Source organism: Eptatretus burgeri, chromosome 13 (assembly GCF_056783735.1).
Source record: "Eptatretus burgeri isolate ZD-2024b chromosome 13, Ebu_testis_v1, whole genome shotgun sequence".
Classification (NCBI taxonomy): domain Eukaryota; kingdom Metazoa; phylum Chordata; class Myxini; order Myxiniformes; family Myxinidae; genus Eptatretus; species Eptatretus burgeri.
In genome coordinates, this window is record NC_140973.1 from 7,588,278 (window position 1) to 7,660,366 (window position 72,089).

General features: G+C 46.1%; 1 protein-coding gene and 1 long non-coding RNA gene across 4 annotated transcripts in view; both read left to right on the forward strand.

Annotated features, from left to right (window-relative positions):
• The window catches only part of PDCL3 (phosducin like 3), a 36,967-nt gene extending 15,653 nt beyond the window's left edge, over window positions 1-21,314 (forward strand). For both annotated transcript variants that reach the window (XM_085850983.1, XM_085850984.1), the window contains exons 2-6: window positions 1,160-1,292; window positions 4,535-4,622; window positions 12,797-12,940; window positions 13,207-13,415; window positions 20,888-21,314. In XM_085850983.1, the coding sequence (XP_085707109.1) occupies window positions 1,160-1,292; window positions 4,535-4,622; window positions 12,797-12,940; window positions 13,207-13,415; window positions 20,888-21,027 (714 nt within the window). In that variant the 3' untranslated portion in view covers window positions 21,028-21,314. The remainder of the gene's footprint in view (window positions 1-1,159; window positions 1,293-4,534; window positions 4,623-12,796; window positions 12,941-13,206; window positions 13,416-20,887) is intronic.
• A 19,274-nt stretch (window positions 21,315-40,588) lies between these two features.
• Window positions 40,589-52,755, forward strand: LOC147013774 (uncharacterized). Of its 2 annotated transcripts, none has more exons than XR_015050511.1 (4): window positions 40,589-40,713; window positions 44,292-44,435; window positions 44,702-44,911; window positions 52,329-52,755. It is a non-coding gene; the product is annotated as an uncharacterized LOC147013774 (long non-coding RNA). The 2 variants fall into 2 exon arrangements; XR_015050512.1 differs by lacking the exon at window positions 40,589-40,713 and adding an exon at window positions 40,723-40,737.
• Window positions 52,756-72,089: the final 19,334 nt, after the last annotated feature.

The window sequence follows — 72,089 nt, forward strand, 5'->3', positions numbered from 1 at the left end:
ACGCGGAGCGGCGATGGCGCCGCAACCCGCGGGCCTCGTGGACGGTGCCTGGCAGGGGGTGGGAAAGGGGGCCCCCTTGGTCGCACTATCTCAGCGCGGGGGGAAACAGGAGGGGGTTGCTGATGCTCGGGGTATAGAGGATCTTTATTATCCCTGGTGTGCGTCTCCACCTCGGCCAGGTCGCGCTGCCGGCCTTCCTCGGGCGTGCAGCTCCCGGCACCGTCGCGAGCACCCCCTCGTCTGCCTTCGCCGCTGCCGCCTCTCCGCCTCTGGACTCTCCACCCTGGACTCTTCTTTGGGCTCTCCTCGTTCGACTCTCTTCAGCTTCTCCAGCTACTGCAGGCTTCGGGCTCCAGACTTCCACTCTCGTCCCCTCCGTTCCGACTCCTTCTCGTTCTCGACTCTGCTGACTGACGAACACCGTCCTTTTATCCCCCCGTAGCTTCGCCTTTGACCCCCTCCCTTTGACCTTTCACCTCGCTCCCCATTGGCCCGAGAAAAAGTGGGCGTGAAGGCTTTTTGATCCACAAATTTGCATATATCGATCGTTCTGGAGGCGGGGCCAAATCGCCCCTCGCTCACCGATTGGACGGCAAAAAGTGGGCGTGTGTCGTTTTTGATCCGTTTTTGAAGCACAAAATCCGTGATTTTGTACACGCTGTTCAACGTGCGCCCTGCACGAGTCCAACACCGGCACCCACAGCGGGGCCAGAACGGTGGCGATGCTACGGTTGCGAGGTGTGACGTGAAGGTCGTGGCGGTTGTGGTGAAGCGGAATTGTGGTTGGTGGTTGATGTTGTGGTTGTGGTGGTAATCATGGCGGTTGGTCCAAAATAAAGATAGTAAAAGAAAAACGGCTATCCTGAAGAGTCGCAGCACGTATAAATGACATGTATTCCCACTAGACAACGGGTTTGGGCCTAACTACACATGCACTTACCGAGATACCTCACCTAAGGGACCTGAATGGTGGTTTGCGAATTTGGTAACCACAACAATATATATATATATATTTTTTTTTTTTTACAATTTAAAAAGCAATTAAACAACATATGGAAGCACTGCAGCATCTCAAAAAAAGGAAAATGAACACAAGAAGTAAACGGTGCTTTGATACAGGTGTTTGATGTGTTCTTGTTTGTTGTTTTCTTATTCCTAGGATCCAAATCAAGATACGGAATGGAATGCTGCATTGCGGAAACATGGCATTATCCCAAAGCGGCAAGGGGCAGAAGGAACGGACCACAAGAGTCTTCAGGAAGATGAGGAAATGACAAAACAGCCTTCGGTTGGTGTGTATCCTCCCGAGATGGAATGACTAATAAGCATTCTAGTTTTGGATTCATTTATTTGATTGTCTGGATATATCAAAAAGTTGTGGACGGATCCGGATGAAATTATGTGGACAGGTTCAGTGTGTGACGAGAACGAACTGATTCAATTTTGGTGAAGATCCAGATCTGATGACTTTTAAAGTGATTCTTCACCATTGAGCGATTGGGCTCAAAAACGATATATAGCATGATGTCTTAAAAATGTATTTGGCCAGATATGTTCTCGTGGATCAGGCATTACAGGGCGGAGGTATGCGCTCTACCAGCTGTCAGAATCTGAATCTTCAGCAATAAAAAAAAGAGTACGTATGATATCTCGACCATCTCAAAAAACGGTTGTGGAACACACCTTTTTCGTTCCAAAGATTTCTCATTCATGTCTCTAATTTGCATGATGATGAATAAATGTGGAGACGGTATAAATAGGCAACATCTCTTCATACAGTTTGAGAGCATCGTATCTGAGATTGAGGAGTTAATAGTTTCAATGAGGATTAATGATCTGCTGTCATGAAAGTGGACACCTCCAAGAGTATGACAATAAACATCTGAGACACCCCCAAAACAACTGTGGTGAAAGTAATCAATGATCATGACGTGGAAGATGACATGCAAAAACTGGCCATCCGTCTTCACGACCATTGAAAATCACTTTGAAAGTGAAAATGATCCTGCAAGGTATTATTGAATGGAACAACATGAAAGAGCTAAAGTCATGGGAGGTCAAGCAAATCGCATCACTGTTACATAGTTAACTCACCATCGGGCAAAGAATAATTGTGTCTCAAGGGACATTGGATACCATTGACCAGAGTCGCAGGGCCAGGCTTAATGGCAGAGCTGAGCTGTTCAGGGAGCTGAGGCGTAAAACTGTACGTGTGCTAAGGGTGGACAAGGAGGCCTGTGTGTGAGGAATCTGTGAGGGGGTAGACCATCACCTGTGGTCAAGTGATTCTTGTCCTGCTTACAGGGGAATTCTCGCATTGCGTTCATCCAGGCCCCTCCCTCGGTGTACTGCAGTTAGAGCCAAGGGTGGTAGGCTCTTGACAGAGGAGTCCGAAGTGAAGGCCCGCTGGGCCGGTTACTTTGAGCGGTTGTACCAGGCTGATCCACCAGCTGTCGAGTTGGATGTCAGGGGTGTTACAATCCCTGTTGCTGACCCTCCAATCAACTGTGGTCCACCTTCGCTTGTGGAAATACAGGCTGCGGTGAACCGGTTGAAACGGGGTAAAGCTCCAGCGATCTGTGGCATCCATGCTGAACTTCTCAAAGCTGGTGAAAATGCTGCACTTGTGTCGTTGCATGCAGTTCTGTGCTCTGCCTGGAACACAGGCATCATCCCAACTGACTGGAAGAGGGGGCCTTGTTGCCCCTCTCTGGAAAGGGAAGGGTGATCACCAAGACTGCAACAACTACCGAGGGGTGACGCTGCTTTCAGTGCTGGGCAAGGTCTTTGCTCTGATAAATATTGATTGGGTTCGCCACCATCTGCTTGAGCACCAGCGTCCAGAGTGAGGCTTTACACGAGAGAGGTCAATAATTGACCGTATCTTTGCTCTTTGGGTCCTCACCTAACGCAGACGAGAGTTTCGACAGGGACTGCTTGCAGCCTATGTTGATCTCTGTAAAGCGTTCGATTCAGTGAATTGGGATGCCCTCTGGAGGATTCTTGGTCTTTGTGGGGTGCCACCAAAACTGATCGATCTGATGTCTGAACTCTACTCTGGTACTGAGAGTACTGTGAGATGTGGTGGTACCATCTCTGACTTATTTCCAGTTGTTACTGGAGTTTGTCAGGGATGTGTACTGGCCCCCACACTTTTCAGCACTTGTCTGGACTGGATTCTAGGGAGGATGTCAGAGAGATCAAGCTGCGTTGCATCGTTTGGGAATGTCAAGATCTCTGACCTTGATGTCGCGGATGATGCAGTCATCTTTGCGGAGACTTTAGATAACCTTTTTGGGGGCACACGAGGTGCTGAATGAGCGGTTAGAGCCGCTGGGATTACGGGTTTCCTGGGTCAAAACTAAGATCCAGGCTTTCAATGACATCTTGGATGCTGCTGTCCTGTCTGTCTGTTTGTGGTGAGGATATTGAAGTCGTGGAGAGATTCACTTACCTTGGCAGTGATATTCATGTCTCTGCTGGCTGTGAGTCAGAGGTCAATAAACGTCTGGGTCGGGCCTGGGGAGTAACGGATTCACTGGATAATGGGGTGTGGCGCTGCCGGTACCTGTGCGGGAGGACAAAAGTCCGAGTCTTCAGTTCCTTGGTGCTTCCAGTCTTGCTCTATAGATGTGAGACTTGGACTCTGACCAAGGATCTGAGACGGAGACTTAATTCCTTTGGTACCTGGTCTTTTCGGGGAATCCTTGGCTATCGCTGATCGGACTTTGTGTCCAACGAGCGGTTGCTGAGAGACTCAAATGAGATTTGTTATCTGCATAGTCCGTGAGCGTCAGTTGCAGCTGTATGGACATGTGGCTCGTTTTCCTGACGCTGATCCTGCTCACCAGATTCTCTCAGCGATTGAGTCTCGTGAGTGGAGGAGGCCAATGGGGCGACCACATGCCTCGTTGCAGCAGGTTGATCGGCATCTCAAGGAGATTGGGATGGGCCAGGCATCTGCTTGGGGGATGGTCAGACAGAGGCCCCTGAGTAACGGCAGAAAGTGGACGCAGCCACGCGCTGCTCTGGCGCATAATCCCATACCTGACCTGACCTGACCTGACCTTACTTGGTTTCACAGCACACATTCCACTGAAAACCACAGCACGAAGGAAGCCTTGGATTCTGTGGTATTCAAAACAATACCACACAAACCTTTCAAATGTAATTATCGCGTTCCGGCACGCCGGCGGAGGAGGGCCCATGCATTTGCGTTTGTTTGTTTTTCGTTTTCCCCAACATCTAAGAGAACTTGCAGATGTATTTTGCAAAGAGTGGCAGAGAGTCTCTCAATCACCTAACCCGAACTGGGAGCATATGTGAGAGTAAATATTTCGGCTGTGATTAAGGCACACTGAGGCTCGACAACAAATGAAATGGCCATACACCATGGCTTGTACATTATTAATAAAATCTTGTCTTCCATGACTGCTTCAAATCGTATAAGTTTAAATATATATATATACATATTTATCTTGATGAAGTTGTGGTACATGTGGAAGCAAATCATTGTGATATCTCAAACTTGCAGTAAAGACCTATGAGGAAATGACAAAGGATGAGCTGGAAGAACTTGATGATTTGAATGAAGAAGATGAGAGAGTACTTGAAATGTACAGGTGAGACCTTGGACAACATCCCCTATGATGTCCTCCATCATACCATTATGTCCCTGTTTAATGAATTTCCTTGTTAATCAGGTCATATGTTAAACTTTGTGTAATGTGTGTTATATTTAAATATCGAGGGATGACTTGTCGTGTGGAGATGGTTGTTGCGTAATTACCTCTCGTTGACAAAAGTCCAGCTTTTATTGCTGGTTCATCCAGTTTTGGGAAGCCCAAATGCTCAAGTCGTTGAAAAATGAATACCCATGACGTTCTTTAATTCATTTTGTCATTTGGGAAATATACACAACATTGAATGCTGATATCGTGAACGATCGTGCTTTGTAAATGCAGTCTGTGTTTGCAAACTCGTTTACGGTGCAAGTTTTCATCAACAATCGTATGACATCACCGCGTCAGCTATCTCTGTCGTATGACGTCATCCTTGAATATGCAATCATAGCCCAACTGGGTAACATTTCTGCTGTTTCCCGATGGCATGTTGACGGTTAGATGGAAGGGTTAGCTCAAATGTATCAAACTCTACATGTGGCGTTAAGTTTTGGACATTAGTGTTCACACGTTGGTGTTAGCAAAGAATATGCCGTCGTTTGCCGGTATCTTGGCCAAATCCCCATTGTTTTCCCTGACTGCTGCTGGAAAAGCAGTGGCACACCGTTTGGCATATTTATTCCCATGAGACTGTTTCGTCGGCACTTGATCTCCTGTCGATTGGAAGACATCTCAGAATATTCAAGACAGTTTGCAATGGCTCATGGTTTAAAAAAAAAAATAATAATTCATCTCGAGTGGTTAGCGCAATTAATAAGATGACCAAATCTTTCATTTTTGTGTTCTCTCTTTCGAAAAGACCCATAATAATAATAAACTTTAACTTCTTGCAGCTCTGGTTATCTATTATTTTGTTAAACGATTACAATGTTGAAGTGATTATGGAATATATTATTTTGTTTCATGTGCAGGTAATGTATGTACTGATATTGTTGTGGGCCGGGTATTGGAGATGAGCACGATCGCTAGGTGGAGCAGTAGAGTCGGCTCCACCGAACACCCAGAATTTATAGGTCGTCACCCCGGATAACTCCTGAGCCGACAGGTCCCTTATCAGACCGCGAATCGTCAATAAATCAACCGTGTGGGCATAGGGTTATTTGCTAAACTTCAAAATACCTAGCGGCCCACGTGGCGAATTACCGAGTATTCACACCCTCGAGGGAGCTCGAACGAGACGAGCGGGAAGCGTGCTCGACCCGTGCGTAACCCGAGCGGATGGTTACCGAGGTCCCGTTGGTCCGAATGCACCCCTACTATGGCAATAACGGCCTTTTTAATTCCCCAACACACACCGCGCTCAGCCAATGAAGGAAAGGACAAAGACGAGCTGAAACATTCAACAAAAGGATATTTATTTACAATAGGGGAAAGGGACACATAAAGGGCAGAGTTAAACTGACTATAAGAGATGCAAATAGCACTTAACAATTCCTACTTATAGACAGGGCCCACAGGACACACACACGCACACACAAATACCCAAAAAGAGAGATGGACCTCGAGGTCTTTATTGAAGGTTCCCAGCTCGAGGACAGATGAGCTGAGAACCAGAGCTTTCTCGGACCTTTCTGCCTCGTGCGGTCTTCGACGTCCTGGGTCCGCGGGACTCGAACCCGCAACTTGATGCCGCTGCAGCACCGGGTACGGAGGACAGCGTCGGGCAGACCATAACCAAACCAGCGACGAGCAGACGGGGTGCCGTTGTTCCTCCTCACACTCGTCCAGACAACGACTACCCTCCGCTGGCGGGAGGGGCTTCTTCTCTCCACTCGCCTCCCGATTGGACTAGGGGTTCTCACGCGACTCGTGGCGGCCTCCCGATTGGACGAGGGCGTACGTGTAGTGCTCGACCTCCGCTCATTGGCTAGAGCTTCGAGCCGAAGCGACGGAAGTCATTTGTGGTGGAACTTTTTGGGTCATTAATATTGGGTCATTTGTGGTGGAACTTTTTGCCATCTTTCAACTGTGTTTGAGGTGGGAAGGGGATTTGCGATAGCATGCCATTGACTTTGCTGTAATTATATTTACTTCGATCTTGCGTCTCAGGCGCAGATCATTTTGCAACTACTCCTTATGGTTTGTTCCTTTTCCGTTTCATTCCCGCTTTCTCCTTCCTCCTCTTGCTGGGTTTCATTCAGCTTGTCTTTGTCTTATTCACCTTTATCTTTATCTTATGCTGTGAGTGCACATTTACAATAGTGGTTTCTCAAAACCGTAACGGTTCCATGCCGCAAAACGAAAAAAAACCAGCAACAACATCATGTACCGTTTCAATTTTTTTATTAAACAAATACAGCACACATAACTTTGCAAAATGATGAAGATGAGGTGTGCCAGGTGAAATAATTCTTGAAAGTTGATATTTCCCCCTAGTCGAGCAGCAGGAGTATCTTGATCAAAAGGTTCTTTTCTGCCAGGTACCTCTCGACCTGATGAACGAAACAGGTGTAGAACCAGACCATAAAAAGTTCAGACATCACCCACACCTTCCTGTTCGCCCTCCAGTACACGGGTAGCAGCTGCTTATTTTTGTTCTTCAGCACATGTGGGTTCAGGGAACGGTAGAGCATCATGAGCTTTACCATGAAGTCGCCTTCGGCGTTTGCGCAGAGGAGAAGGGATACCCGGTCCTTTACGGCCAAAAGTCAGTTGCTTTGCTCGCACGCTGTGAGATGAAAAACAAGCCAGTCGCATCAGCATTAAAAACCTGCTTCAGCAGGTACCCCTTCTCAATTAGGTTCACGAGTTCTGCTGGAAATTCCTCGGCCATGTCATGGTCCACGGAGGCACACTCCCCTCCGAGCTTGTCATTGTGCAAATTGTATCGTGCCTTGAAGCGATGGAACCACCCCCTGCTCGCTGTAAATGGGCTCGAGGTGTCGCTTGTATCCGCCGCGCTCGTGCAGGAGCTTTGCCTTCTTCAAGGCGAAGTGGTCCACTTCGAGGCATACCTTTCTGAGTTATCCTCGATCCTTGGCAGCCATTTTCGAAGAATGAATGGAGTGAAAGGCAATGCACAGGTCAGAGCAACGGAATGAGAATGATGGCGATCCACGACACGGTGAGTAGTCTGCGCAGTTTGTGGGGGGATTTTTTTTATGGGTGATGCTCTATTCTGTCACAGGTGCTTCTACCAAGTAGCAACTTGGGGGTGGGGGTGGACGCTTGTCCAACCAAGATATTCCAGTGTTTTTATCTATCTCTAATTCCAGCAATCTGTCTCTGTCTGTCTGTCTGTCTGTATGTGTGTCTGCTACCACCGTTTCTCGGCAACCCCTTGTCCGATCTAATTGAAACTTGCCAGGAATATTTCTGGGGACCTGAAGATGTGCCTTTTCAAGGTTTGATATTGTTGCGAATTCACGCCCGCCGGCGTGCGAACCGCCACGTAACTTGAATCGCGGAACCTCACCCACCAGACGGACAATTCTGTCGTGACCCTCTCGGACTAACGCCGGGAGCTAGTCACGGGTGGGCCCTTCAGCCTCACCACGATCGTGCCAATCGGCCACCTGCGTGGGATAGGGTTGTTTGCCAAACTCGACCTACCTAACTACCCACGCGGAGGGTAGACCGGGCGATCGCACCTCGCCGCAGGTCGACCCAGGACACGGGCCACTTAAGCGACCCGTTCCGTACTATCGGGATAACCGAGCGGTGTTATTCGTCGACCTCGACGGTTCGATTAATTATCGGGCGTATTAAGCCCACTACCAACCCTTTAGGTGAAGCAAGATGGAGATTCAATTAAAGAAAAGACGAAGCGAAACGGGAAAACAGTTCAACATGATGCACATTTATTCCGCGGCACACGGAAAGCACACGTATACAGTTAAAGCAAAATGCACATAAAGCAAATGTAACTAAAGAAACACAACAATGCAGATCTACAACCGACTACGTGTACACACGGCAACACTTACACAGTTTTACTTCACCAGACTGGCGCCACACACACACGTTTACACAGAAACAAAAGAAAAGGGCCACCCTCAAAGACAAGGGGGCAGACGGGGCCTGTGGGCCAATATTTGCGCGGGACCTGAAAGAGCGGTCAGGTCCGCGAGACCGGGTGGATCCTACCCGTGTCTTTGTGATGAGCCACAAATGTGGCAGCGCGGCGGTGCCCCGACTTCGTGCTCCTTCGCGGGTTTCGTTGGCACTGCTTGGAGTGGGGTGGGAACGGGGCCCCCCTTTTCGCACTATCTCAGCGTGGGGGAAAAAAGGGGGGTGGGGAATTGTTGATGCTCTGGGGAAAGAGGATAGCTGGCTTGCTTGGGTCCCGTGACGAGCGATTCCACCACGACCTCGTCGCCGACCGCCGTCTTCCTTGCCTCGGACCCGAACTCCTCGTTCTCTTCCCCAATTCTCCTCAGCCGACTGCAGTAAACCACCTGTACGCCCTCGCCTCCCGACTCCACTCCGCGCTCCAACCCGACTCTGCCCAAAACACTCTCCGCTCTTCTGAGGCCGACTCTGCCCAAACCGACTCTGCCGCTGCCACACTCTGCTCTCCAAAACTGACCCAGATTCGCCCCGTGCTCGGCGCTTTATAGGCCGGCAGGAGAACCCACATGCAAATTTCTGGATCAGAACGAGCTCGGGGGTGGAGCCATGCTCGCCCATTGGACGGAGAAAAAGGGGCGTGAACCTCCCCTGATCCTAGAATTTGCATATCTCGATTCTACACCGACACGCCTGGAGGTGGGGCCAAACCGCCCCGCGCTTGCTGATTGGACGGATCAGAAGTGGGCGTTTTGCTTTCCTGATCCGAATTCTCCTCGGAAAGACCGCATTTTGCACTCGCGGCTTGGCGCGCGTCCCGTACGAATCCAGGACAGCCTGACTCTCCGTGCTCACAGGTGGTGCGGGAATGGCCGCAGAAGGAGAGAGGTGAAGGTGGTGGAGGGTTTATGGTGGTGGTTTATGGCCATGGTGCCATTTGGAATGGCGGTGATGCGATGTTTGTGGGAGCGAGTTGTGAAGATAAAGATCGTGGCTGTTGGCATTGTTGTTGTTGTGAAGCGGAGTTGTGGTTGGTGGTTGTTGTGTAATGGCGGTTGAGACGTGGTTGGTTCAAAATAAAGATAGAAAAGAAAAACGGCTATCTTAAAGCGTCGCAGCCCGTATGAATCACATTTATTCCCTTTAAACAATGGGTTTGGGGCTAACTACACATGTACTTACAGAGATATCTCACCTACGGGACCTGAATGGTGGTTTGCAAATTTCCTCAACCGCAACACTATTAATCGGACAAGCGGTTCCTTAGTTATGGGCATTTATTTATCAACCAATGACAGGACATGGTGCTATGACCTCACTTGACATCACAATTTTTGTTTTTTCTGCACGTACGGTCACGCACTTACGGGCACGCACCAACGGGCCCTCACTCGTCTATCTATAATTCCAGCAGTCTCTGTGTCTGTCAGTTTGTCTGTCTCTCTGTATCTGCGACCGCTGTTTCTCGACAACCCCTGGTCCGATCTAATTGAAACTTGCCAGGAATATTGCTGGGGACCTGAGGATGTGCCTTTTCAAGGTTTGATAACATGGAATAGGCAGAGCCTGGTGTTGGCGCAGTGGTTAGGGCAGCGGCTTGGGATCCAAAAGGTCCTGAGTTCAATCCCCGTTGGGCCACTGAATTAATACACCAGGGGGTTGACTCAGCCTGTCAACCTTCCGAGGTCGAGGAAATGAGTACCAGTGTACTGGGCCGGTGTATACCCCAGTTAAAATAGGTGTACCATATCCCTGTGCCGTAAGAGGCGACCAGGGTTGCGTGAGGAAGGGCATCCAGCGTAAAACATGTGCCAAATCACTATGCGGATCATACGGATGATCCACTGTGGCGACCCCGAACGGGACCAGCCGAAAGAAGAAGAAGAAGATAACATGGAATAGGCAAAGCCCAGAAGCGAACGTAGACTTCTTCTTACATTCGCTTCTTAAATATAATATTACCTCAACATTACCTTCAAAACAACAACTACACCGCCGAGAACAGTATCTCATCGAAAAAATAAATATTACCTCAACATGATACCTCACCATCACCTTCACAACGACAACGACACCGCCTCGAACAGGATCTCATCTGAAAAAATTAATATTACCTCAACATTACCTTCACAACGACAACTACACCGCCTGGAACAGGATCTCATCTAAAAAAATTCATATCACCTCAACATTATATCTCAACATCACCTTCACAACAACAACTACACCGCCTGGAACAGGATCTCATCTGAAAAAATAAATATTACCTCAACATTACCTTCACACTGACAACTGCACTGCCCAGAACAGGATCTCATCAAAAAAAAATTAATATTACCTCAACATTACCTTCACAACGACAACTACACCGCCGAGAACAGGATCTCATCTAAAAAATTTTATATTACCTTCACAACAACAGCGACACCGCCTCAAACAGGATCTCGCTGAAAAAATAAATATTACCTTCACACTGACAACTGCACTGCCCAGAACAGGATCTCATCTAAAAAAAATTAATATTACCTTCACAACGACAACTACACCGCTGAGAACAGGATCTCATCTAAAAAAATTTATATGACCTCAACATTACCTTCACAACAACAGCAACACCGCCTCGAACAGGATCTCATCTGAAAAAATAAATATTACCTCAACATTACCTTCACAATGACAACTACACCGCCAAGAACAGGATCTCATCTGAAAAAATTCATATTACCTCAACATTATACCTCAACATTACCTTCACAACGACAACTACACTGCCTAGAACAGGATCTCGTCTAAAAAAAAAATACGAGAAGCGAACGTATAATTCTTCTTACATTCGCTTCTGACTACCTATAACTTGTTAACAACTGTATACGCAATTTCCGGTTACTTCGGCCTGGATTCGGGATCAGCGATCAAATAATGTAAATCACGATTAAAAATTATTTTTTGATGATGCGGGAGATATCTTTATTAAAATCAGTGGAGGAAATATACACCATGTCTGATATTATTTGGGTCTTTCATGTCTCCGACGATGCCTTTATCTCCCGGCATGCATCATTCCCCATGACAAAAACCGGAAGCAAAAAAAAACCGGAAGCAAAAGGGTCATCGGCAACAACACGGATTCCAAATTTCCAGGGTATTATGTTGTTGTTGTTGTTGTTGTTATTTCCTATTCTCTCATGTGCACGCGTTAAGTATGAAGCTCACCACGTTCACTATTAATCGGACAAGGGGTTCCCAAGTTACGGCCATTTATTTATCAACCAATGACAGGACACGGCGCAATGACGTCACTATTGACGTCACAATTCTTTTTTTTTGCACAATTGACGTGACAATTCTTCTTCTTCTTCTTCGTTTGATATGACGTCACAATTGACGCTGGGGACCTGAGTATGTGCCTTTTCAAGGTTTGATATCGTTCTTCTTCATCCGTTTCAGCTGTTTCCCAAGTGTTTCCCAAGTTATGGCCATTTATTTACTAAACCAATGACAGGACACGGTGCTATGAAGTCACAATTGACGTGACAATTACAATTTTTTTTTTCTATTTTTTGCATGTACAGCCACGCACCTACGGGCACGCACTCGTTTTAAATTAATTGTATGAAATTTGTAGAATTTGTTTTTTTCACTTGGAAGTTGTGGGTTACGATGTGGAAGACGTTTTGTTGCCTTGTAGCCTGGAATTGAATTGCATTAAATCAAAGTTGAAAATTTTGAAAGGGGTGTAGATTTTCGATAGGCACGAATATATAGATTACATGATTACACATGCTTATGAGGGGAGTGGAAGTTGCTAACTTGACGGATCCTTTCTGTAAGTCGTATAATGTCCAGGTAACGTGTCTCCAGCAGACAAGTTTGCATTGCATTTTTAATTAACCTGGCCCAAAAGACCATGTTTAAAATTTCACGGGTTTCACCTTGTTTTCGCAATATTCAATGATTATAATCATTGAAACCATACTACCCTCCAAAAATCACCATTTTCTTCACGATACTTTCACTATCTCCTTAAATAATGCTTGCACATTCAAGAACAAGGATTTTTTTTCCTCTTCTGTGCCCTTCTCCGTGATTCCTTCCTCCCATTACAGGCTGCAACGGCTGGCTGAGTTGCAATCCAAACAACGGAAAGCTGTATTTGGATCGGTGCTTGAAATCTCTGGACCTGATTACATTGATGAAATCACCAATGCCGGTGCAGACTTGTGGGTGGTTTTACATCTGTACAAACAGGGGTAAGCTGACGTCATGAAACATCCACTATTTCTCCGACCAAATGAGCTTTCCCTGTTACAATCCGACATGCACACTTCCTGCACAAATCGACAAAATACACACCTGTTTTCAAACTCGCTCTGGTGGAATGGCATCGTAGTTTCGAGCACAGACAGACTTGTAATTTGATTGGCCTGCTTGGTCAACATTGATTCTGTCCTACCGTGCATAACTGTCTAACCCCATGATGGCTCTTGCTACTCCTCTTATCTGACTTGACTTCTAGGATCCCTTTGTGCACCCTCATCAATCAGTACCTCTCGGAGCTTGCGAGGAAGTTTCCTGCCACGAAATTTGTGAAGGCAATCTCCACCACGTGCATTGCCAATTATCCTGACAAGAACCTTCCCACCATATTTGTGTACCGTGGAGGGGACATTCGTGTGCAGTTTGTGGGACCTCTCATGTTTGGTGGCATGAAGCTCAAGAGAGATGGTGAGTGTTTTTCATCGTGCATGAGATGGCCTGAGTGCAACCAATCACACAGGTCAAGCGATACATTTTTCATTTCTCAAACTACTTGTGTTGCCAAAACCACATTGCTTTCCGTCAACAAATGCTTGATTAGTCCCATTTCCTTTGTCCACTTCTGCATAAATAGATGTGTAAAGTATTTGCTGCCCAAAAGTTTAATCTACTTGGTTTTAGTTTACCTCATGTTTTGATTTGTTTTCATTAAACCCTCATTTGTTCAATTTCCTTGTTTGTTTATTCGCTGTGTGTTCGAGGATAAACCCATTTGCTTCTGTCTGGTATGCGCCTTCGCCGCCCTCCATCCCGGACACACCATAATCCCCGAGAACCTCGGCTGTTCACCTCCAAGTAAAACCGTTCGGCTCAAACCTGACCGAACTTGACATCTGGGTTAGGAGTGGGATATTACTGAACCGGCTGGACACGATATCAATATTTTATTAAAATCGAAGAACGGTATTTTGTTGAACACTTGGTGAGGCCACATCGAGAATATTGTGCGTAGTTTTGGTTACCACAACTTAGGAAGGACATAGATGCCATGGAGAGGATTCAGCACAGGGCTATGAGATTGATTCCGTGCCTAGCTAGACTCAGCTATGAGGAGCAGCTGAAGGGGACAGGGCTTCATGCACGAGAAAGGGGCCGGTTATGAGGAGAAATGAGGGAGATGTTTTGAATAATGAAGGGTAGAGACGAAATAGGTGTTGAAGAGCTTTTCAACAAATTAGACTGTGACAGGACCAGGAGTCATTGCCTGAGAGTAAAGAGGAGGAGAGTTAAGATGGTAGGAAGGTCAGGGTCTTTTACTCAGAAAGGAGTTGATGCATCGAATGGTCTCCCTGGAAAGGTAGCGGCAGCAGAAACAACGAGATAAGTTTAAATTAGAATTAGATAGTAACATGGAAAGTTATGGAGGTGGAGGGGAAGAGGGATGTTGATAAGACTTTTCGGCAGCTCTCGTATGGATGGGTGATTGTGTGCGTCTTTGCAGAGCGTCGTGTCTGTGGGGGGGGGGGGTGGTCTCGTCAAGGGGTCGTGTGTGGTTGATGTGTGTTTCTCACCTGAGAACTGCCTTTGCCCCTTGCGCCCCCCCCCCCGAAAAAAAATGAAATAAAAATTTTTAAATTCCACAAAAGCAAAAAAAAAAAAATTGTTTTTTTTTTGAATAATTGAAATAAATACGGTGTGTGTCCCCATTTTTACTTTGACACCATTCGGATATCCCTGGACATGCCATATTGTCTCATCCACATTCCTCCCCTCATTCCCCCAATGAAATTGCATTGTTTTGACAGATAAAATTGATCTGGTGTTTATGTGGCGCAAGCATGGTGGGCCGAAAGGCCTCCTCCTGTGTATGGATTCCTTGTGTAACAATGTGTGGGGTATCGTGTCCTATGAACTCTGTGGTTTCATTTCTGTTGTGATAGGACCTCGTTATATAGCATTGGGCCAGCACTTTGCAGACAGGGTCATGAAGTATGTACTTTTGGAAGGGATGTGAACCAAGCTGTCCCGTCTCATGGACATTATAGACCCCACAGTACTTTTTCAAAAGTAGGTCCTTGACTGCTGGTACCCCACTCAAATTGCATAGTTATGCACCCTGACAACGATTGGGAAAGAAATGGCAACCCAGTGTGTCCTGTTTAAAAACAAAACCTGTCAAAGGGCGGAGGAGCTCCTTATGAGGCAATGGCCATCCATATCTAGTGCCCAACTGTGTCTGCGGACGTCCTTCTGCAGTTGGGATACTTCTTATTAGGAGGTTGGTGGCAGGATTTGCCCTCCGGCCACCGGAAAACCCTTCATTCCGCAAAACGCAAAAAAATCTGAAAACCCACTCCGTGGGAGTACCTCCTGTGCAGCTTCCCTTCGCAGGGCAGCTCACCGGATGACGGGATTGGGGCAAAGCCTTCGGGACCCCCAATCTTTGAGGATAGGAGGGAAACCACGGGGTAACATCCCTGGGTCAGATTGCGTGAGAGTGTGTCGGGGTGGTGCTGAGGTGTCGTCCACCAGACGGCGGTCTCTTTGGGTTAACCTGAGGCGGTCCCTTCGGGTGGGTGCCTGGAATGTCCTATCCCTAAGAGAGGATGATCACCTGTCTCTGTTATCATCTGAGCTCAAGCGTTTGGACATCGGGATTGCAGCTCTCTCTGAGGTTCGGAGAGCGGATTGCGGCGAGATAATGGTGGGTGGTTACACCTATTATTGGTCTGGTCGCTCTGATGGTTACCATACCCAAGGAGTTGCTGTAGCTGTGTCCAATAAGCTGACCCCAATGATAATTGAGGTAACACCGGTCAACGAGCGCATTATGAGATTAAAGATTCGTCACTCCTTAGGTGTCATTTCCCTGGTCTCTGTTTATGCTCCGACTGAGGCGAGTGATCTCACCGTGAAGGATGCATTCTACGCCACACTCGAGTCTGTGATTGATCAGTGCCCCAGACGAGATACATTTCTAGTCTTGGGGGATTTCAATGCATCGACTGGAACTGATAGGGATGGTTATGAGGTGTGTGTTGGTCCCCATGGGTCAGGAACTATGAACCAGAATAGCACTAAGTTCCTTGACTTTGCAAGAAGTCATGGACTAAGGGTGGCTGGTTCATGGTTTCAGTACCCACAAGCTCATCGCTGGACTTGGTATTCCAATGCTGGCGGTGTGGCAAAGGAGATTGACCATGTCCTCATTGACGGTCGTTGGAGGATGATCCAGAACTGCAGGGTCCACCGGAGTGCTCAGTTCCTCAATACTGACCACAGGCTTGTTGTAGCAACTCTAAAGCTGCACCTTAAATCCTGGAGAATGGTACCATCCCAGCCAAGGCTGGATGTTGGCAAGCTCAGGGATGAGAGAGTAGCTGAGGAGTTTGCGAACAGGCTGAGTGGACACTTGGGGGGGTCTGGGTGCTTTGGGGGTCCTGAAGAGTTGTGGAGCGCCTTCAAGACCACCGTCCTTGATGTTGCCGGTGGATGTCTTGGAGCTCACCGCAGGGCAAAGAAGAATTTTGTCTCTCAAGGGACACTGGATACCATTGACCAGAGTCGCAGGGCCAGGCTGAATGGCAGAGCTGAGCTGTTCAGGGAGCTGAGGTGTAAAACTGTACGTGCACTTAGGGTGGACAAGGAGGCCTATGTGCGAGGAATCTGTGAGGGGGTAGAGCATCACCTGTGGACAGGTGATTCTCGTCCCGCTTACAGGGGAATTCACGCATTACGTTCATCCAAGCCCATCCCTCGGAGCACTGCAGTTTGAGCAGAGAGTGGTAGGCTCTTGACAGAGGAGTCTGAAGTGAAGGGCCGCTGGGCCGGTTACTTTGAGCGGTTGTACCAGGCTGATCCCCCAGCTGTCGAGTTGAACGTCAAGGGTGTTACAATCCCTGTTGCTGACCCTCGAATCAACTGTGGTCCACCTTTGCTTGTGGAAACACGGGCTGCGGTGAACCAGTTGAAACGGGGCAAAGCTCCAGCGATCTGTGGCATCCATGCCGAACTTCTCAAGGCTGGTGGAAATGCTGCACTCGTGTCGTTGCATGCAGTTTTGTGCTCTGCCTGGAACACAGGCATCATCCCAACTGACTGGAAGAGGGGCCTTGTTGTCCCTCTCTGGAAAGGGAAGGGTGATCGCCAAGACTGCAACAACTACCGAGGGGTGACGCTGCTCTCAGTGCCGGGTAAGGTCTTTGCTCGGATAATTCTTGATAGGGTTCACCACCATCTGCTTGAGCACCAGCATCCAGAGCAGTCAGGCTTTACACCAAAGAGGTCAACGATTGATCGTATCCTTGCCCTTTGTGTCCTCACCGAACGCAGATGAGTTTCGGCAAGGGCTGCTTGCAGCCGATGTTGATCTCTGTAAAGCGTTCGATTCAGTGAATCGGGATGTCCTCTGGAGGATTCTTGGTCTTCGTGGGGTGCCACCAAAACTGATCGATCTGATGTCTGAACTCTACTCTGGTACTGAGAGTGCTGTGAAGTGTGGTGGTACCATCTCTGACTTATTTCCGGTTGTTACTGGAGTTCGTCAGGGATGTGTACTTGCCCCCACACTTTTCAGCACTTGTGTGGACTGGATTTTAGGGAGGATGTCGGAGAGATCAAGTTGCAGTGCATCGTTTGGGAATGTCAAGATCTCAGACCTTGATTTTGCAGATGATGCAGTCATCTTTGCGGAGACTTTAGACATCCTTTTGGGGGCCCTCGAGGTGCTGAATGAGGAGTCGGAGCCGCTGGGATTATGGGTTTCTTGGGTGAAAACTAAGATCCAGGCTTTCGGTGACATGTCTGTTTGTGGTGAGGATCTGTGTCTGTTTGTGGTGAGGATCTGTGTCTGTTTGTGGTGAGGATGTTGAGGTCGTGGAGAGATTCACTTACCTTGGCAGTGATATTCATGTCTCTGCTGGCTGCGAGTCAGAGGTCAATAGACGTCTGGGTCGGGCCTGGGGAGTCATGGATTCACTGGATCATGGGGTGTGGCGCTGCCGGTACCTGTGCGGGAGGACGAAAGTCCGAGTCTTCAGGTCCTTGGTACTTCCAGTCTTGCTCTATGGATGCGAGACTTGGACTCTGACCAAGGATCTGAGACGGAGACTTAATTCCTTTGGTACCAGGTCTCTTCGGAGAATCCTTGGCTATTGCTGGTCGGATTTTGTGTCCAACGAGCGGTTGCTGAGAGAGACTCGGATGAGATTTGTTTCCTGCATAGTCCGTGAGCGTCAGTTGCAGCTGTATGGACATGTGGCTTGTTTTCCTGACGCTGATCCTGCTCACCAGATTCTCTCAGCGAGGGAGTCTCATGAGTGGAGGAGGCCAGTGGGCCGACCACGTGCCTCGTGGTTGCAGCAGGTTGACCATCATCTCAAGGAGATGGGGATGGGCCTGGCATCTGCCTGGGGGTTGGCCAGATGGAGGCCCCTGGAGTACCGGCGGAAAGTGGACGCAGCGACGCGCTGTTCTGGCACATGCTCCCATACCTGACCTGACCTGTGTCCTGTCTTACGACTGCATCAGCAGCAGTGTTTCCACATACTCGTGACACCAAGTGAACAACTAAAGTTGCTGCCAACTTTGAATATATCAGACAGGATGGTGCAGAGGTAGCGCACTTTCCTTTGATTCATCTTGTCTGGAATCAATTCGCGGCCCTGCTGTTAACTGTGAAATAGGTGCTCTGCATGCATTTGCAGCTATCTCTCAGACGGCCGTGAACCATGGTGACCCGTCTGCTCGCATTGGTTACTGAATGGTAAGAAACCACGGTGTTTCACAAAGATTAGGCAAGTTGTCACCGGCACCGTGACCAAATGCCAAATTCTGCCCACCTTCAATCAGACATATAATGCCTGCATGGTCAGCTGATTCTTGAACGATATTATATGTATATATATATATATATATATATATATATATATATATATATATATATATATATATTTCGGCTCATGAGAGCTCACAAACAGAATGCACAACAAGGGGAGCAGGAGAGGGAAGTAGAAAACAGTGGGGAACAGAGGCATTCGATCTGTGGAAGGGAGAGGAATGGGTCAGGGTACATGGGGTAAACAAGATGGACAATACAGCGACTTTCAGGAAGGAAAGCAGGGAATTTGAAAGATGTGGATTAACGGGGTTTGAAAAGATCATGGTTTTGGATGTGGGAAGATAGGTGGTGATGAGCAGCTGTTTTAAAGACCTGGAGGGAGGAGTGGGATTAAAGTGAGTATGGGAGTTTGATCCAAAGGTGGGGAAAAAGAGTGGGGAATGAAAGAGTGAAGGTGAGCAGTGATTCTTGATTTTGGTAGTTTCACCAGAAATGGGTTCCTGGCAGACCTTGAGCACCCTGTGGAAATATGGGGGTGGGGGAACAGATGGCAGACAGAGCAGGGTGGACAACGCCGGAGAGGAGACGGTAGAAGACAGAAACACCACCGACCTGCCTGCAGTGAGAGAGAGACCCAAAGACTCAGCCTCATCACTGGAGATACGAATGATCCAAAATGTCCTGATTTCCACGGCGTGAAGCCGAGAAAGGTGTGAGGCAGGAGCATCAGCCCATCGGAGAAAGCAGTACTCCATCAGGCTGTGGATGAAAGCTTTGTATGTGGTCAGGAGCTCAGGTGTGCCAAGAAATGACTTTGCATAATGGAGGATGCCCAGCCGACGACTGGCTTTGGAAGCCAGGTTGGAAATGCGGCTTTCACAGGAAAGATCATGGCAGATGGTGAGATCCAGAAACTTGAATGAAAGGACTTCAAGAGGATTGTTGAGAAAGTAGATTGGGGAGTGGGCGGGGGCGGGGGGGGGGTTCCAAACGATCCTTTCGGAGAGACATCGTTGGAGTGTGAGATTTGTCTGGATTGAAAGACATGTTCCATGTCTTGGACCAGTTTGTGATTTTCTCCAGATCTGCAGAGGGTGAAGAAGCTGCGGAATGCCGGTCTGAGGGATGACAGATGGTATGACAGAGGGTGGAGTCATCAGCAAAGAGATAAAGAGGATTTTCCAGAGAGTCGGAGAGATCATTGATGAAAACCAGAAAAAGAACAGGGCCCAGAACGTTGCCTTGAGTAACTCCAGCCTGGACAGGAAGAGGGGATGAGAGAACTCCATTTAGGGCCACACGTTGGCTGCGACAGGAGAGGAAATCTGAGAGCAATGGGTGGAGATGGTCTTGAATACCATAGGAAGAGAGTTTGTTGAGCAGGGCAGGGTGTCAGACCGTGTCATACGCACGCGATATGTCGAGGGATATGGCTCTGATTTCATGTCTGGCATGGAGCACCTCCATCCATTGTTGGGAGAGCAGAAGCAGCATATCCAGGGTCGAGTGACCTGGTCTGAAACCAAATTGATGATTGGAAATCAGGCCATTGGAGAAGAGGAAGGATTTGATGTCTGAAGCGATGATGGATTCCATAACCTTGTTGATTGAGAGAAGGCTGATTGGTCTGTAGTTGCAGGGATCTCTTTTTCCACCTTTTTTATGCGGAGCAGTGTTGTTTGCAAACATTACCGCTCTCCATAAGAAAGTTAAAATCTTCAGCCAAAATCGTGACCCTTCCAAAAGTACATACTTCACGACCGTCAGCAAAATGCCGGCCCGATCGTGTGTATTAAAAAACAATTATTATTTTTTTTATTTTTTAACCGGCAAAATCGTTCCTTGTCTGACCCCTCAAGAAGGTGGGAATAATTGTGGTGGTGTCTATTCTCGGTATTACCCATTATCAGCCGTGTGTTTTGGATAATCAGATAATGCAGTTTTTTTTCCATTCTGCTTTTCCTGATGAAGCCTTTTATTTTTAATGAAATAAATAATTGATGCAATTATTGAGGTTAAAATTTTTTTTCTGACTTTGTTGTTTGTAATTCTTTGTCTTTCTCTCCACCCCCTCTGCCCATTCCTCCCAATCGTATCCCAGAACTGGAATGGCATTTGGCAGAGGCAGGGGTTGTCAAGACCGATTTGGAAGAAAACCCACGGAAGGAGATTCCTGATTCACTGCTGGGATCCTTGCGCAGCACTGGCAATCAGTGGATGGATGATAGTGATGAAGACTAGACTAACGAAACCTATGTTCAGATCACCTCGTGGTCATGAAAGCATTTATTTTATCAGGAAATTGCCTTTTTTCGGTGTGTTTTAGATGAAACTAAAACTTTACCACGAATAGTATTTGCTGAACCCACAAAGTATAAAGTGAAAAATTAATTTAAAAGTAAAAATGATATTTTGGAGAAAATGAACGGGTCATTCTGTGGAGGGCTGATGTACCACAATTAGGTGTTCTACCCTGGAGACTGCTTCCTTTCAAGCAATACAACCTCCTGTGTTTTATGTTCACCGGATTGGGGTTTTATTCGTGATCCATTTTGTATTGTCACGAGATTTATTCCTGGAGGTGAGAAATTTGTGCTTTACTTAATGCTCACAAGGATTCCTCTGTTCAAAAGTCATTTTGTATTCGAGGGACATGCAGAAAGTTTCTCATCTGACTTGGAAATTATCAGGGTACCCAGTGAAATGGACTGGGTAACCTATTGTTTTTCTTCTGTTTATTTCTTCTTATTTATTATTCTTTTTCCCGCCGGCAATTTTCGGGTTCTTTCGCTTTAAAAATCATTTTCTCTGGAACGGTAAGTCCGATCGACACAATTTTCACCATCGCATGTATCTTTTTTGATCGCATACTTAATTTATAATATAATTATGACGGCATAGGTCACGTGGAACGGGCGCCATCTTGAAAAAAACGATAAACTTTGGACCTCTGTATCAACACGTAACTTAACAAGCATAATCCACTTCCACATGAGAGGGAGAATTTAAATTTATGTTGTAATAGGTCACATGGTATGGCAGCCATATTGGATTGAAAATTAATAACTTCAAAAGTCTTCTTCTCTGAAATGGCTTAACAGATCGAGGCGAAACTCCACACGTATGACCGCCTTTCCATGTCGAACAACCTGATCGGCAATGCGGTTTGGCAGCCGGAATTATTTAATTATTTGTTTTTTTTCCAGAAGGCTCACTTGGCTGCACCTGCATGCGTTTGATGGCACAGGAATAGCAATTCAATTGATCCCGACAATGTCCCAAGGAAAAAGGGCTAACTGCATACAGAATTAATAGATTGAACACTTTGTGCTACCCGGTTCGTAACTCGTCAGTCCCGCGCTGTATCGAAGCAGGGCTGTATTTGTATTGATATTAAATAATGTTTTCTCTGGACCACTGATCCTATTGAAGGGAAACTTTGCGACTATCATCCACAGAAAGTCACGTTGTATCAAAGGCGGACGTCTGGTTTCCCGGTGATCACTGCCAGCAGTTATAAAGTGGCAGTTCTAGTTATTATCCATCTGTAATTCCAGCAATCTCTGTGTGTCTGTCTGTATGTGTGTGTCTGCGACCGACGTTTCGAGACGACGACTGGTCCGATCTAATTGAACCTTGCCAGGAATATCGCTGGGGACCCGAGGATGTGCCTTTTCAAGGTTTGATATTAATCGGACAAGCGGATCCCAAGTTACAGCCATTTATTTATCAACCAATGACAGGACACGGTGCTATGACATCACAATTGACATCACAATTTATTTTTTACACGAACGGGCAAGTACTAGTTATTTTTAATGCCTCTGCTGATGAAGTTGCTCGAGGCATTATGTTTTCAGGTTGTACATCCATCCGTGCTAATTTTCTGTTTACTCTGTAACCGCTTGTCCGATTGACAAATTTCACCATTGGTGTGACTACTCGGAGAATGTTTTACTGATAATTATGACGTCACAGGTCAGGTGGTGTGATAACCATGTTGGAAAAAACGGAAATTTTTTTTACCTCTGTCTCCAAAACTGTTCCATGGAAAAAATTGAAACTTCACACGTCAAACACTCCTGGTGTGAAACGTGTGTTGTTTTTTTTATTTTTTGTTTTTTGTATGATGTCATAGGTGGTGCTTGCATACGTTGAACACTTTATCCAGTGTCATCGAGGGCGAAATTGTATGCTTGGGGGAGGGGGAAATTGATGTCATGAGTCACATTCAGCATCCTTTTCAATTTATTTATCGATATATAATTCCACCAGTGTGTGTGTGTGTGTGTGTGTGTGTGTGTGTGTGTGTGTCTGTATGTGGGTCTGCGACCGCTGTTTCTCGACAACCCCTGGTCCGATCTGATTGAAACTTGCCAGGAATATTGCTGGGGAGCCGTGGATGTGCCTTTTCAAGGATTGATATTTATCGGACAAGCGGTTCCCAAGTTATGGCCATTTATTTGCCAACCATTGACAGGACACGGTGCTATGACATCATGATTGACGTCACAATTCTTCTTTTTTTGCACGATTGACGTCAATTCTTCTTCTTCGTTTGAGATGACGTCACAATTGAGACTGGGGACATGAGTATGTGCCTTTTCAAGGTTTGATATCGTTCCTCATCCGTTTTAGCCTCGATGCCACTCACGTATGGCCACGCACGTACGGGCACATGAGAGCAAAGGAACGGCCTGTGCGGTTGTTGTTTCTGTGGTTGAAAGTTTATTATTTTTTTTGCACGTACAGGCACGCGAGAGCGAAGGAACGCCCTGTGTGGTTGTTGTTTCTGTGGTTTGAAAGTTTGTTTTTTTTTTGCACGATTGATGTCACAATTCTTCTTCTTCTTCTTCTTCTTCTTCGTTTGGTATGACATCACAATCGACGCTGGGGACCTGAGGATGTCCCTTTTCAAGGTTTGATAACGTTCTTCATCCGTTTCAGCTGTTTCCCAAGTGTTTCATAAGGTTCGAAAGCTATTTTTTTCCCAAGGTTTGAATTAATTGTTGTGCTTGGTCGACATTTGTGAATACATTTGCAGAGAGTGGGGGCGAGAGAGGAGGGGAGAGAGAGGGGGCGTCACAATTCTTCTTCTTAGTCTTCGTTTGATATGACGTCACAATTGACGCTGGGGACGTGAATATGTTTCCCAAGTTATGGCCATTTATGATACGGTTGGTCCTATCTAATTGAAACAATGCCCCAATCCAGTCGTCGTTTCCGAGAGCGAGGGAACGAAGCTGCACTCACCTTCGGGCCCACACTGGTAAGGAAAATAAACGAGGTAATTTTCAGCCGAAATTCCCATTTCAGGCGCCTCACACTCAAACACAAATGCAGACAAGGAGAAAAATAAACAAAAATCCCTCTCTATTTGGCACGAAGCTTCGTGTCCAGAAATGGTTTTAAAGGACTTGATCGAATCGCATCGTCCTGCGAAGGAACCTCACCAAATGGCGCCAAGCCATCCTCAAGGCAGGAAACCCACAGGAGGCAATTCGTGAGTTGATATTCAACGCCAGGGCTCACTCTCCGCCGTGTAGCTTCTTCTTCTCACGAGTGAATGTGCCGACCATTCCTCTCTTGTATCTGGTCTGTTCACAATAGCCCACACGATGAGACTATTTCTGAGGCCCCACAATAAAGCCACGAGGGATGCTTCTCTTCCCTCCTCAGAACCGTACATGTTTCACGACTCAGCCGAACAGTCAATGGCCTTGCCCATCACGGGCCAAATTCACAGCACGACATGAGAATTGTGCTGCTGTATTTCGTCGTGTCCAAACGTTGCCAATCCGGTGAGACACATCAGACGCCCCTCATTCGATTGCATCCTCGCACAACGATCTGCTCTTCTTCCTCCTCCGGCACCTTGTGACCTCGCTGACCAATCATAAACCTTGGGCCGTGCCCTTTTGGCCCGAAGCCGAGAAGGTGGGGTTTCTGCCTGCTCGGTGACTCGGTTTCTGCTGTTCTTGTTGTTGAAATGTTTCTTTTTTATCACCGGTTTTATAAATGCAAAAACGTAGGAAAAGGTCACAGAGGTCATCACATACTGGGAGAAATTAGCCTTAAATCCCAACTAATTTAACACAAAATAAATTGCTTATTTGGAGATAATCAAGGTAAAATACTGTTGCGGGGCCGGGCGTCAACCGCGAGCACGACCGCGAGATGGAGCTGCAGAGTCGGCTCGACTGATCGTCCGGAATTCAGATCGTACTTCTTCGGAAAAGTCCGAAGAGTACGGGTCCCTTATTGGACCGAAGTTCGCCAATGACAGACCACGCGGGGTCGGGTCGATTGACAATTTCAAGTTAACTAAACTACTGCGGGCCCGTTGGTGCGTAAACGACCACTAGATTGGAGCACTTTTTCACTCCCCCCTCCTCTCTTCCCCTCTCTCATGCCAGTACCCTCTCTTGTGGATGAGGTGTGCCAGTATGTGCAGCTTCGTTCCTTCGCTCTCGTAAATGACAACTGGATTGGGGCATTTTTTCAATTAGATCGGACCAACCGTATCATAAATGGCCATAACTTGGGAAACATCTGGGAAACACTCAGGTCCCCAGCGTCAATTGTGACGTCATATCAAACGAAGAATTATGATGCCCCCTCTCTCTTGCCCCCCCCTCGCTCCCTCCTTATAAATAAATAAACATTAATTGTGACGTCATAGCACCGTGTCTTGTCATTGGTCGACAGATAAATGGCCGTAACTTGGGAACCGCTCGTCCGATTGATATTAAACCTCGAAAAGGCACATCGGCGGGTCCCCAGCAACATTCCTGACAAGTTTCAATCAGATCGGACCGGCGGTTGTCGTGAAACGGCGGTCGCATAAAGACAGACACACACACAGATTGCTGGAATTATAGATAGAAACCCACGTGGTCCAACCTTCCGGGGAAATTCACCTTCGACGGCTCCCGGACAGAACAAGCCACTCTGCATACCCATTCCGTGTGCAATCCGAGCGGTTTGATCGCCGAGATCCGTGGGCCCCAAATATCCCGTTGCAACGGCAACGGCCTGGCTAATTGTCCAACACACAGCAGGCTCAGTCAAGGAAGGAATGGACACGAACCAGTTGAAACATTGAACAAATGAGGGTGTTTATTTACATTGGCGGGATGAGGGGAGCACATAATGGCAGAACTAAACCGAATATTAATGAATGCACGTATATACAGGCAAAAAGCACTGATACAATTCACTACTTAGCAGACGGGCCCACGGACACACATACGCACACACCCAAAGAAAAGGACCGTATGGTCTTTATTCGGACCTCCAGCCCGGAGGACAGTCGGGCTGAAGACCAGGGTCTGTCTTGGACCTGTCCACCTCGTGTAGTCTTCAAGCTGACTCGGTCCGGCGAGAGGCTAGCCGAACCCAGACACCGGCGAGCGACCCTTACGGTTCTTGCGGGGACTGGCGTCGCTCGAGCTCTCGGTCATGATGAGGACAAAGACGACGACAACCCAGACCAGCTTCTGCCCAGCCTCCAGACCAGCTGCTGTGGCTCCTCAGGCTCTCTATCGCGAGGAGGAGGACAAAGACGACGACCAAGACCAGCCAGACAGACTCCTGTTCCGTTTGACTGACTCCCCTTTTATGCGCTCCGGCACGGTTCGACCCCTCCCCCACTCGGCTCACGGAGAATCCCGAGTCAAAGGGTTGTCGTTGTTTTCTGCAGAACTGTAGTAACCCGTTGCTGTTGTTGCATGTTCGGATTTCCTTTTATTGGAAAGCACAACTATCAAAAGTTACTCACAGCGCACAAACGTTTATTTACCCATGAGACAAGGGAAAGGAAGCTATCTATAAAACACATACTTACCGATATAACTGATCTGTAGGACCTGTATGTTGTGTGCGATAGGTCTCTAAATTCGCAACAATACCACACAGTAAAATCGCTTATTTTGAGACAGTTAAGATATAATACCACACAGTAAAATCGCTTATTTGGAGCTACTAGTACGGGCCCGTAGGTGCTTAATCGACGACTGGATTGGGGCATTATTTCAATTAGATTGGACCAACCGTATCATAAATGGCCATAACTTGGGAAACATACTCAGGTCCCCAGCGTCAATTGTGACGTCATATCAAACGAAGAAGAATTGTGTTGCCCCCTCTCGCTCCCCCCGAGTCTCGCCCTTCCTTTCTCCCCCTCCTCCCTTGCCCCCACTCTCATCCTCCCCTCTCCCGTCCCCCTCTCTCGCAGATATTGGTCGACAGAGAAATGGCCGTAACTTGGGAAATGCTTCTCCAATTAATATCAAACCTTAATAAGGCACATCCGCAGGTCCCCAGCAATATTCCTGGCAAGTTTCAATCAGATCGGACCGTCAATCGTGCAAAAAAATAAATAAATTAAAAAACAATTGTGACGTCATTTGTGATGTCATAGCACCATGTCTTGTCATTGGTCGAAAGATAAATGGCCGGAACTTGGGAACCGCTCGTCCGATTGATATCAAACCTTGAAAAGGCACATCCGCGGGGCCCCGGCAATATTCCTGGCAAGTTTCAATCCGATCGGACTGGTGGTCGTCTGGTTATTAATAATTTGGGAAAAAATTGGCATGAGAAGGTGGAACGACACCTTCTGCTGCCATATATACACCTTTTCAACACTGAAAAAGCAATAAAATGGCCGTAACTTGGGAACCGCTCGTCCGATCGATATCAAACCTCGAAAAGGCACATCCGCGGGTCCCCGGCAATATTCCTGGGAAGTTTCAATCAGATCGGACTGGCGGTCGTCGAGAAACGGCGGTCGCAGACAGACAAACAGACAGACACACAGAGATTGCTGGAATTATTTGGAGCAATTGAAGGTACTAGTGAGAGCCCGTTAGTGCGTGGCCGTACTTGCAAAAATGAAAAAAAAAAAAACTTCCAAACCGCGTGCCAGAAACAACAACCACCCAGGCCGTTCCTTTGCTCTCGCTTACCCGTACATGCATGGCCGTCCGTGCAAAAAATAAAAAAATAATTAAAAAAAAAAACTTTCAAACCGCGTGCCAGAAACAACAAGCACACAGGCTGTTCCTTCGCTCTCGCGGGCCCGTACGTGCATGGCCGTACGTGCAAAAAATTAAAAAAAAAAAACTTTCAAACCGCATGCTAAAACAACAAGCACACAGGCCGTTCCTTCGCTCTCGTGTGCCCGTACGCACATGGCCGTATGTGCAAAAAATAAAAACTTTCAAACCGCATGCTAAAACAACAAGCACACAGGCCGTTCCTTCGCTCTCGTGTGCCCGTACGCGCGTGGCCAAATGTGCAAAAAATTAAAAAAAAAAACTTTCAAACCGTGTGCCAGAAACAACAAGCACACAGGCCGTTCCTTTGCTCTCGCGGGCCCATATGCGCATGGCCGTACGTGCAAAAAATTAAAAAAAAAAAAAAAAACCTTTCAAACCGTGTGCCAGAAACAATGACACAGGCCGTTCCTACGCTTTCGCATGCCCGTACGTGCAAAAAAAAAAAAAAAGAATTGTGACGTGATGGCACCGTAGAACTGTCATTGGTTTGGTAAATAAATGACCATAACTTGGGAACCACTTGTCCGATTAATATCAAACCTTGAAAAGGCACATGCTCAGGTCCCCCCCAACAATATACCTGGCAAGTTTCGATTAGATCGGACCAGTGGTTGTCGAGAAACAGCGGTCACAGACAGGCACACACAGAGATAACACCACACGGAAAAGTTACTTATTTGGACATGGTAAAGGTATAATACCAGACAGTAAAATCCCTTATTTGGAGATAGTTAAGGTATACCACACATTAAAGTAACTTCTTGGGAGATAGTTAAGGTATAATACCACACAGTAAAGTAACTTATTTGGAGATAGTTCAGGTATAATACCACACAGTAAAGTAACTTATTTGGAGATAGTTAAGGTATAATACCACACAGTAAAGTAACTTATTTGGATGTAGTCAAGGTATAATACCACAGAGGAAAGTAACTTATTTGGATATAGTTAAGGTATTATACCACACAGTAAAGTAACTTATTTGGATATAGTTAAGGGATAATACCACACAGTAAAGTAACTTATTTGGAGACAGTTAAGGTTTTATACTACACAGTAAAGTCCGAACAGCAAGTACCAAGGATTCTCCGAAGAGACCTGGTACCAAAGGAATTAAGTCTCCGTCTCAGATCCCTGGTCAGAATCCAAGTCTCACATCTGCAGAGCAAGACTGGAAGCACCAAGCACCTGAAGATTCGGACTTTCGTCCTCCCGCACAGACACCGGCAGCGCCACACCTCATGATTCAGTGAATCCATGACTCCCCAGGCCAGACCCAGATGTCTGTTGACCTCTGACTCACAGCCAGCGGACATGAATATCACTGCCAAAGCAAGTGAATCTCTCCATGACCTCAACATGCTCAAACACAAATAGGTACAGACAAGACAGCAGCATCCAAGATGTGAATGAAAGCCTGGATCTTAGTTTTGACCCAGGAAACCCGTACTCCCAGCGGCTCTGCCTCCTCTTTCAGCACCTTGGGGGCCCCCAAAAGGATATCCAGTCTCCACAAACATGACAGCATCATCTGCAAAATCAAGCTCAGAGATATTGACATACCCAAACGGTGCACCATTCGGTGTAGTCCCACACAGAAAAATCCTTCATTTGGAGCTCGTTAAGGTATCGCACAACATTGTAAAATCCATTATGACTCCTTGTGTCGAATCAACGGAGGGACCATTCCCAAACCTTCACGGAAAAATTGGGGAGAAGGTTTTCAAAAGGGTGGTGGCGAATCTCGTATTGGACAAGGTCGAGACTGTTCGCGGCCCAATGACACACACAACAAAGAAATAATAAATGTTGCCTGCATGAAGAAAAACAAGTGAATGGACCCGAGGTGTAAACGCCGTACAGTCCATCTCCAAAACAATTACATCACACGTTTGGCACTATGGCTGACGCAGCGCAGCATCGCTCTCCGTTTGATTGTTTATTTTATGTGGTAAAAGCGGACGTCGTTGGAAACACCTGTTCCGGGTCCCACTCGCCGTGTTTCTTCTCACTTCATTACACTCACATTCCAGATGTTTCTCGTCCCGTCGAGCCAAAGCCAGTTTACTTCATCACAGGATTTGATGAGAGCATTTCAAGATGGGAAACATTTTTTAAAACGTCATCATTTTAATTCCCTTCAAACGGCCTCAAAAGCTTGTAAAACGATGTTTCTCGAACACAAATAGATATTTTAACATCCCGAACCTCCTCGAACCGCGTCTTTTCCCCCCAAAATCAAACAACCACCCGTTCCCACGTTAACATTGTGGTTTTAGGAGACGGCACACCTCTCGGAATGAGCGTGTCCACGTTTACATGAACGGGTCATCGTTTTCGAGTAAATTAAATAACACTCACAATGGGAGAGGAGGCGTGGCTTCGGAATATCCCGGCATGCTTCGCGCCTCCAACCTTGTTCCGTTTCTGGGTTTTTTCGTATTTATCGTCGATTCTGGGACTGCACTTGTAAAACATCATAGTTTTCTTTAACAAACAGTTTTTTTTAACGTTTAACCATTGTGGTGATGTTAACTGAGTAAACTAGTGCCGACGGCGTGTCCGTGTTTCTGGTTGATGAGGTAAACCGTGTGGAGTGTCTCAGGGAAATGTGGAGACTTTCTCCATTGAATACTGCACTATCTCGTGGTTCTGCATTACCTTATGGGTAATGTGACGTCACCTCAAGATTCAAGGGTGAAAAGCACAACAACAACCAAGTGGGACCAGTGGGTTTATTCCCGGTTTGCACACAGTGCGCATGCGCGCTCAGATCACCCCACCCCACCCTCTCCACCAATGAGAACCATGCATTGGTGTGAGCAAAGTGAAGAAGAAGATTCCGGTTTTCGTGACGTAACCTTGGTTTCCGGATGAAGTGGTAAAGCAGGCTTGACGTGCAGTGGGCCTTGATCGGAGCACACGTCGTCGTTTGGCGCCGAGCGCAGCTGTAATGAGACACGGTAGGATTTTAGAGAATCACTGGAGTAATGTACTCTTTACTTATCGCTCTATCATATCTGATTACTTATTACTGTGTCTTGTCGATATTTGTCGTGGCTGCTTTCATGGAGTGAATTAAAGCCGATAAACTGGAGACGGTTTCTTTCTTCCATCACCATTTAATTAACTCGATTACCTCAATCGACCAATGGACAAGGCCCAAAAACCGGAGAAGTTGCATGTGGACACCAACACAAGTGCGGCGGAGATGCGATGGCAACACTGGTACCGCACCTTCTCGAACAGTCTATGTCACAGTCATCGAGGATCTTCACCGGGACAGGCCGAACATCCTTATAAATCACGTCTCACCTGCCGTCTGTGAACATACGACGGCACCTGCTGGAAAACGTGCCACTGGACCTTCAAACAGCTTTCAACCAAGCCCGTGCTGTGGACGTGGCCCAGAAACCATCCGAGTCCTGCAGGCCACCGTGGGAACACGAAAAGCTCCACGAGTTCCTCTCGAAACGAGGGAAGAGAAAAATTCACCCGAGGAACCAGATACCTCGACCTCGCCGACCACCTCTGCAGCTGCCACGGTTGCTTATGGGTTTTTTGTGGGTAGAGGAGGCATCCACGAAACAAACGTCCTGCCAGGGATGCCACTTGCGACAAGTGTGGAAAGAAGGGACATTACATTGAGGTATGCAGGTCTGCCGCGAAGATAAATAAATCGACGTCAGCGGCTGTACGTACTCTAGGGTAGCTGGTGGCCGCTTCACCGTGTTGCTTCTCAAAAGCGATTGCAAAATTACAGGTAAATGGACATGCGGCGGAAGCATTGATCGACACCGGCAGCTCAGAGTTTTGTGAGCAGCGCATTGGTAAAAGACCAGAAATGGAAGGTCTCCCCAGCCGAAAAGATAGTAACCATGCCTTCAACCTCATTACAGTCCAGAGTACAGGGATATTGTAAAATCGAACGAGCCATAGCAGGATTCACTTATCGTGCTGTCAAGTGACTGGTTCTCCAAGATTGATGTGCCGATCTCATCTTGGGACACGACCTATAAAAGCAGCACTCAAAGGTCGAGATACCCTTTGGTGGAGAAAAACCTCCTTTGACAGTAAGCGTATTAACTACCGCTGCAGTATCATCACTCTCGCTGTTTGCAAATGTAAGAGCCATCAAGTGGCGGGGATACATAAATGCCGATGCAAAGTTCATTGCATCTGAAGTCAAGAGACTACTTGATGAGGCAATCGCAGAACCCAGCAACTCGCCATGGCACGCGCAAGTACTGGTGACATAACGAGAACTACACCGCCTGGAACAGGATCTCATCGAAAAAAAATATTACCTCAACATTATACCTTAACCTTACCTTCACAACGACAACTACACCGCCGAGAACAGGATCTCATCTGAAAAAATAAATATTACCTCAACATTCCCTTCACAATGACAATGAACTGCCGAGAACAGGATCTCATCTGAAAAAATAAATATTACCTCAACATTACCTTCACACCGCCGAGAACAGGATCCCATCTGAAAAAATATATATTACCTCAACAACTACACTGCCGAGAACAGGATCTTATCTTTAAAAAAAAAAAATCCTCAACATTACCTTCGCAATGATAAGTCTACACCGCCGAGAACAGGATCTCATCTGAAAAAATTATTACCTCAACATTACCTTCACAACAACAACTACACTGCCTCAAACAGGATCTCATCTGAAAAAAATAAATATTACCGAAACATTACCTTCACAACAACAACTACACCGCCTCGAACAGGATCTCATCTGAAAAAATTAAGATTACCTCAACATTATACCTCAACATTTCCTTCACAACAACTACACTGCCTAGAACAGGATCTCATTTTTTTTTTTAAATCCTCAACATTACCTTCACAACGACAACTACACCGCCTAGAACAGGATCTCATCGAAAAAAATTAATATTACCTCAACATTACCTTCACAACAACAACTATACCGCCGAGAACAGGATCTCATTTAAAAAAATTAATATTGCCTCAACATTACCTTCACAACGACAACTACACCGCCGAGAACAGGATCTCATCTAAAAAAAATAAATATTACCTCAACATTACCTTCACAACGACAACTACACCGCCGAGAACAGGATCTCATCTAAAAAAATTAATATTACCTCAACATTACCTTCACAACGACAACTCCACCGCCGAGAACAGGATCTCATCTAAAAAAATTAATATTACCTCAACATTACCTTCACAACGACAACTACACCGCCTCGAACAGGATCTCATCTGAAAAAAATAAATATTCCCGAAACATTACCTTCACAACAACAACTACACCGCCTAGAACAGGATCTCATCTGAAAAAAATAAAGATTACCTCAACATTATACCTCAACATTTCCTTCACAACAACTACACTGCCAAGAACAGGATCTCATTTAAAAAAAAAAAAAAATCCTCAACATTACCTTCACAACGACAACTACACCGCCTTGAACAGGATCTCATCGAAAAAAATTAATATTACCTCAACATTACCTTCACAACAACAACTACACCGCCGAGAACAGGATCTCATCGAAAAAAATTAATATTACCTCAACATTACCTTCACAACAACAACTACACCGCCGAGAACAGGATCTCAACTAAAAAAATTAATATTACCTCAACATTACCTTCACAACAACAACTACACCGCCTTGAACAGGATCTCATCGAAAAAAATTAATATTACCTCAACATTACCTTCACAACAACAACTACACCGCCGAGAACAGGATCTCAACTAAAAAAATTAATATTACCTCAACATTACCTTCACAACGACAACTACACCGCCGAGAACAGGATCTAATCTAGAAAAATTAATGTTACCTCAACATTACCTTCACAACGACGACACCGCCGAGAACAGGATCTCATCTAAAAAAATTAATATTACCTCAACATTACCTTCACAACAACAACTACACCTCCGAGAACAGGATCTCATCTAAAAAAATTAATATTACCTCAACATTACCTTCACAACGACAACTACACCGCCGAGAACAGGATCTCATCTAAAAAAATTAATGTTACCTCAACATTTAATTACCTTCACAACGACGACACCACCGAGAACAGGATCTCATATAAAAAAATTAATGTTTCCTCAACATTACCTTCACAACGACAACTACACCGCCGAGAACAGGATCTCATCAAAAAAAATAAATATTACATCAACATTACCTTCACAACAACAACAACACCACCTAGAACAAGATCTCATCTAAAAAAATTAATGTTACCTCAACATTTAATTACCTTCACAACGACGACACCGCCGAGAACAGGATCTCATCTAAAAAAATTAATGTTTCCTCAACATTACCTTCACAACGACAACTACACCTCTCTTGTATCTGGTCTATCTGTATTGTATTTTGTATTCCTCTCTTGTATCTGGTCTGTTCACAATAGCCCACACGATGAGACTATTTCTGAGGCCCCACAATAAAGCCACGAGGGATGCTTCTCTTCCCTCCTCAGAACCGTACATGTTTCACGACTCAGCCGAACAGTCAATGGCCTTGCCCATCACGGGCCAAATTCACAGCACGACATGAGAATTGTGCTGCTGTATTTCGTCGTGTCCAAACGTTGCCAATCCGGTGAGACACATCAGACGCCCCTCATTCGATTGCATCCTCGCACAACGATCTGCTCTTCTTCCTCCTCCGGCACCTTGTGACCTCGCTGACCAATCATAAACCTTGGGCCGTGCCCTTTTGGCCCGAAGCCGAGAAGGTGGGGTTTCTGCCTGCTCGGTGACTCGGTTTCTGCTGTTCTTGTTGTTGAAATGTTGTTTCTTTTTTATCACCGGTTTTATAAATGCAAAAACGTAGGAAAAGGTCACAGAGGTCATCACATACTGGGAGAAATTAGCCTTAAATCCCAACTAATTTAACACAAAATAAATTGCTTATTTGGAGATAAGGTAAAATACTGTTGCGGGGCCGGGCGTCAACCGCGAGCACGACCGCGAGATGGAGCTGCAGAGTCGGCTCGACTGATCGCCCGGAATTCAGATCGTACTTCTTCGGAAAAATCCGAAGAGTACGGGTCCCTTATTGGACCGAAGTTCGCCAATGACAGACCACGCGGGGTCGGGTCGATTGACAATTTCAAGTTAACTAAACTACTGCGGGCCCGTTGGTGCGTAAACGACCACTAGATTGGGGCACTTTTTCACCCCCCCCCCTCCTCTCTTCCCCTCTCTCATGCCAGTACCCTCTCTTGTGGATGAGGTGTGCCAGTATGTGCAGCTTCGTTCCTTCGCTCTCGTAAATGACAACTGGATTGGGGCATTTTTTCAATTAGATCGGACCAACCGTATCATAAATGGCCATAACTTGGGAAACATCTGGGAAACACTCAGGTCCCCAGCGTCAATTGTGACGTCATATCAAACGAAGAAGAATTATGATGCCCCCTCTCTCTTGCCCCCCCTCGCTCCCTCCTAATAAATAAATAAACATTAATTGTGACGTCATAGCACCGTGTCTTGTCATTGGTCGACAGATAAATGGCCGTAACTTGGGAACCGCTCGTCCGATTGATATTAAACCTCGAAAAGGCACATCGGCGGGTCCCCAGCAACATTCCTGACAAGTTTCAATCAGATCGGACCGGCGGTTGTCGTGAAACGGCGGTCGCATAAAGACAGACACACACACACAGATTGCTGGAATTATAGATAGAAACCCACGTGGTCCAACCTTCCGGGGAAATTCACCTTCGACGGCTCCCGGACAGAACAAGCCACTCTGCATACCCATTCCGTGTGCAATCCGAGCGGTTTGATCGCCGAGATCCGTGGGCCCCAAATATCCCGTTACAACGGCAACGGCCTGGCTAATTGTCCAACACACAGCAGGCTCAGTCAAGGAAGGAATGGACACGAACCAGTTGAAACATTGAACAAATGAGGGTGTTTATTTACATTGGCGGGATGAGGGGAGCACATAACGGCAGAACTAAACCGAATATTAATGAATGCACGTATATACAGGCAAAAAGCACTGATACAATTCACTACTTAGCAGACGGGCCCACGGACACACATACGCACACACCCAAAGAAAAGGACCGTATGGTCTTTATTCGGACCTCCAGCCCGGAGGACAGTCGGGCTGAAGACCAGGGTCTGTCTTGGACCTGTCCACTTCGTGTGGTCTTCAAGCTGACTCGGTCCGGCGAGAGGCGAGCCGAACCCGGACACCGGCGAGCGACCCTTACGGTTCTTGCGGGGACTGGCGTCACTCGAGCTCTCGGTCATGATGAGGAGGACAAAGACGACGACAACCCAGACCAGCTTCTGCCCAGCCTCCAGACCAGCTGCTGCGGCACCTCAGGCTCTCTATCGCGAGGAGGAGGACAAAGACGACGACCAAGACCAGCCAGACAGACTCCTGTTCCGTTTGACTGACCCCTTTTATGCGCTCCGGCACGGCTCGACCCCTCCCCCACTCGGCGCACGGAGAATCCCGAGTCAAAGGGTTGTCGTTGTTTTCTGCAGAACTGTAGTAACCCGTTGCTGTTGTTGCATGTTCGGATTTCCTTTTATTGGAAAGCACAACTATCAAAAGTTACTCACAGCGCACAAACGTTTATTTACCCATGAGACAAGGGAAAGGAAGCTATCTATAAAACACATACTTACCGATATAACTGATCTGTAGGACCTGTATGTTGTGTGCGATAGGTCTCTAAATTCGCAACAATACCACACAGTAAAATCGCTTATTTTGAGACAGTTAAGGTATAATATCACACAGTAAAATCGCTTATTTGGAGCTACTAGTACGGGCCCGTAGGTGCTTAATCGACGACTGGATTGGGGCATTATTTCAATTAGATTGGACCAACCGTATCATAAATGGCCATAACTTGGGAAACATACTCAGGTCCCCAGCGTCAATTGTGACGTCATATCAAACGAAGAAGAATTGTGTTGCCCCCTCTCGCTCCCCCCGAGTCTCGCCCTTCCTTTCTCCCCCTCCTCCCTTGCCCCCACTCTCATCCTCCCCTCTCCCGTCCCCCTCTCTCGCAGATATTGGTCGACAGAGAAATGGCCGTAACTTGGGAAATGCTTATCCAATCAATATCAAACCTTAATAAGGCACATCCGCAGGTCCCCAGCAATATTCCTGGCAAGTTTCAATCAGATCAGACCGTCAATCGTGCAAAAAAATAAATAAATAAATAAATTAAAAAACAATTGTGACGTCATTTGTGATGTCATAGCACCATGTCTTGTCATTGGTCGAAAGATAAATGGCCGGAACTTGGGAACCGCTCATCCGATTGATATCAAACCTTGAAAAGGCACATCCGCGGGGCCCCGGCAATATTCCTGGCAAGTTTCAATCCGATCGGACTGGTGGTCGTCTGGTTATTAATAATTTGGGAAAAAATTGGCATGAGAAGGTGGAACGACACCTTCTGCTGCCATATATACACCTTTTCAACACTGAAAAAGCAATAAAATGGCCGTAACTTGGGAACCGCTCGTCCGATCGATATCAAACCTCGAAAAGGCACATCCGCGGGTCCCCGGCAATATTCCTGGCAAGTTTCAATCAGATCGGACCGGCGGTCGTCGAGAAACGGCGGTCGCAGACAGACAAACAGACAGACACACACAGAGATTGCTGGAATTATTTGGAGCAATTGAAGGTACTAGTGAGAGCCCGTTAGTGCGTGGCCGTACTTGCAAAAATGAAAAAAAAAAAAAAACTTCCAAACCGCGTGCCAGAAACAACAACCACCCAGGCCGTTCCTTCGCTCTCGCGTACCCATACATGCATGGCCGTCCGTGCAAAAAATAAAAAATAATTAAAAAAAAACTTTCAAACCGCGTGCCAGAAACAACAAGCACACAGGCCGTTCCTTCGCTCTCGCGGGCCCGTACGTGCATGGCCGTACGTGCAAAAAATAAAAAAATAAAAAAACTTTCAAACCGCATGCTAAAACAACAAGCACACAGGCCGTTCCTTCGCTCTCGTGTGCCCGTACGCGCGTGGCCGAATGTGCAAAAAAAAAAAAAAAAAAAAAACTTTCAAACCGTGTGCCAGAAACAACAAGCACACAGGCCGTTCCTTCGCTCTCGCGGGCCCATATGCGCATGGCCGTACGTGCAAAAAATTAAAAAAAAAAAAAAAAAACTTTCAAACCGTGTGCCAGAAACAATCACACAGGCCGTTCCTACGCTTTCGCATGCCCGTACGTGCAAAAAAAAAAAAAAGAATTGTGACGTGATGGCACCGTGTCCTGTCATTGGTTTGGTAAATAAATGACCATAACTTGGGAACCACTTGTCCGATTAATATCAAACCTTGAAAAGGCACATGCTCAGGTCCCCCCAACAATATACCTGGCAAGTTTCGATTAGATCGGACCAGTGGTTGTCGAGAAACAGCGGTCACAGACAGGCACACACAGAGATAACACCACACGGAAAAGTTACTTATTTGGACATGGTAAAGGTATAATACCAGACAGTAAAATCCCTTATTTGGAGATAGTTAAGGTATACCACACATTAAAGTAACTTCTTGGGAGATAGTTAAGGTATAATACCACACAGTAAAGTAACTTATTTGGAGATAGTTAAGGTATACCACACAGGAAAGTAACTTCTTGGGAGATAGTTAAGGTATAATACCACACAGTAAAGTAACTTATTTGGAGATAGTTCAGGTATAATACCACACAGTAAAGTAACTTATTTGGAGATAGTTAAGGTATAATACCACACAGTAAAGTAACTTATTTGGATGTAGTCAAGGTATAATACCACAGAGTAAAGTAACTTATTTGGATATAGTTAAGGTATTATACGACACAGTAAAGTAACTTATTTGGATATAGTTAAGGGATAATACCACACAGTAAAGTAACTTATTTGGAGACAGTTAAGGTTTTATACGACACAGTAAAGTCCGAACAGCAAGTACCAAGGATTCTCCGAAGAGACCTGGTACCAAAGGAATTAAGTCTCCGTCTCAGATCCCTGGTCAGAATCCAAGTCTCACATCTGCAGAGCAAGACTGGAAGCACCAAGGACCTGAAGATTCGGACTTTCGTCCTCCCGCACAGACACCGGCAGCGCCACACCTCATGATTCAGTGAATCCATGACTCCCCAGGCCAGACCCAGATGTCTGTTGACCTCTGACTCACAGCCAGCGGACATGAATATCACTGCCAAAGCAAGTGAATCTCTCCATGACCTCAACATGCTCAAACACAAATAGGTACAGACAAGACAGCAGCATCCAAGATGTGAATGAAAGCCTGGATCTTAGTTTTGACCCAGGAAACCCGTACTCCCAGCGGCTCTGCCTCCTCTTTCAGCACCTTGGGGGCCCCCAAAAGGATATCCAGTCTCCACAAACATGACAGCATCATCTGCAAAATCAAGCTCAGAGATATTGACATACCCAAACGGTGCACCATTCGGTGTAGTCCCACACAGAAAAATCCTTCATTTGGAGCTCGTTAAGGTATCGCACAACATTGTAAAATCCATTATGACTCCTTGTGTCGAATCAACGGAGGGACCATTCCCAAACCTTCACGGAAAAATTGGGGAGAAGGTTTTCAAAAGGGTGGTGGCGAATCTCGTATTGGACAAGAAGGTCGAGACTGTTCGTGGCCCAATGACACACACAACAAAGAAATAATAAATGTTGCCTGCATGAAGAAAAACAAGTGAATGGACCCGAGGTGTAAACGCCGTACAGTCCATCTCCAAAACAATTACATCACACGTTTGGCACTATGGCTGACGCAGCGCAGCATCGCTCTCCGTTTGATTGTTTATTTTATGTGGTAAAAGCGGACGTCGTTGGAAACACCTGTTCCGGGTCCCACTCGCCGTGTTTCTTCTCACTTCATTACACTCACATTCCAGATGTTTCTCGTCCCGTCGAGCCAAAGCCAGTTTACTTCATCACAGGATTTGATGAGAGCATTTCAAGATGGGAAACATTTTTTAAAACGTCATCATTTTAATTCCCTTCAAACAGCCTCAAAAGCTTGTAAAACGATGTTTCTCGAACACAAATAGATATTTTAACATCCCGAACCTCCTCGAACCGCGTCTTTTCCCCCCAAAATCAAACAACCACCCGTTCCCACGTTAACATTGTGGTTTTAGGAGACGGCACACCTCTCGGAATGAGCGTGTCCACGTTTACATGAACGGGTCATCGTTTTCGAGTAAATTAAATAACACTCACAATGGGAGAGGAGGCGTGGCTTCGGAATATCCCGGCATGCTTCGCGCCTCCAACCTTGTTCCGTTTCTGGGGTTTTTTTTCGTATTTATCGTCGATTCTGGGACTGCACTTGTAAAACATCATAGTTTTCTTTCACGAACAGTTTTTTTTTAACGTTTAACCATTGTGGTGATGTTAACTGAGTAAACTAGTGCCGACGGCGTGTCCGTGTTTCTGGTTGGTGAGGCAAACCGTGTGGAGTGTCTCAAGGAAATGTGGAGACTTTCTCCATTGAATACTGCACTATCTCGTGGTTCTGCATTACCTTATGGGTAATGTGACGTCACCTCAAGATTCAAGGGTGAAAAGCACAACAACAACCAAGTGGGACCAGTGGGTTAATTCCCGGTTTGCACGCAGTGCGCATGCGCACTCAGATCACCCCACCCCACCCTCTCCACCAATGAGAACCATGCATTGGTGTGAGAAAGTGAAGAAGATTCCGGTTTCCGTGACGTAACCTTGGTTTCCGGATGAAGTGGTAAAGCAGGCTTGACGTGCAGTGGGCCTTGATCGGAGCACACGTCGTCGTTTGGCGCCGAGCGCAGCTGTAATGAGACACGGTAGGATTTTAGAGAATCACTGGAGTAATGTACTCTTTACTTATCGCTCTATCATATCTGATTACTTATTACTGTGTCTTGTCGATATTTGTCGTGGCTGCTTTTATGGAGTGAATTAAAGCCGATAAACTGGAGACGGTTTCTTTCTTCCATCACCATTTAATTAACTCGATTACCTCAATCGACCAATGGACAAGGTCCAAAAACCGGAGAAGTTGCATGTGGACACCAACACAAGTGCGGCGGAGATGCGATGGCAACACTGGTACCGCACCTTCTCGAACAGTCTATGTCACAGTCATCGAGGATCTTCACCGGGACAGGCCGAACATCCTTATAAATCACGTCTCACCTGCCGTCTGTGAACATACGACGGCACCTGCTGGAAAACGTGCCACTGGACCTTCAAACAGCTTTCAACCAAGCCCGTGCTGTGGACGTGGCCCAGAAACCATCCGAGTCCTGCAGGCCACCGTGGGAACACGAAAAGCTCCACGAGTTCCTCTCGAAACGAGGGAAGAGAAAAATTCACCCGAGGAACCAGATACCTCGACCTCGCCGACCACCTCTGCAGCTGCCACGGTTGCTTATGGGTTTTTTTGTGGGTAGAAGAGGCATCCACGAAACAAACGTCCTGCCAGGGATGCCACTTGCGACAAGTGTGGAAAGAAGGGACATTACATTGAGGTATGCAGGTCTGCCGCGAAGATAAATAAATCGACGTCAGCGGCTGTACGTACTCGAGGGAAGCTGGTGGCCGCTTCACCGTGTTGCTTCTCAAAAGCGATTGCAAAAGTACAGGTAAATGGACATGCGGCGGAAGCATTGGTCGACACCGGCAGCTCAGAGTTTTGTGAGCAGCGCATTGGTAAAAGACCAGAAATGGAAGGTCTCCCCAGCCGAAAATATAGTAACCATGCCTTCAACCTCATTACAGTCCAGAGTACAGGGATATTGTAAAATCGAACGAGCCATAGCAGGATTCACTTATCGTGCTGTCAAGTGACTGGTTCTCCAAGATTGATGTGCAGATCTCATCTTGGGACACGACCTATAAAAGCAGCACTCAAAGGTCGAGATACCCTTTGGTGGAGAAAAACCTCCTTTGACAGTAAGTGTATTAACTACCGCTGCAGTATCATCACTCTCGCTGTTTGCAAATGTAAGAGCTATCAAGTGGCGGCGATACATAAATGCCGATGCAAAGTTCATTGCATCTGAAGTCAAGAGACTACTTGATGAGGCAATCGCAGAACCCAGCAACTCGCCATGGCGCGCGCAAGTACTGGTGACATAACGAGAACTACACCGCCTGGAACAGGATCTCATCGAAAAAAATTAATATTACCTCAACATTATACCTCAACCTTACCTTCACAACGACAACTACACCGCCGAGAACAGGATCTCATCTGAAAAAATAAATATTACCTCAACATTACCTTCACAATGACAATGAACCGCCGAGAACAGGATCTCATCTGAAAAAATAAATATTACCTCAACATTACCTTCACACCGCCGAGAACAGGATCTCATCTGAAAAAATATATATTACCTCAACAACTACACTGCCGAGAACAGGATCTTATCTTTAAAAAAAAAAAATCCTCAACATTACCTTCACAATGATAAGTCTACACCGCCGAGAACAGGATCTCATCTGAAAAAATTAATATTACCTCAACATTACCTTCACAACAACAACTACACTGCCTCAAACAGGATCTCATCTGAAAAAAATAAATATTACCGAAACATTACCTTCACAACAACAACTACACCGCCTCGAACAGGATCTCATCTGAAAAAATTAAGATTACCTCAACATTATACCTCAACATTTCCTTCACAACAACGACACTGCCGAGAACAGGATCTCATTTTTTTTTTTTTAAATCCTCAACATTACCTTCACAACGACAACTACACCGCCTAGAACAGGATCTCATCGAAAAAAATTAATATTACCTCAACATTACCTTCACAACAACAACTATACCGCCGAGAACAGGATCTCATTTAAAAAAATTAATATTACCTCAACATTACCTTCACAACGACAACTACACCGCCGAGAACAGGATCTCATCTAAAAAAATAAATATTACCTCAACATTACCTTCACAACGACAACGACACCGCCGAGAACAGGATCCCATCTAAAAAAATTAATATTACCTCAACATTACCTTCACAACGACAACTACACCGCCGAGAACAGGATCTCATCTAAAAAAATTAATATTACCTCAACATTACCTTCACAACGACAACTACACCGCCGAGAACAGGATCTCATCTAAAAAAATTAATATTACCTCAACATTACCTTCACAACAACAACTACACCGCCTAGAACAGGATCTCATCTGAAAAAAATAAAGATTACCTCAACATTATACCTCAACATTTCCTTCACAACAACTACACTGCCAAGAACAGGATCTCATTTAAAAAAAAAAAAATCCTCAACATTACCTTCACAACGACAACTACACCAGAAACAAAAAAAAACCGGAAGCAAAAGAGTCATCGGCAACGACACGGATTCCAAATTGCCAGGGTATAATGTTGTTGTTGTTGTTGTTTCCTATTCTCTCATGTGCACGCGTTAAGTATGAAGCTCACAACGTTCGCTATTAATCGGACAAGGGGTTCCCAAGTTACGGCCATTTATTTATCAACCAATGACAGGACGCGGCGCAATGACGTCACTATTGACGTCACAATTCTTTTTTTTTCTTTCTTTTTTTTGCCCAATTGACGTGACAATTCTTCTTCTTCTTCTTCTTCTTCTTCGTTTGATATGACGTCACAATTGAAGCTGGGACCTGAGTATGTGCCTTTTCAAGGTTTGATATCGTTCTTCTTCATCCGTTTCAGCTGTTTCCCAAGTGTTTCCCAAGTTGTGGCCACTTATTTACCAAACCAATGACAGGACACGGTGCTATGACGTCACAATTGACGTGATAATTATCAATTAATTTTTTTCTCTTTTTTTGCACGTCCGGCCACGCACCTACGGGCACGCACGTACGGGCACGCACTCGTTTTAAATTAATTGTATGAAATTTGTTGAATTTGTTTTTTTCACTTGGAAGTTGTGGGTTACGATGTGGAAGACGTTTTGTTGCCTTGTAGCCTGGAATTGAATTGCATAAAATCAAAGTTGAAAATTTTGTAAGGGGGTGTAGATTTTTGATCGGCATGATTATAAAGATATATAATATAGAGATTACATGATTACATATACACATGAGGGGAGTGGAAGTTGCTAACTTGACGAATCCTTTCTGTAAGTCGCATAATGTCCAGGTAACGTGTCTCCAGCAGACAAGTTTGCATAACATTTTTCATTCACCTGGCCCAAAAGACCATGTTTAAAATTTCACGGGTTTCACCTTGTTTTTGCAATATTCAATGATTATAATCATTTAAACCATACTACCCTCCAAAAATCACCATTTTCTTAACGATACTTTCACTATCTCCTTAAATAATGCTTGCACATTCAAGAACAAGGATTTTTTTTCCTCTTCTGTGCCCTTCTCCGTGATTCCTTCCTCCCATTACAGGCTGCAACGGCTAGCTGAGTTGCAATCCAAACAACGGAAAGCTGTATTTGGATCGGTGCTTGAAATCTCTGGACCTGATTACATTGATGAAATCACCAATGCCGGTGCAGACTTGTGGGTGGTTTTACATCTGTACAAACAGGGGTAAGCTGACGTCATGAAACATCCACTATTTCTCCGACCAAATGAGCTTTCCCTGTTACAATCCGACATGCACACTTCCTGCACAAATCGACAAAATACACACCTGTTTTCAAACTCGCTCTGGTGGAATGGCATCGTAGTTTTTCGCACAGACAGACTTGTAATTTGATTGGCCTGCTTGGTCAACATTGATTCTGTCCGACCGTGCATAACTGTCTCACCCCATGATGGCTCTTGCTACTCCTCTAATCTGACTTGACTTCTAGGATCCCTTTGTGCACCCTCATCAATCAGTACCTCTCGGAGCTTGCGAGGAAGTTTCCTGCCACGAAATTTGTGAAGGCAATCTCCACCACGTGCATTGCCAATTATCCTGTCAAGAACCTTCCCACCATATTTGTGTACCGTGGAGGGGACATTCGTGTGCAGTTTGTGGGGCCTCTCATGTTTGGTGGCATGAAGCTCAAGAGAGATGGGTGAGTGTTTTTCCTCGTGCATGAGATGGCCTGAGTGCAACCAATCACACAGGTCAAGCGATACATTTTTCATTTCTCAAACTATTTGTGTTGCCAAAACCACATTGCTTTCCATCAACAAATGCTTGATTAGTCCCATTTCCTTTGTCCACTTCTGCATAAATAGATGTGTAAAGTATTTCCTGCCCAAAAGTTTAATCCACTTGGTTTTAGTTTACCTCATGTTTTGATTTTTTTTCTTCAAACCATCATTTGTTCAATTTCCTTGTTTGTTTATTCGCTGTGTGTTCGAGGATAAACCCATTTGCTTCTGTCTGGTATGCGCCTTCGCCGCCCTCCATCCCGGACACACCATAATCCCCGAGAACCTCGGCTGTTCACCTCCAAGTAAAACCGTTCGGCTCAAACCTGACCGAACTTGACATCTGGGTTAGGAGTGGGATATAACTGAACCGGCTGGACACGATATCAATATTTTATTAAAATCGAAGAACGGTATTTTGTTGAACACTTGGTGAGGCCACATCGAGAATATTGTGCGTAGTTTTGGTTACCACAACTTAGGAAGGACATAGATGCCATGGAGAGGATTCAGCACAGGGCTATGAGATTGATTCCGTGCCTAGCTAGACTCAGCTATGAGGAGCAGCTGAAGGGGACAGGGCTTCATGCACGAGAAAGGGGCCGGTTATGAGGAGAAATGAGGGAGATGTTTTGAATAATGAAGGGTAGAGATGAAATAGGTGTTGAAGAGCTTTTCAACAAATTAGACTGTGACAGGACCAGGAATCATTGCCTGAGAGTAAAGAGGAGGAGAGTTGAGATGGTAGGAAGGTCAGGGTCTTTTACTCAGAAAGGAGTTGATGCATCGAATGGTCTCCCTGGAAAGGTAGCGGCAGCAGAAACAGGAGATAAGTTTAAATTAGAATTGGATAGTAACATGGAAAGTTATGGAGGTGGAGGGGAAGAGGGATGTTGATAAGACTTTTCGGCAGCTCTCATATGGATGGGTGATTGTGTGCGTCTTTGCAGAGCGTCGTGTCTGTGGGGGGGGGGGGGTCTCGTCAAGGGGTCGTGTGTGGTTGATGTGTGTTTCTCACCTGAGAACTGCCTTTGCCCCTTGCGCCCCCCCCCCGAAAAAAATGAAATAAAATTTTTTAAATCCCACAAAAGCAAAACAAAAAAATTTTTTTTTTTTTGAATAATTGAAATAAATACGGTGTGTGTCCCCATTTTTACTTTGACACCATTCGGATATCCGTGGACATGCCATATTGTCTCATCCACATTCCTCCCCTCATTCCCCCAATGAAATTGCATTGTTTTGACAGATAAAATTGATCTGGTGTTTATGTGGCGCAAGCATGGTGGGCCGAAAGGCCTCCTCCTGTGTATGGATTCCTTGTGTAACAATGTGTGGGGTATCGTGTCCTATGAACTCTGTGGTTTCATTTCTGTTGTGATAGGACTTCGTTATATAGCATTGGGCCAGCACTTTGCAGACAGGGTCATGAAGTATGTACTTTTGGAAGGGATGTGAACAAAGCTGTCCCATCTCATGGACATTATAGACCCCACAGTACTTTTTCAAAAGTAGGTCATTGACTGCTGGTACCCCGCTCAAATTGCATAGTTATGCACCCTGACAACGATTGGGAAAGAAATGGCAACCCAGTGTGTCCTGTTTAAAAACAAAACCTGTCAAAGAGCGGAGGAGCTCCTTGTGGGCCAGCGGCCATCCATATCTAGTACCCAACTGTGTCTGCGGACGTCCTCCTGCAGTTGGGTTACTTCTTATTAGGAGGTTGGTGGCAGGATTTGCACTCCGGCCACCGGAAAACCCTTCATTCCGCAAAACGCAAAAACGCAAAAAAATCTGAAAACCCACTCTGTGGGAGTACCTCCTGTGCAGCTTCCCTTCACAGGGCAGCTCACCGGATGATGGGATTGGGGCAAAGCCTTCGGGACCCCCAATCTTTGATGATAGGAGGGAAACCACGGGGTAACATCCCTGGGTCAGATTGCGTGAGAGGACAGATTGTCGGACTGGTGCTGAGGTGTCGTCCACCAGACGGCGGTCTCCTTGGGTTAACCTGAGGCGGTCCCTTCGGGTGGGTGCCTGGAATGTCCTATCCCTAAGAGAGGATGATCACCTGTCTCTGTTATCATCTGAGCTCAAGCGTTTGGACATCGGGATTGCAGCTCTCTCTGAGGTTCGGAGACCGGATTGCGGTGAGATAATGGTGGGTGGTTACACCTACTATTGGTCTGGTCGCTCTGATGGTTACCATACCCAAGGAGTTGTTGTAGCTGTGTCCAATAAGCTGACCCCAATGATAATTGAGGTAACACCGGTCAACGAGCGTATTATGAGATTAAGGATTCGTCACTCCTTAGGTGTCATTTCCCTGGTCTCTGTTTATGCTCCGACTGAGGCGAGTGATCTCACCGTGAAGGATGCATTATACGCCACACTCGAGTCTGTGATTGATCAGTGCCCCAGACGAGATACATTTCTAGTCTTGGGGGATTTCAATGCATCGACTGGAACTGATAGGGATGGTTATGAGGTGTGTGTTGGTCCCCATGGGTCAGGAACTATGAACCAGAATAGCACTAAGTTCCTTGACTTTGCAAGAAGTCATGGACTTAGGGTGGCTGGTTCATGGTTTCAGCGCCCACAAGCTCATCGCTGGACTTGGTATTCCAACGCTGGCGGTGTGGCAAAGGAGATTGACCATGTCCTCATTGACGGTCGTTGGAGGATGATCCAGAACTGCAGGGTCTACCGGAGTGCTCAGTTCCTCAATACTGACCACAGGCTTGTTGTAGCAACTCTAAAGCTGCACCTTAAATCCTGGAGAATGGTACCATCCCAGCCAAGGCTGGATGTTGGCAAGCTCAGGGATGAGGGAGTAGCTGAGGAGTTTGCGAACAGGCTGAGTGGACACTTGGGGGGTCTGGGTGCTTTGGGGGGTCCTGAAGAGTTGTGGAGCGCCTTCAAGACCACCGTCCTTGATGTTGCCGGTGGATGTCTTGGAGCTCACCACAGGGCAAAGAAGAATTTTGTCTCTCAAGGGACACTGGATACCATTGACCAGAGTCGCAGGGCCAGGCTGAATGGCAGAGCTGAGCTGTTCAGGGAGCTGAGGCGTAAAACTGTACGTGCACTGAGGGTGGACAAGGAGGCCTATGTGCGAGGAATCTGTGAGGGGGTAGAGCATCACCTGTGGACAGGTGATTCTCGTCCCGCTTACAGGGGAATTCGCGCATTACGTTCATCCAAGCCCATCCCTCGGAGCACTGCAGTTCGAGCAGAGTGGCAGGCTCTTGACAGAGGAGTCTGAAGTGAAGGCCCGCTGGGCCGGTTACTTTGAGCGGTTGTACCAGGCTGATCCCCCAGCTGTCGAGTTGAACGTCAAGGGTGATACAATCCCTGTTGCTGACCCTCGAATCAACTGTGGTCCACCTTCGCTTGTGGAAACACAGGCTGCGGTGAACCAGTTGAAACGGGGCAAAGCTCCAGGGATCTGTGGCATCCATGCCGAACTTCTCAAGTGGTGGAAATGCTGCACTCGTGTCGTTGCATGCAGTTTTGTGCTCTGCCTGGAACACAGGCATCATCCCAACTGACTGGAAGAGGGGCCTTGTTGTCCCTCTCTGGAAAGGGAAGGGTGATCGCCAAGACTGCAACAACTACCGAGGGGTGACGCTGCTCTCAGTGCCGGGTAAGGTCTTTGCTCGGATAATTCTTGATAGGGTTCGCCACCATCTGCTTGAGCACCAGCATCCAGAGCAGTCAGGCTTTACACCAAAGAGGTCAACGATTAACCGTACGTATCCTTGCCCTTTGTGTCCTCACCGAACGCAGATGAGAGTTTCGGCAGGGGCTGCTTGCAGCCTATGTTGATATCTGTAAAGCGTTCGATTCAGTGAATCGGGATGTCCTCTGGAGGATTATTGGTCTTCGTGGGGTGCCACCAAAACTGATCGATCTGATGTCTGAACTCTACTCTGGTACTGAGAGTGCTGTGAAGTGTGGTGGTACCATCTCTGACTTATTTCCGGTTGTTACTGGAGTTCGTCAGGGATGTGTACTGGCCCCCACACTTTTCAGCACTTGTGTGGACTGGATTTTAGGGAGGATGTCGGAGAGATCAAGTTGCGGTGCATCGTTTGGGAATGTCAAGATCTCGGACCTTGATTTTGCAGATGATGCAGTCATCTTTGCGGAGACTTTAGACATCCTTTTGGGGGCCCTCGAGGTGCTGAATGAGGAGTCGGAGCCGCTGGGATTACGGGTTTCTTGGGTGAAAACTAAGATCCAGGCTTTCGGTGACATGTCTGTTTGTGGTGAGGATCTGTGTCTGTTTGTGGTGAGGATGTTGAGGTCGTGGAGAGATTCACTTACCTTGGCAGTGATATTCATGTCTCTGCTGGCTGCGAGTCAGAGGTCAATAGACGTCTGGGTCGGGCCTGGGGAGTCATGGATTCACTGGATCATGGGGTGTGGCGCTGCCGGTACCTGTGCGGGAGGACGAAAGTCCGAGTCTTCAGGTCCTTGGTACTTCCAGTCTTGCTCTATGGATGCGAGACTTGGACTCTGACCAAGGATCTGAGACGGAGACTTAATTCCTTTGGTACCAGGTCTCTTCGGAGAATCCTTGGCTATCGCTGGACGGATTTTGTGTCCAACGAGCGGTTGCTGAGAGACTCGGATGAGATTTGTTTCTTGCATCGTCCGTGAGCGTCAGTTGCGGCTGTATGGACATGTGGCTCATTTTCCTGACGCTGATCCTGCTCACCAGATTCTCTCAGCGAGGGAGTCTCATGAGTGGAGGAGGCCAGTGGGCCGACCACGTGCCTCATGGTTGCAGCAGGTTGACCATCATCTCAAGGAGATGGGGATGGGCCTGGCATCTGCCTGGGGGATGGCCAGATGAAGGCCCCTGGAGTACCAGCGGAAAGTGGACGCAGCGACGCGCTGTTCTGGCACATGCTCCCATACCTGACCTGACCTGTGTCCTGTCTTACGACTGCATCAGCAGCAGTGTTTCCACATACTCGTGACACCAAGTGAACAACTAAAGTTGCTGCCAACTTTGAATATATCAGACAGGATGGTGCAGAGGTAGCGCACTTTCCTTTGATTCATCTTGTCTGGAATCAATTCGCGGCCCTGCTGTTAACTGTGAAATAGGTGCTCTGCACGCATTTGCAGCTATCTCTGAGACGGCCGTGAACCATGGTGACCCGTCTGCTCGCATTGGTTACTGAATGGTAAAGAAACCACGGTGTTTCACAAAGATTACGCAAGTTGTCACCGGCACCGTGACCAAATGCCAAATTCTGCCCACCTTCAATCAGACATATAATGCCTGCATGGTCAGCTGATTCTTGAACGATTGTATATGTATGTTTTTATATATATATATTTTGGCTCATGAGAGCTCACAAACAGAATGCACAACAAGGGGAGCAGGAGAGGGAAGTAGAAAACAGTGGGGAACAGAGGCATTCGATCTGTGGAAGGGAGAGGAATGGGTCAGGGTACATGGGGTAAACAAGATGGACAATACAGCGACTTTCAGGAAGGAAAGCAGGGAATTTGAAAGATGTGGATTAACGGGGTTTGAAAAGATCATGGTTTTGGATGTGGGAAGATAGGTGGTGATGAGCAGCTGTTTTAAAGACCTGGAGGGAGGAGTGGGATTAAAGTGAGTATGGGAGTTTGATCCAAAGGTGGGGAAAAAGAGGAATGAAAGAGTGAAGGTGAGCAGTGATTCTTGATTTTGGTAGTTTCACCAGAAATGGGTTCCTGGCAGACCTTGAGCACCCTGTGGAAATATGGGGGTGGGGGAACAGATCGCAGACAGAGCAGGGTGGACAAGGCCAGAGAGGAGACGGTAGAAGACAGAAACACCACCGACCTGCCTGCAGTGAGAGCGTGAGAGAGAGACCCAAAGACTCAGCCTCATCATTGGAGATACGAATGATCCAAAATGTCCTGATTTCCACGGCGTGAAGCCGAGAAAGGTGTGAGGCAGGAGCATCAGCCCATCGGAGAAAGCAGTACTCCATCAGGCTGTGGATGAAAGCTTTGTATGTGGTCAGGAGCTCAGGTGTGCCAAGAAATGACTTTGCATAATGGAGGATGCCCAGCCGACGACTGGCTTTGGAAGCCAGGTTGGAAATGCGGCTTTCACAGGAAAGATCATGGCAGATGATGAGATCCAGAAACTTGAATGAAAGGACTTCAAGAGGATTGTTGAAAAAGTAGATTGGGGAGTGGGCGGGGGGGGGGGGGTTCCAAACGATCCTTTCGGAGAGACATCGTTGGAGTGTGAGATTTGTCTGGATTGAAAGACATGTTCCATGTCTTGGACCAGTTTGTGATTTTTATCCAGATCTGCAGAGGGTGAAGAAGCTGCGGAATGCCGGTCTGAGGGATGACAGATGGTATGACAGAGGGTGGAGTCATCAGCAAAGAGATAAAGAGGATTTTCCAGAGAGTCGGAGAGATCATTGATGAAAACCAGAAAAAGAACAGGGCCCAGAACGTTGCCTTGAGTAACTCCAGCCTGGACAGGAAGAGGGGATGAGAGAACTCCATTTAGGGCCACACGTTGGCTGCGACAGGAGAGGAAATCTGCGAGCAATGGGTGGAGATGGTCTTGAATACCATAGGAAGAGAGTTTGTTGAGCAGGGCAGGGTGTCAGACCGTGTCATACGCACGCGATATGTCGAGGGATATGGCTCTGACTTCATGTCTGGCATGGAGCACCTCCATCCATTGTTGGGAGAGCAGAAGCAGCATATCCAGGGTCGAGTGACCTGGTCTGAAACCAAATTGATGATCAGAAATCAGGCCATTGGAGAAGAGGAAGGATTTGATGTCTGAAGCGATGATGGATTCCATAACCTTGTTGATGATTGAGAGAAGGCTGATTGGTCTGTAGTTGCAGGGATCTCTTTTTCCACCTTTTTATGCGGAGCAGTGTTGTTTGCAAACATTACCGCTCTCCATAAGAAAGTTAAAATCTTCAGCCAAAATCGTGACCCTTCCAAAAGTACATACTTCACGACTGTCAGCAAAATGCCGGCCCGATCGTGTGTATTAAAGAACATTTTTTTTTTTAAACCGGCAAAATCGTTCCTTGTCTGACCCCTCAAGAAGGTGGGAATAATTGTGGTGGTGTCTATTCTCGGTATTACGCATTATCAGCCGTGTGTTTTGGATAATCAGATAATGCAGTTTTTTTTCCATTCTGCTTTTCCTGATGAAGCCTTTTATTTTTAATGAAATAAATAATTGATGCAATTGTTGAGATTAAAAAAAAATTTCTGACTTTGTTGTTTGTAATTCTTTGTCTTTCTCTCCACCCCCTCTGCCCATTCCTCCCAATCGTATCCCAGAGCTGGAATGGCATTTGGCAGAGGCAGGGGTTGTCAAGACCGATTTGGAAGAAAACCCACGGAAGGAGATTCCTCATTCACTGCTGGGATCCTTGCGCAGCACTGGCAATCAGTGGATGGATGATAGTGATGAAGACTAGACTAACGAAACCGATGTTCAGATCACCTCGTGGTCATGAAAGCATTTATTTTATCAGGAAATTGCCTTTTTTCGGTGTGTTTTAGATGAAACTAAAACTTTACCACGAATAGTATTTGCTGAACCCACAAAGTATAAAGTGAAAAATTAATTTAAAAGTAAAAATGATATTTTGGAGAAAATGAACGGGTCATTCTGTGGAGGGCCGATGTACCACAATTAGGTGTTCTACCCTGGAGACTGCTTCCTTTCAAGCAATACAACCTCCTGTGTTTTATGTTCACCGGATTGGGGTTTTATTCGTGATCCATTTTGTATTGTCACGAGATTTATTCCTGGAGGTGAGAAATTTGTGCTTTACTTAATGCTCACAAGGATTCCTCTGTTCAAAAGTCATTTTGTATTCGAGGGACATGCAGAAAGTTTCTCATCTGACTTGGAAATTATCAGGGTACCCAGTGAAATGGACTGGGTAACCTATTGTTTTTCTTCTGTTTATTTCTTCTGATTTATTATTCTTTTTCCGCCGGCAATTTTCGGGTTCTTTCGCTTTAAAAAACATGTTCTCTGGAACGGTAAGTCCGATCGACACAATTTTCACCATCGTATGTATCTTTTTTGATAGCATACTTAATTTATAATTATGACGGCATAGGTCACGTGGAACGGGCGCCATCTTGAAAAAAAACGATAAACTTTGGACCTCTGTATCAACACGTAACTTAACAAGCATAATCCACTTCCACATGAGAGGGAGAATTTAAATTTGTTGTCATAGGTCACATGGTATGGCAGCCATATTGGATTGAAAATTAATAACTTCAAAAGTCTTCTTCTCTGAAATGGCTTAACAGATCGAGGCGAAACTCCACACGTATGACCGCCTTTCCATGTCGAACAACCTGATCGGCAATGCGGTTTGGCAGCCGTAATTATTTAATTATTTGAATTTGAGAACTTTCAGATTTGTTTTTTTTCCAGAAGGCTCACTTGGCTGCACCTGCATGCGTTTGGCACAGGAATAGCAATTCAATTGATACCGACAATGTCCCAAGGAAAAAGGGCTAACTGCATACAGAATTAATAGATTGAACACTTTGTGCGACCCGGTTCGTAACTCGTCAGTCCCGCGCTGTATCGAAGCAGGGCTGTATTTGTATTGATATTAAATAATGTTTTCTCTGGACCACTGATCCTATTGAAGGGAAACTTTGCGACTATCATCGACAGAAAGTCTCACGTTGTATCAAAGGCGGACGTCTGGTTTCCCGGTCATCACTGCCAGCAGTTATAAAGTGGCAGTTCTAGTTATTATCCATCTGTAATTCCAGCAATCTCTGTGTGTCTGTCTGTATGTGTGTGTCTGCGACCGCCGTTTCTAGACGACGACTGGTCCGATCTAATTGAACCTTGCCAGGAATATCGCTGGGGACCCGAGGATGTGCCTTTTCAAGGTTTGATATTAATCGGACAAGCGGATCCCAAGTTACAGCCATTTATTTATCAACCAATGACAGGAGACGGTGCTATGACATCACTATTGACGTCACAATTAATTAATTTTTTTTTTACACGAACGGGCAAGTACTAGTTATTTTTAATGCTTCTGCTGATGAAGTTGCTCGAGGCATTATGTTTTCAGGTTGTACATCCATCCGTGCTAATTTTGTTTACTCTGTAACCGCTTATCCGATTGACACAAATTTCACTATTGGTGTGACTACTCGTAGAATGTTTTACTGATAATTATGACATCATAGGTCAGGTGGTGTGATAACCATGTTGGAAAAAACGGAAATTTTTTTTCCCTCTGTCTCCAAAACTGTTCCATGGAAAAAATTGAAACTTCACATGTCAAACACTCCGGGTGTGAAACGTGTGTTGTTTTTTTATTTTTTGTTTTTTGTATGATGTCATAGGTGGTGTTATCATTGCATATGTTGAACACTTTATCCAGTGTCATCGAGGGCGAAATTGTATGCTTGGGGGAGGGGGAAATTGATGTCATTAGTCACATTCAGCAGCCTTTTCAATTTATTAATCTATCTATAATTCCAGCAATGTGTGTGTGTGTGTGTGTGTGTGTGTGTGTGTGTGTCTGTATGTGGGTCTGCGACCGCTGTTTCTCGACAACCCCTGGTCCGATCTGATTGAAACTTGCCAGGAATATTGCTGGGGAGCCGTGGATGTGCCTTTTCAAGGATTGATATTTATCGGACAAGCGGTTCCCAAGTTATGGCCATTTATTTGCCAACCATTGACAGGACAGTGCTATGACATCATGATTGACGTCACAATTCTTCTTTTTTTTTGCACGATTGACGTCAATTCTTCTTCTTCGTTTGAGATGACATCACAATTGAGACTGGGGACATGAGTATGTGCCTTTTCAAGGTTTGATATCGTTCCTCATCCGTTTCAGCCTGGATGCCACTCACGTATGGCCACGCACGTACGGGCACATGAGAGCGAAGGAACGGCCTGTGTGGTTGTTGTTTCTGTGGTTTGAAAGTTTGTTTTTTTTGCACGATTGATGTCACAATTCTTCTTCTTCTTCTTCTTCTTCGTTTGGTATGACATCACAATCGACGCTGGGGACCTGAGGATGTCCCTTTTCAAAGTTTGATAACGTTCTTCATCCGTTTCAGCTGTTTCCCAAGTGTTTCATAAGGTTTGAAAGCTGTTTTTTCCCAAGGTTTGAATTAATTGTTGTGCTTGGTCAACATTTGTGAATACATTTGCAGAGAGAGGAAAAGGCGAGAGAGGGGGGTGAGAGAGGAGGGGAGAGAGAGGGGGCGTCACAATTCTTCATCTTCGTTTGATATGACGTCACAATTGACGCTGGGGATGTGAATATGTTTCCCAAGTTATGGCCATTTATGATACGGTTGGTCCTATCTAATTGAAACAATGCCCCAATCCAGTCGTCGTTTCCGAGAGCGAGGGAACGAAGCTGCACTCACCTTCGGGCCCACACTGGTAAGGAAAATAAACTTGAGGTAATTTTCAGCCGAAATTCCCATTTGAGGCGCCTCACACTCAGACACAAATGCAGACAAGGAGAAAAATAAACAAAAATCCCTCTCTATTTTGGCACGAAGCTTCGTGTCCAGAAATGGTTTTAAAGGACTTGATCGAATCGCATCGTCCTGCGAAAGAACCTCACCAAATGGCGCCAAGCCATCCTCAAGGCAGGAAACCCACAGGAGGCAATTCGTGAGTTGATATTCAACGCCAGGGCTCACTCTCCGCCGTGTCGCTTCTTCTTCTCACGAGTGAATGTGCCGACCATTCCTCTCTTGTATCTGGTCTGTTCACAATAGCCCACACGATGAGACTATTTCTGAGGCCCCACAATAAAGCCACGAGGGATGCTTCTCTTCCCTCCTCAGAACCGTACATGTTTCACGACTCAGCCGAACAGTCAATGGCCTTGCCCATCACGGGCCAAATTCACAGCACGACATGAGAATTGTGCTGCTGTATTTCGTCGTGTCCAAACGTTGCCAGCTGGTGAGACGCATCAGACGCCCCTCATTCGATTGCATCCTTGCACAACGATCTGCTCTTCTTCCTCCTCCGGCACCTTGTGACCTCGCTGACCAATCATAAACCTTGGGCCGTGCCCTTTTGGCCCGAAGCCGAGAAGGTGGGGTTTCTGCCTGCTCGGTGACTCGGTTTCTGCTGTTCTTGTTGTTGAAATGTTGTTTCTTTTTTATCACCGGTTTTATAAATGCAAAAACGTAGGAAAAGGTCACAGAGGTCATCACATACTGGGAGAAATTAGCCTTAAATCCCAACTAATTTAACACAAAATAAATTGCTTATTTGGAGATAATCAAGGTAAAATACTGTTGCGGGGCCGGGCGTCAACCGCGAGCACGACCGCGAGATGGAGCTGCAGAGTCGGCTCGACTGATCGTCCGGAATTCAGATCGTACTTCTTCGGAAAAGTCCGAAGAGTACGGGTCCCTTATTGGACCGAAGTTCGCCAATGACAGACCACGCGGGGTCGGGTCGATTGACAATTTCAAGTTAACTAAACTACTGCGGGCCCGTTGGAGCGTAAACGACGACGAGATTGGGGCACTTTTTCACCCCCCCTCCTCTCTTCCCCTCTCTCATGCCAGTACCCTCTCTTGTGGATGAGGTGTGCCAGTATGTGCAGCTTCGTTCCTTCGCTCTCGTAAATGAAACTGGATTGGGGCATTTTTTCAATTAGATCGGACCAACCGTATCATAAATGGCCATAACTTGGGAAACATCTGGGAAACACTCAGGTCCCCAGCGTCAATTGTGACGTCATATCAAACGAAGAATTATGATGCCCCCTCTCTCTTGCCCCCCCTCGCTCCCTCCTAATAAATAAATAAACATTAATTGTGACGTCATAGCACCGTGTCTTGTCATTGGTCGACAGATAAATGGCCGTAACTTGGGAACCGCTCGTCCGATTGATATTAAACCTCGAAAAGGCACATCGGCGGGTCCCCAGCAACATTCCTGACAAGTTTCAATCAGATCGGACCGGCGGTTGTCGTGAAACGGCAGTCGCATAAAGACAGACACACACACACACCGATTGCTGGAATTTTAGATAGAAACCCACGTGGTTTTTTCCAACCCACGGAAGGTTGGAACCTTCCGGGGAAATTCACCTTCGACGGCTCCCGGACAGAACAAGCCACTCTGCATACCCATTCCGTGTGCAATCCGAGCGGTTTGATCGCCGAGATCCGTGGGCCCCAAATATCCCGTTACAACGGCAATGGCCTGGCTAATTGTCCAACACACAGCAGGCTCAGTCAAGGAAGGAATGGACACGAACCAGTTGAAACATTGAACAAATGAGGGTGTTTATTTACATTGGCGGGATGAGGGGAGCACATAACGGCAGAACTAAACCGAATATTAATGAATGCACGTATATACAGGCAAAAAGCACTGATACAATTCACTACTTAGCAGACGGGCCCACGGACACACATACGCACACACCCAAAGAAAAGGACCGTATGGTCTTTATTCGGACCTCCAGCCCGGAGGACAGTCGGGCTGAAGACCAGGGTCTGTCTTGGACCTGTCCACCTCGTGTGGTCTTCAAGCTGACTCGGTCCGGCGAGAGGCGAGCCGAACCCGGACACCGGCGAGCGACCCTTACGGTTCTTGCGGGGACTGGCGTCGCTCGAGCTCTCGTTCATGATGAGGAGGACAAAGACGACGACAACCCAGACCAGCTTCTGCCCAGCCTCCAGACCAGCTGCTGCGGCTCCTCAGGCTCTCTATCGCGAGGAGGAGAAAAAAGACGACGACCAAGACCAGCCAGACAGACTCCTGTTCCGTTTGACTGACTCCCCTTTTATGCGCTCCGGCACGGCTCGACCCCTCCCCCACTCGGCGCACGGAGAATCCCGAGTCAAAGGGTTGTCGTTGTTTTCTGCAGAACTGTAGTAACCCGTTGCTATTGTTGCATGTTCGGATTTCCTTTTATTGGAAAGCACAACTATCAAAAGTTACTCACAGCGCACAAACGTTTATTTACCCATGAGACAAGGGAAAGGAAGCTATCTATAAAACACATACTTACCGATATAACTGATCTGTAGGACCTGTATGTTGTGTGCGATAGGTCTCTAAATTCGCAACAATACCACACAGTAAAATCGCTTATTTTGAGACAGTTAAGGTATAATACCACACAGTAAAATCGCTTATTTGGAGCTACTAGTACGGGCCCGTAGGTGCTTAATCGACGACTGGATTGGGGCATTATTTCAATTAGATTGGACCAACCGTATCATAAATGGCCATAACTTGGGAAACACACTCAGGTCCCCAGCGTCAATTGTGACGTCATATCAAACGAAGAAGAATTGTGTTGCCCCCTCTCGCTCCCCCCGAGTCTCGCCCTTCCTTTCTCCCCCTCCTCCCTTGCCCCCACTCTCATCCTCCCCTCTCCCGTCCCCCTCTCTCGCAGATATTGGTCGACAGAGAAATGGCCGTAACTTGGGAAATGCTTATCCAATCAATATCAAACCTTAATAAGGCACATCCGCAGGTCCCCAGCAATATTCCTGGCAAGTTTCAATCAGATCGGACCGTCAATCGTGCAAAAAAATAAATTAATTAATTAAAAAACAATTGTGACGTCATTTGTGATGTCATAGCACCATGTCTTGTCATTGGTCGAAAGATAAATGGCCGGAACTTGGGAACCGCTCGTCCGATTGATATCAAACCTTGAAAAGGCACATCCGCGGGGCCCCGGCAATATTCCTGGCAAGTTTCAATCCGATCGGACTGGTGGTCGTCTGGTTATTAATAATTTGGGAAAAAATTGGCATGAGAAGGTGGAACGACACCTTCTGCTGCCATATATACACCTTTTCAACACTGAAAAAGCAATAAAATGGCCGTAACTTGGGAACGGCTCGTCCGATCGATATCAAACCTCGAAAAGGCACATCCGCGGGTCCCCGGCAATATTCCTGGCAAGTTTCAATCAGATCGGACCGGCGGTCGTCGAGAAACGGCGGTCGCAGACAGACAAACAGACAGACACACACAGAGATTGCTGGAATTATTTGGAGCAATTGAAGGTACTAGTGAGAGCCCGTTAGTGCGTGGCCGTACTTGCAAAAATGAAAAAAAAAAAACTTCCAAACCGCGTGCCAGAAACAACAAGCACACAGGCCGTTCCTTCGCTCTCGCGTACCCGTACATGCATGGCCGTCCGTGCAAAAAATAAAAAATAATTAAAAAAAAACTTTCAAACCGCGTGCCAGAAACAACAAGCACACAGGCCGTTCCTTCGCTCTCGCGGGCCCGTACGTGCATGGCCGTACGTGCAAAAAATTAAAAAAAAAAAACTTTCAAACCGCATGCTAAAACAACAAGCACACAGGCCGTTCCTTCGCTCTCGTGTGCCCGTACGCACATGGCCGTATGTGCAAAAAATTAAAAAAAAACTTTCAAACCGCATGCTAAAACAACAAGCACACAGGCCGTTCCTTCGCTCTCGTGTGCCCGTACGCACGTGGCCGAATGTGCAAAAAAATTAAAAAAAAACTTTGTGTGCCAGAAACAACAAGCACACAGGCCGTTCCTTCGCTCTCGTGTGCCCGTACGCACATGGCCGTATGTGCAAAAAATTTAAAAAAAAAAACTTTCAAACCGTGTGCCAGAAACAACAAGCACACAGGCCGTTCCTTCGCTCTCGCGGGCCCATATGCGCATGGCCGTACGTGCAAAAAATTAAAAAAAAAAAAAAAAACCTTTCAAACCGTGTGCCAGAAACAATCACACAGGCCGTTCCTACGCTTTCGCATGCCCGTACGTGCAAAAAAAAAAAAAAAGAATTGTGACGTGATGGCACCGTGTCCTGTCATTGGTTTGGTAAATAAATGACCATAACTTGGGAACCACTTGTCCGATTAATATCAAACCTTGAAAAGGCACATGCTCAGGTCCCCCCAACAATATACCTGGCAATTTTCGATTAGATCGGACCAGTGGTTGTCGAGAAACAGCGGTCACAGACAGGCACACACAGAGATAACACCACACGGAAAAGTTACTTATTTGGACATGGTAAAGGTATAATACCAGACAGTAAAATCCCTCATTTGGAGATAGTTAAGGTATACCACACATTAAAGTAACTTCTTGGGAGATAGTTAAGGTATAATACCACACAGTAAAAGTAACTTATTTGGAGATAGTTAAGGTATACCACACAGGAAAGTAACTTCTTGGGAGATAGTTAAGGTATAATACCACACAGTAAAGTAACTTATTTGGAGATAGTTCAGGTATAATACCACACAGTAAAGTAACTTATTTGGAGATAGTTAAGGTATAATACCACACAGTAAAGTAACTTATTTGGATGTAGTCAAGGTATAATACCACAGAGTAAAGTAACTTATTTGGATATAGTTAAGGTATTATACCACACAGTAAAGTAACTTATTTGGATATAGTTAAGGGATAATACCACACAGTAAAGTAACTTATTTGGAGACAGTTAAGGTTTTAAACTACACAGTAAAGTCCGAACAGCAAGTACCAAGGATTCTCCGAAGAGACCTGGTACCAAAGGAATTAAGTCTCCGTCTCAGATCCCTGGTCAGAATCCAAGTCTCACATCTGCAGAGCAAGACTGGAAGCACCAAGGACCTGAAGATTCGGACTTTCGTCCTCCCGCACAGACACCGGCAGCGCCACACCTCATGATTCAGTGAATCCATGACTCCCCAGGCCAGACCCAGATGTCTGTTGACCTCTGACTCACAGCCAGCGGACATGAATATCACTGCCAAAGCAAGTGAATCTCTCCATGACCTCAACATGCTCAAACACAAATAGGTACAGACAAGACAGCAGCATCCAAGATGTGAATGAAAGCCTGGATCATAGTTTTGACCCAGGAAACCCGTACTCCCAGCGGCTCTGCCTCCTCTTTCAGCACCTTGGGGGCCCCCAAAAGGATATCCAGTCTCCACAAACATGACAGCATCATCTGCAAAATCAAGCTCAGAGATATTGACATACCCAAACGGTGCACCATTCGGTGTAGTCCCACACAGAAAAATCCTTCATTTGGAGCTCGTTAAGGTATCGCACAACATTGTAAAATCCATTATGACTCCTTGTGTCGAATCAACGGAGGGACCATTCCCAAACCTTCACGGAAAAATTGGGGAGAAGGTTTTCAAAAGGGTGGTGGCGAATCTCGTATTGGACAAGAAGGTCGAGACTGTTCGCGGCCCAATGACACACACAACAAAGAAATAATAAATGTTGCCTGCATGAAGAAAAACAAGTGAATGGACCCGAGGTGTAAACGCCGTACAGTCCATCTCCAAAACAATTACATCACACGTTTGGCACTGTGGCTGACGCAGCGCAGCATCGCTCTCCGTTTGATTGTTTATTTTATGTGGTAAAAGCGGACGTCGTTGGAAACACCTGTTCCGGGTCCCACTCGCCGTGTTTCTTCTCACTTCATAACACTCACATTCCAGATGTTTCTCGTCCCGTCGAGCCAAAGCCAGTTTACTTCATCACAGCATTTGATGAGAGCATTTCAAGATGGGAAACATTTTTTAAAACGTCATCATTTTAATTCCCTTCAAACGGCCTCAAAAGCTTGTAAAACGATGTTTCTCGAACACAAATAGATATTTTAACATCCCGAACCTCCTCAAACCGCGTCCTTTCCCCCCAAAATCAAACAACCACCCGTTCCCACGTTAACATTGTGGTTTTAGGAGACGGCACACCTCTCGGAATGAGTGTGTCCACGTTTACATGAACGGGTCATCGTTTTCGAGTAAATTAAATAACACTCACAATGGGAGAGGAGGCGTGGCTTCGGAATATCCCGGCATGCTTCGCGCCTCCAACCTTGTTCCGTTTCTGTGGTTTTTTTCGTATTTATCGTCGATTCTGGGACTGTACTTGTAAATGTGGTGAATTGACGTGAATTGAGGGACATGACGCGGGATCACATGTTGTGCGTCTCGCGTATAAGGGGAGGTCTCTGCGGCACGAGTGGTTGTCCCCGGGGCATTGCCATTTACATCGGCTGTTCACTTGATGCTCGTTAACTGAAGGTGCTCATTGACTGGTGAGAATGGAGATTATATCGAACTCCGTGCTTACGCGGATTGTCTGCAATGGTTAACTGCACATGTATACGTAACTGCTTATGTACTCCTAGCTGAACCTGTATTTCCTGGTGTGCCCACAGAAGCGGCTCCAATCAAATGGAATAAAGCCTACACTCTGAAGGTTCATCTCTCGCTCTCATTTCAATTTATTCCATTTGGTTTTCTCGGCTCTCTCAACCAAAGATGGACAAGATCTACAAACTAGAGAGGTTCGACGCAGACCCAAACGCGACTGACGCAGAAATGAAATGGTCGCATTGGTTCTGCTCCTTCTCACACTATCTGACCATCATCGAGGAGGGAGCTGACAAATTTGCCGCCCTCGTGAATCATATCTCGCCCAGCGTGTACAGGCTCTTCTCGGAGTGCGACACTTACGAAGCAGCGATCGAGGTGCTGCAAGCGCTCTACGTGAAGCCCAAGAACGAGGTATACATACGACATCTTCTCAACACACGCAAGCAAGCAGCCGGGGAGACAATCGATCAGTTCCTGCAAGCTCTGAATCAGCTGGGAAAAGACGGCAGCTTCCGGGCGGTAAGCGCCGAGGAACACCGAAAGGAAGCCACACAGGAGGCATTCATCCAAGGACTCAGATCAGCCCACATACGGCAACGCTTACTAGAGAAAGCGCAACCCACTCTTGACAAGGTAGTCGATCAGGCACGAGCGATGGATACGGCTCAGCAGCAATCTGAGTCATTTGGGACACCGATGCTGCTAATGAACGCTGCTACGATGGGAACCCAAGGAACCCCACTGGCACAGACACAGCCAGACATAGGGGATGGAGAAACACCCGAGGAGCCGGATACCCAGACCTCGTCAAACTCCTCAGCAACTGCTCCGGTTGGTAAATGCTTCTTTTGTGGGTACAAAAGGCATCCTCGTCAAAAATGTCCCGCCAGAGATGCCACATGCATGAATTGCGACAAGAAAGGGCATTATGCCAGGGTATGTAAATCTACTCTAAGGAGAAATAAACCCACTTCTGCGGCTCTCTACTCGCAAAATAAATTGACTGCAGCCTCCCCGGGGAATCTATCCAAGGCTATCATCAACGTACGAATTAACGGGCATATGGCTGAGGCACTGATTGATACCGGTAGCTCTGAAAGTTTCGTCAACAGCTCGCTAGTGAAGGGCAGGAAATGGGTAATCCACCCGACTGACAATACGGTATGCATGGCCGCCACCTCACTACAATCCCGCGTACGAGGGTACTGCAATGTTGAATTGGACGTAAAAGGGTACACGCATCGGGATGTAAAGGTACTGGTGCTTCGTGATTTGTGCGCAGACGTAATTCTGGGTCATAATGTCCTCAAGCAGCACACAAGCGTCGAAATACCCTTTGGAGGAAGCAAGCCTCGTCTAATTTTAAATGCGTTGACCACCGCAGAGGTGACGTCCCCCCAGCTGTTCGCTAACTTGTCGCCGGTCTGCAAACCGATAGCGATCAAATCGCGGCGATATACCACTGCTGACATGAATTTCATCACTTCGGAAACCAAGCGATTACTGGAGGAGGGAATTATAGAACCGAGCGATTCGCCATGGCGCGCACAGGTGTTAGTAACCAGCAGTCAGAACCATAAGAAACGAATGGTTGTCGATTATTCCCAAACGGTCAATCGCTTCACCCAACTCGACGCCTACCCCCTGCCGCGCATAGATGAGATGGTCGAACGCGTGGCCAATTATAAGGTATTCAGTACCATCGACTTGCGAAGCGCCTATCATCAAATTCCCATCCGAGAGGAAGACAAACCTTACACTGCATTCCAGGCAGGGAGGCGCCTCTACCAGTTCAGAAGGATACCATTCGGTGTCACGAATGGAGTAGCTTGCTTCCAACGGGTTATGGACGACATCATCTCAGATGAAAACCTCGAAGACACTTTTGTTTACGTGGATAATGTCACAGTGTGCGGTAGGGATCAGAGGGAACATGATAGGAATCTGGACAGATTCTTGAGCATTGCCAGAAAATATAATCTGACTCTCAACTACGAGAAATGCGTATTCTCGGCAAGGTCAATTGACCTTCTCGGCTACACAATAGCCGACGGCACAATTAAGCCTGATTCTGAGCGATTGCGCCCGCTCCGTGAGCTTCCACCACCTCAGGACTTGCAGACAATGCGCCGGGTGATCGGGATGTTCGCTTACTATGCGAGATGGATTTCGCAATACTCCGAGAAAATACATCCCCTAGTGCATTGCAAAAACTTTCCACCAGATGCCGCTGTTGTAAGAGCTTTCCACAATCTCAAGGATGATATCAGTAAGTCCGTGGTTTTATCGATCGACAGCTCGGTGCCCTTTGTGGTGGAGACCGACGCTTCAAATCACGCCATAGCTGCTACACTTAATCAGTCTGGGCGGCCGGTCGCGTTCTTCTCGAGAACTCTCTCTAGAAACGAGCAGAGACACTCAGCGATAGAGAAGGAAGCGTACGCCATCGTTGAAGCGCTGCGGAAATGGAGACATTATTTACTGGGAAACCACTTCACGCTCGTTACGGACCAACGATCCGTGGCATTCATGTTTGATGGGAAAAATAACGGGAAAATTAAGAATGAAAAAATTATGAGATGGCGGATAGACCTAGCTTGCTACAGCTACGACATTGTTTACCGGCCCGGGAAAGAAAACCCTGCTGCAGATACCTTCTCCCGGGTCTACAGTTTGGCAACAATCAGTCAGGCTTTGCAAGACCTCCATGTGTCTCTGTGCCACCCAGGGGTAACCAGGATGGCACATTTCATATGCAGACAAAATCTTCCCTATTCTGTTGAAGATATTAAACAAATGAATGCTTCATGCCCTGTTTGTGCTGAACTAAAACCCAGATTCTATGGCGCGGCATCTGGCAGACTGATCAAGGCCACTTCCCCCTTCGAGAGACTAAACATCGACTTCAAAGGGCCCCTGCCGACCGAAACAGACAACAGATACATATTCACCGTTGTTGATGAATATTCAAGGTTCCCTTTCGCGTTTCCGTGCTCGGATATGACCTCGGGCACTGTCGTAAAATGTCTCTCTGACCTCTTTGCTATGTTTGGGAGACCTTCGTACATACATTCAGACAGAGGGCCGTGTTTCATGTCGGCCGGGCTAAAACAATTCCTATTAGAGCACGGCATAGCAACTAGTCGAACGACGGGTTACAACCCACAGGGAAATGGGCAGGTGGAACGGTATAATGGAGTAATTTGGAAAGCCGTAACTCTGGCGCTGAAATCGAGAGGACTGGGCCCCGAGCGGTGGGAGGTTGCCCTTCTCGACGCTCTGAATTCCATACGCTCTTTGCTCTGCACGTCCACAAATGCCACTCCTCACGAACGAATGTTTACTCACCAACGACGTTATGTTGACGGTCAAACGGTGCCCAACTGGCTGACCCATCCCGGTACAGTGTTCATGAAACGCCCGGTACGACAAAGCAAGTATGAACCGCTGGTGGAGGGGGTCGAACTCATTGACACTAATCCAGAGTATGCTCATGTCAGGCTCCCGGATGGCAGGGAGACCACTGTGTCGGTTCGCCATCTGGCTCCCTCAGGTACTCCTCCCGCCGGTACACCACCTTCTGGCACTCCTCCTTCTGACATTTCCCCCCCAGGAACTCCGCCGGGCGACGGGGCTGCCGCGTTCCACCCGAGAGCGATCGAGGAGTCATCCCCGGCACAAGTCGAGGCTCACCAAGAGGATCGGGAGTCTCCCTCAAGTGAAACTGCCGTTTATTCCCGGAGAGGTCGACGAATAAGGCCCCCTCGACGACTCAATCTGTAAAGGGGATTATCGGCATTCTCGCTGCTCATGCTCCTATATGCCCATTATATCATATATCGATGCTCATTTCCATGCTCCGACAACTCAAAATAATCACTGCTTGGCATGTATGCTTCTGTAGATCTATTAGTCCGCGTTGCTTGAAATGTATACTCCTATAGTGCTAAAGCAATCATGGTGTGTAAGATGGGCCCCTAGTTACATTTTAAAGGTGAGGAGAATGTGGTGAATTGAGGTGAATTGAGGGACATGACGCGGGATCACATGTTGTGCGTCTCGCGTATAAGGGGAGGTCTCCGCGGCACGGGGTGATTGTCCCCGGGGCATTGCCATTTACATCGGCTGTTCACTTGATGCTCGTTAACTGAAGGTGCTCATTGACTGGTGAGAATGGAGATTATATCGAACTCCGTGCTTACGCGGATTGTCTGCAATGATTAACTGCACATGTATACGTAACTGCTTATGAACTCCTTGCTGCACCTGTATCCCCTGATGTGCCCGTAGAAGCGGCTCTAATCAAATGGAATAAAGCCTAAACTCTGAAGGTTCATCTCTCGCTCTCATTTCAGTAAAACATCATAGTTTTCTTTCACGAACAGTTTTTTTTTAACGTTTAACCATTGTGGTGATGTTAACTGAGTAAACTAGTGCCGACGGCGTGTCCGTGTTTCTGGTTGATGAGGTAAACCGTGTGGAGTGTCTCAAGGAAATGTGGAGACTTTCTCCATCGAATACTACACTCTCTCGTGGTTCTGCATTACCTTATGGGTAATGTGACGTCACCTCAAGATTCAAGGGTGAAAAGCACAACAACAACCAAGTGGGACCAGTGGGTTAATTCCCGGTTTGCACGCAGTGCGCATGCGCGCTCAGATCACCCCACCCCACCCTCTCCACCAATGAGAACCATGCATTGGTGTGAGAAAGTGAAGAAGAAGATTCCGGTTTCCGTGACGTAACCTTGGTTTCCGGATGAAGTGGTAAAGCAGGCTTGACATTCAGTGGGCCTTGATCGGAGCTCACGTCGTCGTTTGGCGCCGAGCGCAGCTGTAATGAGACACGGAAGGATTTTAGAGAATCACTGGAGTAATGTACTCTTTACTTATCGCTCTATCATATCTGATTACTTATTACTGTGTCTTGTCGATATTTGTCGTGGCTGCTTTTATGGAGTGAATTAAAGCCGATAAACTGGAGACGGTTTCTTTCTTCCATCACCATTTAATTAACTCGATTACCTCAATCGACCAATGGACAAGGTCCAAAAACCGGAGAAGTTGCATGTGGACACCAACACAAGTGCGGCGGAGATGCGATGGCAACACTGGTACCGCACCTTCTCGAACAGTCTATGTCACAGTCATCGAGGATCTTCACCGGGACAGGCCGAACACCCTTATAAATCACGTCTCACCTGCCGTCTGTGAACATACGACGGCACCTGCTGGAAAACGTGCCACTGGACCTTCAAACAGCTTTCAACCAAGCCCGTGCTGTGGACGTGGCCCAGAAACCATCCGAGTCCTGCAGGCCACCGTGGGAACACGAAAAGCTCCACGAGTTCCTCTCGAAACGAGGGAAGAGAAAAATTCACCCGAGGAACCAGATACCTCGACCTCGCCGACCACCTCTGCAGCTGCCACGGTTGCTTATGGTTTTTTTTTTTGTGGGTAGAGGAGGCATCCACGAAACAAACGTCCTGCCAGGGATGCCACTTGTGACAAGTGTGGAAAGAAGGGACATTACGTTGAGGTATGCTGGTCTGCCGCGAAGATAAATAAATCGACGTCAGCGGCTGTACGTACTCTAGGGTAGCTGGTGGCCGCTTCACTGTGTTGCTTCTCAAAAGCGATTGCAAAAGTACAGGTCAATGGACATGCGGCGGAAGCATTGATCGACACCGGCAGCTCAGAGTTTTGTGAGCAGCGCATTGGTAAAAGACCAGAAATGGAAGGTCTCCCCAGCCGAAAATATAGTAACCATGCCTTCAACCTCGTTACAGTCCAGAGTACAGGGATATTGTAAAATCGAACGAGCCATAGCAGGATTCACTTATCGTGCTGTCAAGTGACTGGTTCTCCAAGATTGATGTGCAGATCTCATCTTGGGACAGGACCTATTAAAGCAGCACTCAAAGGTCGAGATACCCTATGGTGGAGAAAAACCTCCTTTGACAGTAAGCGTATTAACTACCGCTGCAGTATCATCACTCTCGCTGTTTGCAAATGTAAGAGCCATCAAGTGGCGGCGATACATAAATGCCGATGCAAAGTTCATTGCATCTGAAGTCGAGAGACTACTTGATGAGGCAATCGCAGAACCCAGCAACTCGCCATGGCGCGCGCAAGTACTGGTGACATAACGAGAACTACACTGCCTGGAACAGGATCTCATCGAAAAAAAATTAATATTACCTCAACATTATACCTCAACATTATACCTCAACCTTACCTTCACAACGACAACTACACCGCCGAGAACAGGATCTCATCTGAAAAAATAAATATTACCTCAACATTACCCTCACAACGACAACGACACCGCCGAGAACAGGATCTCATATGAAAAAATAAATATTACCTCAACATTACCTTCACACCGCCGAGAACAGGATCTCATCTGAAAAAATATATATTACCTCAACATTATACCTCAACAACTTCACTGCCGAGAACAGGATCTCATCTTTAAAAAAAAAAAAAATCCTCAACATTACCTTCACAATGATAAGTCTACACCGCCGACAACAGGATCTCATCTGAAAAAATTAATATTACCTCAACATTACCTTCACAACAACTACACTGCCTCGAACAGGATCTCATCTGAAAAAAATAAATATTACCGAAAACATTACCTTCACAACAACAACTACACCGCCTAGAACAGGATCTCATCTGAAAAAATAAAGATTACCTCAACATTATACCTCAACATTTCCTTCACAACAACTACACTGCCAAGAACAGGATCTCATTTTTAAAAAAAAAAATCCTCAGCAATACCTTCACAACGACAACTACACCGCCTAGAACAGGATCTCATCGAAAAAAATTAATATTACCTCAACATTACCTTCACAACAACAACTACACCGCCGAGAACAGGATCTCATTTAAAAAAATTAATATTACCTCAACATTACCTTCACAACGACAACTACATCGCCGAGAACAGGATCTCATCTAAAAAAATAAATATTACCTCAACATTACCTTCACAACGACAACTACACCGCCGAGAACAGGATCTCATCGAAAAAAAATTAATATTACCTCAACATTACCTTCACAACAACAACTACACCGCCTCGAACAGGATCTCATCTGTAAAAAATAAATATTCCCAAAACATTACCTTCACAACAACAACTACACCGCCTAGAACAGGATCTCATCTGAAAAAAATTAAGATTACCTCAACATTATACCTCAACATTTCCTTCACAACAACTACACTGCCAAGAACAGGATCTCATTTAAAAAAAAAAAATCCTCAATATTACCTTCACAACGACAACTACACCGCCTAGAACAGGATCTCATCGAAAAAAATTAATATTACCTCAACATTACCTTCACAACAACAACTACACCGCCGAGAACAGGATCTCATCTAAAAAAATTAATATTACCTCAACATTACCTTCACAACAACAACTACACCGCCGAGAACAGGATCTCATCAAAAAAAATTAATATTACCTCAACATTACCTTCACAACGACAACGACACCGCCGAGAACAGGATATCATCTAAAAAAAATTAATGTTTCCTCAACATTACCTTCCCAACAACAACTACACCGCCGAGAACAGGATCTCATCTAAAAAAAATTAATGTTTCCTCAACATTACCTTCACAACGACAACTACACCGCCGAGAACAGGATCTCATCTAAAAAAATTAATATTACCTCAACATTACCTTCACAACAACAACTACACCGCCGAGAACAGGATCTCATCGAAAAAAATTAATATTACCTCAACATTACCTTCACAACAACAACTACACCGCCGAGAACAGGATCTCATCTAAAAAAATTAATATTACCTCAACATTACCTTCACAACAACAACTACACCGCCGAGAACAGGATCTCATCAAAAAAAATTAATATTACCTGAACATTACCTTCACAACAACAACTACACCGCCTAGAACAGGATCTCATCTAAAAAAATAAATATTACCTCAACATTACCTTCACAACGACAACTACACCGCCTAGAACAGGATCTCATCGAAAAAATTAATATTACCTCAACATTACCTTCACAACAACAACTACACCGCCTAGAACAGGATCTCATCGAAAAAATAAATATTACCTCAACATTACCTTCACAACAACAACTACACCGCCGAGAACAGGATCTCATTTAAAAAAATTAATATTACCTCAACATTACCTTCACAACGACAACTACATCGCCAAGAACAGGATCTCATCGAAAAAAAATTAATATTACCTCAACATTACCTTCACAACAACAACTACACCGCCTCGAACAGGATCTCATCTGTAAAAAATAAATATTCCCGAAACATTACCTTCACAACAACAACTACACCGCCTAGAACAGGATCTCATCTGAAAAAAATTAAGATTACCTCAACATTATACCTCAATATTACCTTCACAACGACAACTACACCGCCTAGAACAGGATCTCATCGAAAAAAATTTATATTACCTCAACATTACCTTCACAACAACAACTACACCGCCGAGAACAGGATCTCATCGAAAAAAATTAATATTACCTCAACATTACCTTCACAACAACAACTACACCGCCGAGAACAGGATCTCATCAAAAAAAATTAATATTACCTGAACATTACCTTCACAACGACAACGACACCGCCGAGAACAGGATATCATCTAAAAAAAATTAATGTTTCCTCAACATTACCTTCCCAACAACAACTACACCGCCGAGAACAGGATCTCATCTAAAAAAAATTAATGTTTCCTCAACATTACCTTCACAACAACAACTACACCGCCGAGAACAGGATCTCATCTAAAAAAAATTAATGTTTCCTCAACATTACCTTCACAACGACAACTACACCGCCTAGAACAGGATCTCGTCTAAAAAAATAAATACGAGAAGCCAACGTATAATTCTTCCTTCATTCTCTTCTGACTACCTATAACTTGTTCACAACTGCATACGCAATTTCCGGTTATTTCGGCCTGGATTCAGGATCAGCGATCAAATAATGTAAATCACGATTAAAAATTATTTTTTGATGATGCGGGAGATATCTTTATTAAAATCAGTGGAGGAAATATACACCATGTCTGATATTATTTGGGTCTTTCATGTCTCCGACGATGCCTTTATCTCCCGGCATGCATCATTCCCCATGACAAAAACCGGAAACAAAAAAAAAACGGAAGCAAAAGGGTCATCGGCAACGACACGGATTCCAAATTGCCAGGGTATAATGTTGTTGTTGTTGCTGTTGTTGTTGTTTCCTATTCTCTCATGTGCACGCGTTAAGTATGAAGCTCACAACGTTCGCTATTAATCGGACAAGGGGTTCCCAAGTTACGGCCATTTATTTATCAACCAATGACAGGACGCGGCGCAATGACGTCACTATTGACGTCACAATTCTTTTTTTTTTCTTCTTTTTTTTGCCCAATTGACGTGACAATTCTTCTTCTTCTTCTTCTTCTTCTTCTTCGTTTGATATGACGTCACAATTGACGCTGGGACCTGAGTATGTGCCTTTTCAAGGTTTGATATCGTTCTTCTTCATCCTTTTCAGCTGTTTCCCAAGTGTTTCCCAAGTTGTGGCCACTTATTTACCAAACCAATGACAGGACACGGTACTATGACGTCACAATTGACGTGATAATTATCAATTAATTTTTTTCTCTTTTTTTTTTTTGCACGTCCGGCCACGCACCTACGGGCACGCACGTACGGGCCCGCACTCGTTTTAAATTAATTGTATGAAATTTGTTGAATTTGTTTTTTTCACTTGGAAGTTGTGGGTTACGATGTGGAAGACGTTTTGTTGCCTTGTAGCCTGGAATTGAATTGCATAAAATCAAAGTTGAAAATTTTGAAAGGGGGTGTAGATTTTTGATCGGCATGATTATAAAGATATATAATATAG